At 35.5% G+C, this 72,089-nt stretch overlaps 2 protein-coding genes and 1 long non-coding RNA gene across 3 annotated transcripts; all 3 read right to left on the reverse strand.

Annotated features, from left to right (window-relative positions):
* Positions 1–1,943: 1,943 nt before the first annotated feature.
* On the reverse strand, positions 1,944–3,767 carry LOC120070307 (uncharacterized). The gene is made up of 4 exons (XM_039022229.2): positions 3,513–3,767; positions 2,851–3,029; positions 2,667–2,727; positions 1,944–2,531 (listed from the first exon to the last, which is right to left on the reverse strand). Exons 2-4 carry the CDS (start codon positions 2,994–2,996, stop codon positions 2,253–2,255), a joined length of 486 nt encoding a protein of 161 aa, XP_038878157.1. The 5' UTR covers positions 2,997–3,029; positions 3,513–3,767; the 3' UTR covers positions 1,944–2,252.
* Positions 3,768–18,346: 14,579 nt separating this feature from the next.
* LOC150037584 (uncharacterized) lies at positions 18,347–18,980 on the reverse strand. The gene is made up of 2 exons (XR_016527540.1): positions 18,834–18,980; positions 18,347–18,726 (listed from the first exon to the last, which is right to left on the reverse strand). It is a non-coding gene; the product is annotated as an uncharacterized LOC150037584 (long non-coding RNA).
* Positions 18,981–22,699: 3,719 nt separating this feature from the next.
* LOC120088168 (DNA ligase (DUF1666)) lies at positions 22,700–27,255 on the reverse strand. The gene is made up of 6 exons (XM_039045312.2): positions 26,940–27,255; positions 26,457–26,805; positions 25,889–26,339; positions 24,692–25,075; positions 23,323–23,549; positions 22,700–23,203 (listed from the first exon to the last, which is right to left on the reverse strand). Exons 1-6 carry the CDS (start codon positions 27,101–27,103, stop codon positions 22,958–22,960), a joined length of 1,821 nt encoding a protein of 606 aa, XP_038901240.1. The 5' UTR covers positions 27,104–27,255; the 3' UTR covers positions 22,700–22,957.
* Positions 27,256–72,089: the final 44,834 nt, after the last annotated feature.

Below are 72,089 nucleotides of genomic sequence, written 5' to 3' on the forward strand. Positions count from 1 at the left end.
CGCGATTGATCTAAAATCTCTCCTACTTTTTTAAGGTTGAAAGTTTAATCTTCTATCCCAATAATTATTATATTAAAAAACTTCTCGGAATTTAGACTCGGCCCAAATTGAGTTGACTCAGCGAGACAACTCGTTGGTTCTCGTCTAAACAAAACCTACCAAACAAAACAGGCCATGTGCGAATCCAATTCTAATAAGCTCCCTTCATTCAACCAATTTAATGTATCCTAATTATTAACAATCATTTCAGTTACCAAGAAAGAAAAAATAAAGCTGATCTCCAAACTAAATTTTCAAACTTCATTTTTTCTAAAGGGAAAAAGAAATGATAATTCAAACCTACTTTACATTGTTAAGAAAAAAAAAATGTTCTTTTTTAAGTTCAATAATTGTAGAATAATGGACTAAACTACAAAGTCACATTTAAATTTGTTAAAATTGTTAAGGTTAAATTACAAGTTCAGTAACTAAGATTATATTTGATTCTAAAAATTAAACCTATAAATATCCACCGAATCAAGTTTTGAAAATTTGAAATTAAACTAAAAATTCAACTCTTTTACTTAAGAAATATGAAAGTTATCGTAAGAAATTGAAAGAAAACGCAAAACTAGAAACCAAATAGTTATTAAATGGAATTTAAAAGTTTAATTTTGTGCATATTAGATCCATAAACTTTAAAAGATATTTGAAAGGCATATTTTACATTTTTAAAAAATAACCCACATACGTATTAGACAAAAGGTTATTAGACACAAAATTATTAAATAATTTGAATGTATAAATGTATTAGATTTTTTTTTTTTTTTGTCTTATTTCATTTTTACTCACTCAAAATCAGTTTAGGATTTGAGTTCACACATTTAAATGTGATCTTCATACCATCAAAATTGATTTTGAATTATTGAAATCATGTTTCACGATACTTTTGAACATGACAAGTGATTTTGGCCTTTACAAAATCACTCTCAAACATGTCTTTAGACACAAAATTGAAATTTGAAAATCGAAGGGCTAATTTAACATATCTAAAGTTAATTGACCTATTAGATATATTCTTTTAAGATTCCAATTGAACTTGCTCCTCTCTTATAAAAGTTACAAAATCTAGATTTTGATTGAAAACTAGAAAATAAAAAATGACAAATTCCATAGAAATTCTAACATATTCGCTTTGAGATTGAGACCATTCATCTAGAATCAGACAACATTACCTGAAAAAAAGAAAGCGATAAAACATTAAACATATAAAAGCATGTCTTCTTCTCCTTTTATTACCACAAAAAAAAAAAAAAAAAAAAAAGATTTGAAGGAATCGAGGCTGTGTAAATTCAAACTAAAAAGGATAAAAGTTTCACATTCAAAGTAATGGGAAATGGGTTCATATTTTATTCCCAGTTACCATCTTTTAAAACTCTCCAAAATCACAATCATAATCATCATCAACACCAAAATACAAAGAAAAAAATAAAAAAAACTCTCATAAAGCTCTCCACTTTTCTTTATAATATCTCATTTTATAGTATAAAAATGGCCACCAAGGCTCCACCATTTGTAGCCAATAAAATACAAAATCATTCATGCGTGGGCATATTTTCGAGTCACATATAGGATATATGTTGTACGGATTCACTATTTGCTAATTTACGAAAGTGACCTCTAAATATATTGTTGGAATGCCTTAAATCGATTATACAATGCTTCGAATGATTAAGTACGAGAATATTACTCTATAAATTCTCTAATCTAGAGTCATCTATTCTTTCTAATAGTAAATTGTTTCCCCCCTACTCGTGAATGTAACTAATACATATTAGTGAATCACGGAAATTTCTGTGTCGATTCTTTACTATTTATGCTTTTCTACTTATCTTTATCTATCGATTTCATAACATAATATTATAGTGAGAGGACGGACACCCAAGGAAAGAAAACAACAAAGAGAATGAAAAAGGCTTGATCTACCTTTCTCTAGTTTATTTCCTCAGATTAGATATAGTCCAAAACATCATTTCATTAGTCACCTTAATTACAGAGATATCTCCTTTGAGATGATTTGATGAACAACAAAAGGACTCAACAAGAACAACCATCATGCATTTGATTGACTCTCCTATGTACAACTTTACACACTAATGAAAAAGAGGTAAAAAAGAAAAACATCAGTTTCAGTTTCAAATTCAATTCCCTGTCTCAAATCTCCTCCCACTTCAAAAACTTAGGCTACCTTCCTGTGGTTATATATATGGTCTCTAAGCAACAGCAGAAATGCTGCAGTTTCGGGAATCGTGGTTAAGACAGTCGAATCCTTCGATTCGAACTGCTGCAGGTCGATGCCCGAATTTCATTCGGGCGCATCCTCCTTTACGAGTTGATGGAGATGGTGGCCCTTCGCAAAGTTGGTAGATATTGTTACCATTGCCAAATTGCTCATCTTGGACTAAAGGGTTGGAAGCTCTACTTGGTGGAGACCCCCAAAAGGATGGTGGAGATGTTGCTAATTGGTGGCTAAAATTTTCACCATAACTTTCCTATGATATATACATAAACCACACACTATAAGATTGTTGGTAGAGTAGCTCGTCAATCTCATACACGAGAAATAAGTAATCAACCAAGATAAACAAACAAGATCATGGTGAGCGAGAGAGATGGTAATTAAGAACCTTAGTGAGAATCATATCAAGAAACTCAGCTCCAGCTCTTGAATTTCCAGTCCTGGAATGGCTGCAAGGAAGCATATTCACATATCAGAAGCTAATTCGAAGAGATTCAAGTTCAAATCTAAATATTTGAAAGCGGAAAGTTCCTGATTCTGGCAAAAAGAAGTTAAAATTGGGATTGACGAACCTGATGGGCCATCTATAAGCTCTGATGGGATCGTTATCTGGAGGGGTTTGAAGAACCAAACGACGTGGCTTTGGACAAACCACAGATTCCATCCTCATCTCTTGGCAAGCAGCCATGGCGTTCTGCTCGTAAACCCACCTGTTCATTCTCTCTGATATTCCTCCTTACAATTTAAAGATCTAAAACAAACAGACAAACAAACAAACACCTTTCAGGCAACTTAAAAATGTTCAGCCAAGTGGAAAGAAAGATCAGCAGAAGAAAAGCCCAGTTTAAACTCTCTTGACGTGTAAATCAAGAGAGCCTTTTCTCTCATAACAGATTTGAGAAAGACGTGGATATGCACAACACAGAGCTCAAAGAGGGCCCCCCAAGCAACAACAACAACAACCGGATAATAGTTCGAGAGTCAAAATTGAGGGAAAACAAAAAATGGGTAGAAAATATAAACATATTCTCCATCAATCCTTGTTGAATTAACATTCGAACCATACAGTCAAGTCTATTATCCTCCACTATAGATCAGACCCACAATTGTAAAACTCAAAAAGGAGCATAAAATTCTCGCAGAAAAGAAGCAATTCAAACCCCAGAAAGATTTTCACCAGAAAATGTTCTTAAAACAAATAGACAACCAACGGAAACAGAGGAAGAGGAGAGACCTGAAATGGCGAGCTCCTCCGCAAAAAGGAGGGTCTGAAGGAGGAAAAAGGAGAGAGAGAGAGAGAGAGAGACAAGTGAGAGAAACAGAGAAGTTCAAGTTTCAGTGGTTTAGAGAGAGATTTGAAGAGAAAATGGAGAAAGAGGAGTTGCAGAGGAGTTTGAGTTCACTATTCATAGGACAGGGATGAAGATGATGGGTAGGTTAGGAATTGGAGACGAGTAATTCTAAGCTGCACCAACGACTATCGAATTCTATATTTTCAACAGTTGATTTCTTTTTATGTTAACGTGGTTACATCTCCAGCCGTTCATTCAGCTCTGTGGGCCCCGCTATTGGAGATTTTTTGGCCACATGATTCCGGATGCCACGCGTTTATTAATTTTAATTTGTAGATCTGCAACGTCATTTGAAATAAAATTAAAAGAAAAAAAACACCCACACATGCTTTTCTTTTTTCCTCTTTTTTTTTTTCTTACTTTTTTTTGCAAGTCTTTTTAGAAGAGAAATTCTAACGCTAAGTCGAATAAACTGATGGTGTGATTTTTATTTTATTTTGACAATAACTGATGGAGTGACGTTGCAATTTGCAATTTGCCACTCCATTCTCTCTAAATTTAATACAACAAAATTTATTCTTATTTATTTTCTCATTTATGTATATTTAATAAATTAGGTTTAAATAGTTTTGGGATTTTTTTTAAATAATATATTTTTTTAATAAATAATGACAAAAATAGGGTTGGAGGGAAAGTATTCCCAAAAATAGGGTTTTAAATCGTGTACCGAGTACACAATTAGCTCTAAATCGTGTACCGGGTACACGAGTCCCTGTCCATCTGGTACGTGCAGTCTGCCATGGCAGTCATGTAGGGTTGACTGAGGAGTACATGATTACCTTAAGTCGTGTACCCGGTACACGACTTCCTCTCCATTAAATCACCGCCCGCCCCTTCTTCTTCCTCACCGAGACCACCGAGACCTTCTGCCTTTCATCTTCCTCACCGAAATACCTTCGAACGATTTTGCTCCATTTTGCTTTCTGCCTTCCAAAATCTTGCTTCTTTTACTCAATTTTCCTCACCGAAATCTTCCAAAATTTCGATTTTGCTCAATTTTCCTCACCGAGTCCTCCATTTGTTCGTTTGTCCAAAATCGTCCAAACGCTTCTGTGGTAAAATTCTTTCTCTAGTTGTTTTTCAATATAATCATCTGAACTTAGATCTTATATTTTTTTTTATTGGGCTGATTTAAACTTAGAAATATACGTATGTTAAACTTAGAAATATATGAATTTGCTGGGTTGATCTTATATGTATTTGTTGGGCTGGTCTTATATGTATATGTTTGTAGATCTTAAATCTTAGATCTTATATTTGATCTTATATGTATATGTTTGTAGATCTTATATTTTCTTTATTTGTTTGGGCTAATTTAATGTTAAACTTAGAAATATATGAATTTGTTGGGCAGATCTTATATATATTTGTTGGGAGATGTATATGTTTGTAGATCTTAAATCTTAGATCTTATATATTTTTTTATTTGTTTGGGTTGATTTAAATATATAGTTTATAAATATTAGATTTGGGCTGATTTAAATGTATAATATTTAGATCTTATAGGTTAAACTTAGAAATTGAATTTTGTTGGGTTGACATATTAACATTTTTTTGTCAACTATAACAGTTGAAAAAAATCATAATAAATATGTCGATGCGTCCTAAAGATTTAGTTATTCTTGAACCTGGAAATGATGGAGATAGTGACATTGCGTTGAAGTTGATGAATTATTTGGAAACGACAGTGTGGTGAACATGATCTTGAGTTAGTACCGTTGGAAATTTCACCCAAATAGATTGGGAAATGACAAATTCAATGAGTGAACTAGGATCTACTTTGGAAGAAAGGAATATAGGTGTAGATAACTGTAGTTTAATACAAAAAGAAATGTTGTTTAATACCAAAGAAATTTAAAGCTTGCTGTAAAAAAATATTGTGTGACAGAATACTATAAAATTGTCGTAGTGGAATCAAATCAGGATCTTTGGTATGTTAAATGTAAATCATGGAGTGACGGTTGTGCTTGGAGGTTACGGGCACGTCGGCGTAAAACTCATGGGATGTTCGAAATCACCAAACTTCAAGAGAACACTCAAGAAGGGAGGCGACTGCACAACATACTATCCCATTTGATCACCGCATTATTCTGTATGTTCAGCCCATTTGATCACCGCATTATTCTGTATGTTCAGCAGGCAAGTTTTCTTGGGGTTGCACAAATTGGTTTTATCCAGCTTGATTGGCACCTTATTACTGCTCTAGTTGAGCGCTGGAGACCAGAAACCCACACATTTCACCTGCCTTGTGGGGAATATACGATTACACTGGAGAATGTTGCCATACAATTTGGATTACGAGTGGACTGGCAACCTTTGACAGGTTCACTACAGTATGACTAGAAAAACGTTTGTGAAGAGTTCTTAGGTGTTTTACTAGAGGATCTGAAGGGATCAAGATTGAGTACCCCTTGGTTGGCGTCCTAGTTTCCAGAATTACCTACCGATGCTGACAACATCAGCGTAAGTAGGCACGCACGAGCATATATGCTACAATTTATTGGAGGATTTTGATTTGCTGACAAGTCAAATACTCTGGTGCATCTCATGTTCCTCCCACTATTGTTCGATTTCGAGCACGTTGGTATGTACTCGTGGGGTGGTGCATTCTTGCATGGTTGTATAGAACTTTGTCGGGCTTCCAATGCACAAGCGTTGGAAATAGCGGGGCCACTGCATGGTTGTATACAGGCCCCAGATCATCAGTCCACTTAGTGCCAGATATTATTCATTTATATATTTATTCTGTTACAATTTTATGTAAGAATATAAATTAATTGTATTTTTTATAATTTTAGATGAAGCGGTGTATTAGTTGCCTCTGAACAGTCACAAATATGTTACTCGTGTACAGAAAAATATTCGACATGCTGATGCACAATCAGGTAGTAAATGTGTATATAAATGAATATTTAAAACATTTTATATGTATACTTTTTTTTTTTTTTGTCAGATTGGACGCCATACACACAGATTTGGTCATCCTTACCTGATTATTGTCATGATGGTGAAGACATCTGGTTGACCGTTAGCCCTCTTATATGCTTCTATATAGTAGAGTGGCATCATCTAGATCGTGTGTTGAAACAGTTTGGTCTGCAACTGTAACGCGCTAGGCCTAGGATTCGGAATTCGGATTCGGCCCCTGATGGTCCCGACATTCCCCTGCGTCCCCTGTGACTTATTAAGCCACCGAAAAGGAAGGTGCACTTTGTTGGTATAGGTAGTAACTTTCAATTCTTTTAAGCATTTTCTTAACCATACTTTCATGTCCTCAGGATCCCTCTCGTTCGGATGTGATACTGGTTCATTCACGTATCCCTCTGAACTCAGGTCGTTACAACAACAAACGATACCTTCGTTGTCCTATACACTCCCAACACTACACCAGATCGATTTGAGAGGTAAGCACGACCAAGACTGGCGTCGAATCCATGCAGAATATTTATCCTACTGGCATGGACGACATGATCCTTGTGCACAGGGAGAATTAACAATTAGGCCAGTTGTATCAAACGACTACTTTCCTTGGTACAATTCGATCACGAGGCGATTTATCACATCTGACGATGCTTACTATTACTGCATGGTAAGAGATTTAAAATCAGATATTTTCCATATATATGATATGAATATTGTTTAATATTTATTTTTTTTGTACAGAATAATTTTATCGGCGATGTTCAACAATATTCAGTGCAGAACAGTTGGGTTCAATGTGTCAGCAAACATTGGTCAACGTAGAAGGTATTATTCAACAAACAAGATGACTCATTGTTGCTGACATCAATCGAAGACGTATTCGTCGTAGACGACAACGACAACATGGTGAACCTAATTTAGAGGGACAAGAAGACAACCCCCATGAGGGGTAAGGGCCAGGGGGGTCGTTTTTAAATCCCACATTGTATCATTTTCAAATTGTAAATTAAAGAACTAATTGTAAATATTTTTTAATATAATGGTATTTTTTTTAATATGAGTGCAAGATGTTTTATTGTAGATTAAATATATAATTAAGTTTAATAATAAAGGAATTTGTGGTCCAATTTCTAAAGTTTTAATATTGTTGTACATCTACAATTAAAAAAAATAGTCAACAAACTTTTTTTTAAAAAAAAAAAAGAAAAAAAAGATAAGCAAATCATGAACCGGGTCCACGAATTTGCGCTAACCGGTCAACCAGTCAACCGACGTGGTGCTGACTGCATTAAATGGTACTCATGTACCTGGTACACGATTTCATTACCCCAATTTTGTCAATAGTTTCCCAAAACACATCTTCTTAGAAAATGTTTTCCTCCAACTCTATTTTTGTCATTATTTATTAAAAAAACATTATTTAAAAAAAATTATAGGTTTGGATTTTGAGCTAATTTAGTCACCATTTAAAAAAAAATAGTTGTAGTTTCAATTTACTAAATTTAGTTATTTAAAGTTTGTTGATGTGTGAATTCAAGTGGGCTGGGTTGAGACTATGATTTGGCTTATTTGAAAAAGAAAAAAAACAAACTCACATTCTCTTCTGCAATGCTATGTTCAAATATGCTATAGTGTTTAAGCGAGTATTAAAGTTGATGTAATGTTGAGTTGAGCAGAATTTGATTATGTAACTTGTTTGGAGAGTTACTCCAACATTTATACAAGTCTTACCGGCAAACTTGTCAAGTTTTATACTAAAGGGGTGATGTCTGTTGAAGGAAAAATAATATATATAGAACTGAATATACTAGCAAACTGATTACACCTCAATTACTAGAAACAATACTCTCAATGTATGATATTCAAACTCAAGCGAAAGCCAAAATGGCGAAACAAGACTTAGATATGAAAATAACCAAAGACTCGAAAGAACTTCAAAACCTTCGGAGACTCAAAACGTAGTTGAGGCATGTTTCTATTAAGTGTTGTCCTGAAGACAATTATTTGCTCTGCATGGACTACAAGTGAACTACAACAATCGTCTCAGTAGGATACAACGACTAACTTTAATAGACTCGTAACCTCAAACTACTCGGACCTGACAGAACTCTTAGGTACTTGCTCTCAACTCAACTCAATAACAAAAGAAATAAAGAAAGAAATAAATGATAGAACTCTTCAATTTGGAACGAGATGCTACAAATGAAGAACCAAGTTTCTACTTATAAGCTAACAACTTGGTAACTCTTCAAATTATAAAATAAAATCAAATAAATTCAAAAATTGTGACGTTAGGTGAATCAGTCACGATAGAGGGAATTTTTCGGGAGTTGCTAATCCTGCTGCTAAGAAAGGGATGTTGAGTTGTTACTCGACAAAAATCAAACATATCTCATTCAAATTGAAAAAACCACAAATTTAACTTTCATACATATTAAATTTGTACATGAAATATCATCTTAATTTGAAAGTTTCTAAATAATGAATTTAATCTACACAGTTAAATTCATGTTATGTTTCAAATCTTCATCAAACTTTCACTTTCTTTTAATATATATATCCAACAATCCCCCACATGAAAGAAAGTGAGAAAAATCAAACAAAACTATTGAGAGCAAACAGACAAGCTATGCATCAGCAAAGGTGTCTTCTAGACTTGAACTTTCCTTAGTGAATATCCATTGAATTTACTAAAAAAAATAGTTAGACGAAGCTCTAAAACTATCATTCTCATTGGTGAGTTGAGACAACAGATATCACAGAAAACTCGTCTTGTATCTTCGACTCTATATGTTTGTATCCATTTTGGTCCTAGACAAAATCCTGAATTCATGAGAGCTTTAAAGAACATAAGCTATTTAAAAAGTTCTCATAAAAGAGACCTAACTTCTATTCTCATATGGGTAATATTGATTAAGAGCATCTTGTCACTACTCCTCTTGTAAAACAAGATATCAATATCAACATCAATAAATCATACACTCTAGAACATCATAGAAATGGGAAGAAACTATAAGTTTCTTAGTGTGTCAACCATGAATTATCCAATTAGTTTGCCTATTGAATCTAGATCTTGGGATCTCCAGTCAACTAGGTTAGGTTATCACCAGATAACTCATTTCATAGGCTTCAGCCCCATTTTCCTCGATGTATATGTGACTTGCTCTCTTGACAATCCTTTTGTTAAAGGATTTGCAATATTCTCTTTCGACTTCATATAATTAATAGAAATTATTCCATTAGATAGCAATTATCTTATCAAATTATGTCTGCTTCTAATATATTGTGACTTGCCATTATAGACATTATTCTTGATAAATACATATTGCACTTACAGGCTTTAGCCACAACGAAAAATCTTCAAGAAAATTTCAGAGCCATTAAGCTTCTTCCCCTGCTTTATTGAGAGCTATAAACTCTTATTCCATAGTAGAACATGCTATACACATCTATTTTGAAGATTTTCATGATACAACTATTCCACCTAAGGTAAAAATATACCCACTTGTTGATTTAGTTTTCATGCTATCAGAAGTCCAATTAGCATCATTAAATCCTTTTGATACATGTGGATACCTCATATAATGCAATCCATAGTCTAGAGTGTACTTCAAATACCTTAGAACTCTGATAACACATTCCAATGATCATACCCGGGATTGCTGGAGTATCTTGTTAACCTTCCTACTGAATAGGCAATATCAGGTTTTGTACAATTCATTTTGTGCATTAAGCTACCAATAACTCTAGAAAATTCTAAAGAAGACACCTTCATCATTATTTTTCTTCAAATTAAATTTTGGATCAAATTGAGTAACAACCAACTTACTCTTAAAATGATCAAATTTTCTCAGTACTTTCTCTATATAATGAGATTGTGAAAGTATGTATCCACTTGGATTTCTTGTAATTTGAATTCCAAGGATAAAATCAGTAAGACCAAGGTCTTTCATATCAAAGTTTGATTTCAACATCCTTTTAATGGAATCAATAACATTTCTATTTGTGCCCATTATTAACAATCCATATACAAGCAAACAATGACATACTCCTGATCTATGATTTTAACATAGACGCATTTATCACACTTATTTGTCTTAAATTCATTTGATAACATAGTGTGATCAAACTTTTCATGCCATTGTTAATGTGCTTGTTTCAATGCACAAAGACTTACCAAGTTTACAAACTTTGTCTTCAAGTCCTTTAACAACAAACCATTCAGGTTATTCCACATAAATTTCTTCATTTATATCTCCATTTAAAAATGTAATTTTTATATTCATTTGGTGTACCAAATTTTGTTAAGCTGCTATTACAATTAACATCCTTATAGATGTAATCCTCGTCATTGGAAAATAGTTATCGAAGAAATCTAGCCCTTCTTTCTGGCGAAAACCTTTAGCTACAAACCAGACTTTGTACTTATCAGTAGTGCCGTCAGCCTTTAGCTTTCTCTTAAATATCCATTTACTCCCAAATGGTCTACTTCCAAGAGGTAAATCAACCAATACTTATGTATTGTTTTATAAAATGGATTCTAGCTCACTATTGATAGCTTCCTTCCAATAAGGTGCATCAGGAGATGAGACAACTTCTTAAAAAGTCTGAGGCTTACCTTTTATCATATAATTTATGAAATTCGGTCCAAAAGAAGGATTTTTCTTAGCTCTTTTGCTTCTTCTAGGTTCAGACTCAATATTCTGATCGTCTTGACCTTTCAAAAAGCTACCTTCATTAATTCTTTTGGTACCAATAATTTTATGTCCTTCCCCCTTTAAAGGATTAAAGAATCTGCTTCAATAGATTCCATTTGCTATTATTATTGATATCAGATATCTCTCATTTAATCATCATGAAGCTATCAGCAGCACTATGCATTGCATAGTCTATAAGACACAATCAATTATCTTAGGCCCAGGTTTGGTCCTTTTTCGTAAAGGAACTTGTACCTTTGCCAAACACTGCCACACTTTCAGCATTTTATATAAGGGTAACTTTCCGTTCCACACTTAAAGCGACTTACTAGTCTTCTTATGTAGAATTCTATTTAGTATAAAATTTGTTGACAGCAAAGCTTTCCCCCACAAATTGTGAGGTAAACCCGAACTATTTAACATGCAATTAACCAATCTTTTAAAGTCTGGTTCTTTTTTCAACTACATCATTTTATTGTGGTGTATAAGGTGTTGTAGTTTGAAGGATTATATTATTAACTTCATAAAATTCACAAAAGTGATGATCATTCATATTCACCACCTCTATCTGATATCAACACCATTACTTTCTTTTCATGTTGATCTTCAACTTCTGCCTTATATGATTTAAAAACAGTAAAGGTTTCATCTTTATTGTGTAATACATATACATAGTAATATTTACAACAATCATCGATGAATGTGATAAAGTATCTCTTACCACCTCGTGTAGGAGTACTTTTCATGTCACATGCATCATTGTGGATTAAATCAAGTAACTCATTACTTATTTCCACAGATAAAAATGACTTTCTAGTAAACTTTGATTCAACACAAACTTCACATTTGTGTCTATTATCAATATTAAAATTCGGTAATAGTCCTAGGTTTACCATTCTATTTAAAGAACGATAATTGACATGTCCTAATCTAGAATGTCATACATCACACAACTCAACAATATAAGCAGAAGAGTTGATGATTTTATTATTTTTTGATATTTATGCCAGTATATTCAGTTTGAACATGCAATCACTTAGATAGTCTTTTCCCACATACATACCCTCCTTTGTCAAAATAAATCTATTTGACTCAAATACAAGTTTGAACATATTTTTGTTAAATAGGATTTTTGACACTAGATTCTTTCGAATTTCTGACACATGGTATACATCATAAGTGTAAGCGTCTTTCCAAAAGTCCATTTCAGCAAGACATTCCCCTTGCCTTCCACTGAGGTAGTTGAAGCATTTCACACGTACAACTTATCACTACCATCTTGCTTCCCATATGTAACGAACAATGACTTGTCCTTACAAATGTGCCTAGTAGCACCTGTATCGATCCACCAACCTTTCGTGTTTGAAGCCATATTTATCTCATAATGACGACAACTAAATCGCCATTTTCCACGACATTGTCTTGATTGTTGGAACTTTGTCCCTTCTTGTACTTGTACATTGCAGCATTATGGCCATTCTTACCACAAACCTAGAAACTACCTTGAATGCACTTGCTAACATCATTCCTTGACCGATGATTCACATTTTTCTTCTTGAAATTATGCTTATTGGGTTTATATTTTGAAGTTTCAGCAATGTGAGTCTTGGCTTCAACTTTTAGCGGAGTTTTATCTTCTTTTATGTTATCCTCTTCTATACAAAGTTTTTCCACGAAGTTCTGCATAGATAACTCGTTTCGCTTATGTTTGCGATAGCATTTGAAGTTCTTTCAGGAAGGAGATAACTTCTCAATCACAATACAACTTGGAGTGGCTCACTAATGTCCAATCCTTCACTTTGCAAATCACCAATGATAATTTGCAATTCTTCCATCTGATTGACTATCAACTTGGTATCGATCATCTTATAATCTAAGAATTTTTCCACAAAGAGTTTCTTAGTACCAGCATCTTCTAGTTTGACTTCTTGTCTAATGCCTCCAACAATAGTTTTATTGTATTGTAGCCATTGTAATTGACATTATAAAAAGTATCCTTAAGACCAACAAGTATATAATTACAGCAAATGAAGTCCGAATGCATCCATGCTTGCTTTGCAGCTTTTGTTTCAAGAGTTACAACTTATGGCGGGATAATTGCGCAATCTTTCTTCAAAATATGAGTAAGATTCAGTGTGGTGAGATAGAAAATCCTCTTACGTTGCCATCTCTTGATATTGTCTCTCTTGAACTTCTCTAGTTTTTCAGCACGAGGTTTAACAATGGGCAATCCATTGATGGTAGAAGTAGCGACATTGGTGGAGGAGTTCACAGCCATTAGTTCAAATATACTAACTATCTTTAGATTGTTGGAGGAAAATGGTATATATAAAGCTGAATATACTAGCAAACTGATTACACCTCAATTACTAGAAACAATACACTCAATATATGATATTCAAACTCAAACGAAAGCAGATAGTGTAATAAGGCTTAGATATGAAAATAACCAAAACTTGAAAGAATTTCAAAACCTTTGGAGACTCAAAATGTAGTCGAGACATGCTTCTGATAAGCGCTATCTTGAACACAATTATTCATTTTGCACAGGTTGCAAACAGACTACAACAATCGTCTTAATAGGATACACCGACTAATTCTGATAGAACTATAACCTTGAACTACTCAAATATGACAGATCTCTTAGATACTTGCTCTCAACTTAACTCAAGAACAAAAGAAAGAAATAAAGAAAGGAGAGAATTCTTCAATTTGGGATGGGAAGCTGCAAATGAAGAACCAAGTTGCTATTTTTAGGCTAGCAACTTGGTAACTCTCCAAATTACGAAATAAAATCAAATAAATATAAAAATTGAAATATTTGTCAAATTTAACTCAATTGAGTTGTTGTTTGATAAAAATCAAACATAATTTATTCAAATTGAAAAAGTACAAATTTAACTTTCATACATACTAAATTTATACATAAAGCATCATGTTAATTTGAAGTTTCAATTCAATTCGAAAGTTTATAAACAATGAATTTAATCTACACAATTAAATTCATTTTATGTTTCAGATTTTCATCAAACTTTTACTTTCTTTCACTATATATATCCCGCAATGTCAATATTGTTGGTTTCGAGCTACAAGTTTGTTCAAAGTCTCTGTACTCATTTGAGCAATCGACCCATACCTCAACATGTCTGCCTGAATCCCTTTGAGAAGGTCCTTATCTTCGCAAACATAACATTTGATGAAATCAACCCATTTTAGCACGATTGAAATTTTGAATAAAAATTTGGATTGAAACTTACCACTTTAATTAGGTTTGTGTAAAACAAAAATGAAAAAATCGAACATCTAACCTTCACAAATTTATGTTAGTTCATTAAAATTATGCTCATTTTACTATGTTTTAATTAGTGAATAATTTAAATATAATAGATATTTGGATTAAGTTGGTAAAGGGAAAGCAAATTGAACTGAAAAGCATGTAGCAATATATATATATATTTCCTAGTAAAAATTTTACAATTAAATTTAATGTTTATAAACACTATCATTGTGTCTCGCATTTGCCTCTCCCTTTTCTTTATTTCTTTTAATACTTTATAGACATTGGAATCACAAAAACTCATTTCCCACCTTAATTATTTTATGGAAGAAAGTACTAAATCTTATGTCCAGGTCGATAACAAATGTTTTGGGTTAATTAAACTATATTTATGTTAGTTAATTTTTTTCTTTTAATTTTAGTTATTACTTTAAAGGTAGATTTTAATACCATACACAAAATAACTTAAGAACAAAATTATACGATGAATTTAAAGTTTAAAAATTAATCTATCATATATGATATATAATATTCATGTATGATTAGTTGGATGAACGTGCAAATTTGATTCGAATACCATATTTTAAAAGAAAATGAGGTGAGAAAATCAAGACGTTGCAGATTAACATGATTGAGTTTGATGAATAAATTTGAATATTCATTAATAAAGTCAAAGTTATTATATTAAGGGATTCTAATTGTCTATTTCTATTTAAAAAATTAAGACCAAACCCAGGACATGGAAACAAAAGTGACCATACTTGTCTCATCTTTGTACCCTTTTTCTTTTTTTCCCTAATAATCCGCCCATTTTTATATTTTACTTATCGTATTGTCATTACTTATAAATTTTAAAAATATTACTTAAGAAAATCTTTTTAAGGAAATTTGTATTTGAGGAAGATAAATGGGCTTTTAGATTCGATATATATATTTGGGCTACGAGGCGATTACTTTTAATAATTAGGACGATTGGACAAATGGTCAAATCAAAATAGAAATTTGTATTTGAGGAAGATAAATGGACTTTTAGATTCAATATATATATTTGGGTTGCGAGACGATTACTTTTAATAATTAGGATGATTGGACAAATGGTCAAATCAAAATAACGTTTTAGAAAAATGACCAATATATATTTCTTTGTGATAATGACATAATGACTAATTTAATACTACTTAAATTTTAATAATGAACATAAATACCTCTACAACCATATAACTATGGTGTATTTTGAAAAAGAAAACCAATATTTTAAAACAAATCTAACAAACTTAATCAACCAAAATCTAACCTTAATTAAAAAAATACTATCTAAAATAATATTAGACGCAATCAAAACTAACGAAGAGATGCATAATCTAAAAAAATATAATTAAAAATTAATATTGAAAAGTAGAAAAATTAGACTTTAATTTTCACCCAAATGAATCATCAAGAATATTAATTATAATTAATAACTCATTTTTTTTTTCACGAAATAAGCAAATACCTTATATTCAAAGTAACTATCAAATACTTTCTATCCATCAACTCTAAAAATCTCTTATACTAATCAATTCACTTAAATAAAAATCCTAATTTCGCGACAATCATCCTTGATCTTGATTAGTCCTAGTTTGTTACAGGTTCTGATTGCTTACAAGATCAAGGTTGAAGAACAAAAGAACTAGGGATTAGAGGAAGAAGAACTCAACCAAAAACTCGAACTCCTAAAAGTCAGTAGAAACTAACAATACAAACAACTCCTAGTTTGTTATATCTTTTCTGGTGTTCTGAGTTTGGATAATGTTGTACAAAGTTTTCCCTTCAGTATGTGCCTGAATTCCACTATCTTGGTTAATGATTTTGTATATGCATATGTGATATGGTTTAATGATTTAGCATTGTAATATTTTTTGGAACTCTGGGGTATGGTTTTCTCTTACAATTTTGTGGATGTGTTTTGTATTAGGATTTTGATTTACGGGTTGATCGTTGTTTTGGATGTATTGTAGTTGATGTCTAATTGTGACATGTAATAATAGACATAATTGGCAATCAACGTCAGATAATAATCAAACAACAATCAGATTGTAATCAATATTATTGACAATCAAATAAGTAATAATATCAAATAGCAATCAAACAATAATCATATAAATAATAAGTATCATTAGCAATCAAGATAAGATAGCAATCAGATGACAACCAATATCGTATAGTAATAAATAGCAACCATTATCAAACTGTATTTAGTAACATTAAGAATTAATATCAGATAGTAATCAATTGCAATAAGATAACAATTGGTATCATTGACTAATTATCTTTTTTCTTTTTAAAAGAAACAAGAGGAAGCAAAGGGAAGAAATAAGTATCATTAGCTAACTATCAAACAGTAATTAGACAGCAATCATATAACGATCATAGCAATCACATAACAATCAAACTTTAGGCGGAAGTCACTGAATTGGTGAGAGCATTTTTTACTTTTTCGTATCAATACCTAATTTAAAACTCTAACTATGTGAGAAAAAAAAAAAAGAAAAAAAAGAAGGCAATCAAAGACAACAAAAAACTACTAACTAATTGACAAAATAGAAGGTAATCAAATGATGCTATAAAAAAACTACTAATTATGTGTCAAAGATTAGAAGGTGATGATAATCAGAAGGAAATCATGAGACATTCGGATGACAATATTATAAACAACTATGTATCAAAGAATAGAAGATGATTGGATGACAATGACATAAACAACTAACCATGTGTCAAATAATAGAAAGTTATTAGTCAAAGAATAGAAGATGATTGGATGACAATGACACAAACAACTAACCATGTGTCAAATAATAGAAAGTTATTAGATGAAAAATAGATGGTAATCAGATGACAATATCATAAACTATTAACTACATGTCAAATAATAGAAGGTAATCAGATAATAATTAAAAGGTAATCAGATGACTATTAGAAGTCTAACTAATTGACAAAAAATAGAAGATAATCCGATGACAATTAGATAGCAATTACATACGAATCACATAGCAATCAAATTGCATACGTAAGTCCGTGAATCAGTGAGAGTATTCTCGACTTTTCAGTTTTAATGTCTCATTTAAATTGAGTTGGACTCACTAGTCTGGTTGAGTTTGTAAAATTTTATTTTGTGTAAATATAGGTCTAATTTTTATAATTTAATTTGTCAGGCTTGCAACTACCTATTTTTGAATTTGTCCTTTATCTTATTGCCAATATTTGTAAATATTGAATAGATTAAGAGAACATTGCAGAATTAGCCAAAAAAAAAAATTGCTGCAAAATTAGGCCCATGTCATCATTTTTTTTTTTTTTTTTTAATTTTGTAATAGCAACAAAAAATGGCAACCCAATCTAGCAGAGTCCAATTCAAAATGTAAAATTTAAAAAAATATCATCAATTCTGAGTGCAAAAGAAAAAACGTACACATCCTTTTCGAAGTGACTTTAATATACTTCATTAATGAATTTAATATATCAATTAACTAAAAAAGCAAATATCAATTTATATACTTAAATTTTGGGATCCTATCAATTTAAACTTTGAACTTTAGGATTTATATCAATTTATATCCTAAACTAATAATTATATTAGTTTAAACTTTAAACTTTCTTAAGTATATTAATTTAAACTCTGAACTTTCATAATATCAATTTAAACTATGAACATTTCTAAATGTATATAAATAAGTTATCATCCACTGTGAAGGTGGGAGCAAATTTCATTCAGGGGGTCAGATATAGGAAGACAATACAGAAAGCTAAGTTCTCATTTCACTAATTTATTCTCTCTAGCTCATTAATAAGAATCTGGAGCTTTATATGTGAGAATGAAAATTAGTTACAAATTAGTTATAAAACTGATCCTTACAGATTGCTTTCACATATTAATTTTTGACTTCTGTCTTCAACAATACAGATATGAAGGAGAAAAGTTAGATACAAAGAGAACGATCCAAGAAAAGACAGAAAGATAGCAGGGGTGTGGGTTCTTGATCCGATTGGGGTGGGTTCGACGTCAGCTCCGGTCTGCTTCGGCAGCAAGTGGTAGCTCAACTTCGTGAAGCACCGGACGTGTTGGGCTTGAAGCTAACTGGCAGTAGAGATGTGTTAGGCGTGAAGCACTAGCAGCAGCAGGGGCGTGGGTTCTCGATCGGCAGCAGTAAGCACGTTCTTTTTCTGCAGAAGAAGAAAGGAAAAGAATTGCTTTGGGTGGAAGAAGTGAGAAGTGAAAAAATAATGAGGTAAAACTTAGGGTTTTAAATCACCCTATTCTGATGCCTTACATGGCGTCGGGAAAAATTGATTCTCCGATGGGAGAGCCTTAAAAAAATTTAAGGCTCGACGCCTCCCCTCCACCGTGAACTTTCTCCCGACACCTGAACCATAGTGTCATGAGAGGCGTAAATTCTTTTCCCCACCTTTTTTATGCCGTCAATCTAGAAAATGGCGTTGAGAATATCTTTTTTTTTCTCGATGCCACTGAAACCACTGTTGGGATATCCTATTTTTTCGATGTAAAAAAAATGTTCAGAAAAAATGGGTTTTTCCAGACCCATTTTTAGCATCGGGAAAACTTTCGTCAGGAAAGACCTAATTTCTTATTGAAAGGAGAAATAAAAATTAAAAAAAGAAAGGATAAAATAGGGTAGCAAGTAGGAAAATTCTTATAAATAGAAAAATCCTAAAAATATTTACATTTTGTTATAAAAGTTCCAAAAATCTCATAGCAAATATTTTAAAATTGGAACTTTATAGTAAAGTACAAATATTTTAAACTTTTTTTTTTTATATTTAAAAAAGCCCATAGCAAGTATTAATATGTTTGATAGTGCAAACACTTGAAATTTTAGTATGTTTGTTGATTGATGCTTGATAGTTTGTTGATGTACTTCGAATATTTGTATTTTGTTGATTGATGCTTGATAGTTGGTTGATGCACTTCGAATATTTGTAAGTTTGTTGATTGATGTTATGATACACTCATGTTTTATTTCAAGTATTTACTAATTGATGTTTGATACACTCATTCTTTTATCGTTATATATCTTTGATACACCTCAAATATCATGCTTATAAAATGAAACACGCATGTTTTATTTCAAAAATAAGTTAGTGCTTGAATGTTCATTGTTGTTAAATATATTCTTAATACACTCATGTCTTATTTAATATATTTACTGTTTGATATTTGATAAACTCATATCTTATTACTAATATATTGCTAATGCACTTGAATATCATGTTTTATAGATTGAAACATATGATTTACTTCAAAATAATTCAGATACAAATTGAATGTTGTTTGTTGTTAATATACTTGAATGCTATTAGATATCCTACTAAGTCACTCATGTCTTACATCAAGTATCTACTTATTGATGATTAATGCACCATGTCTTATATCTAATATATTGCCTATATATTTAAAATATCATGCTAATAAAATAAACACACCCGCTTTACTTCAAAATATGTAACTAATTGAAGGTTGATTGTTGTTAGATTTATCGTCGATACACTTGATATGTTGATTGTTGTTAATATAGTACAAATATACCAAATTTAAAGTAAATGAAAAGATTAAATCTTAAATTAAAATAAAAAAGATCCATTCATCAAAACCTAAATTAGAGAAAAAAATAGTAAATCATCAAAAGAACATTAAAAAGGAACACAAAGATCTCCTATAATGGAACTGAAACAAAAATAAAATACAATACGCGACGATTAGAATTTTAAAAAATACATGTGTGACGAGTGCATCGGGATCATGTTAAAGAAAGAAGAAAGATGATGATTGGAAGATGAAATAAGATTCAAAAATTAAAAATATACATACATGAGACATTAGTCAAAATTTGATATTTAGGTATATTAATTAACTGATATGCCTAAAATGACATATATCGATATGTACGACTACCAAAGGCTAAAATCTAAAGGGAAAATAAAAATAAAAACATTGATGGTTAAAAAGGAAAAAAATGACATGTATATTAAACAAAAATTAAAAGTTGGTTTCGGTATTTAAAAAGCTGTATAACGCTCTTTTTTTTTTTTTTTTTTTTTTTTTAACATTTTTATTTCGCCACCCATGATAATTTTCCAAAGATTAATTCAAAAAATTCTCTTTGAAGGAAATCTTCAAAGTATTAAATGGGCTTCGTGGTTTGTATTTGGTGAATATGGATCCAACATATCTCTTTGGGCCGTGGCCCATTACTTCTAAGATTTCTATTAGAACAAGAAAGGGGGAAAAAAGAGAGAATTTGAAATTTCTCACACTAAATATCCAAATATCGTTAGAGCTTTCCAATATAATATAATCACTCTATGAGTACCTCCCTTATATTTTTAGTATAACAATCGCAATGGAGTTCGAACTTTCAATCTTTAAAAAAGATCATACTAATATTGTTAAATTAAGTTCACTTTGATCCATGATTAGCTTACTTGACACAATTAAAGCAATTATCAATCAGTATGGGTAAATTTTTAGGTTGTATCAATAAAAATCTTGAGCTAATAATTGTATTAATTTAAATCTTGATCTTTCCTTACTATTAATTGACACCCTCGTTTAAATGTCGTTTGATCAATATTATATGAAACTTATAATTTTAGTCAATTAACTTTCAAACTTATAATTCATACACCAATTAATTTAGACCATTCATTACGATTACTCTTTGAAGATTACTCGTACATTAATTCTTGAATATGTGTAGACTTCTTCAAATGTTAATTTTATAAATTGAATTCATCTATTAAAGTTCATGAGTTTGATTGATGCAATTATAAGTTTTACATGAGATATTTTCAAATGGAATGTAATAAAGAGTGTAAATGGATAGAAGATTTGAATATATAAATTTATTAGTTTTAAAATTTAAATTAATACAATTCCTTATCAAATTTAGGGGTATAAAGGGATATTTTTTTTTTGTTTGATTTTTTTTAAAAGCCTTGCTCTTTTTCCTCTGAAATAAGAGAGGAAATATAGTTCGACACCCATTATTTATTATTATTATTGTTATATATATATATTATATATATATATATATATATTTCTAACTCGGTGGCTTAATCACAGTTTGCCACATAATATTTTTTCCCCTTTTTATAATTTGGTTTATGCGTGGTCGGATTGAAATTACAAAAATGTGAGTAAAATTTAGCTAGTACGTACACAAATATTGCTCATAAAATATTTAACAAATTTAGAACACGAGGTGTTTATTAAATTTTCTTCTATAATTTCTCAAGAGCTTTTTTCCTCTTAATTCTTGTATAATTAAAAAGAACGCTATCTAAAATCTATATATTGCTTATTTAAAAATAGTTGTATTTTTTTCCCTCCAAATTTGTTCCTTTATAATATATATTACATTTATAATACTTTATAAATTATAATAGAATTTTCATTCTTTTAACTTAAAAGACAACTTTCATTCTCTCAAATAACAATAAAAAAAAATAAACAAACAAACAAAAAGTCATATTCATCAACACACAACAAAGAACAATAAGAAAAAACAACTTTCAAAAGGATATATAGCTAGGTCAACCACATTTATATTTTCACTAAACTTTTTGTTCCAAAAAACAAAACTTGTTTTTGCAAATCTATACTCTCAAACTTAAAAAAGTAAAAATCAACAAGGATAGTAAGAGATAAATTAATTTAAAATTAAAGATGAAAATGAATAAAAGATAAAAACATTAAGAGGCAATGAGGAAGTAATTCCATACAATAATACGAAAATTATTATATAATAATCACCAAACAAAAACATAACATGATTGACTATCAATCCCTTATTGAAAACTTAAGCCATTTTTATTCCCTCTCTATTTGCTAAACCCTAAAAAGTAGAAAGAACTAAATAATCTATAAAAACTATGCAATACATTCACTCTTATTCCAACTACACCCATTAAATGTAATATAGGAAGAAACAACCCATCCATCAATTCTCCTTTTTTTTTTTTTTTTTTTTTTCCATCATTCAAAATTAAAATAAACCTTAACTCAAAAGTTAAAGTAAAAAAAAAAAAAAAAAGGGGGCAAAAACTAAAGTTATCTTGTCTTTTCAATTTGTCCCCATCTTCTTTCATAACATGTTTTTGCTGCCTTTTTCCTTTCATCCCTTCTTGCTTCACTTTAAATTTTGGTTATATTTATATTTATATATATAACCACATGATCCAAAACAAACCCTTCTTGCTTTATTGCTTGAATTTTGTGTTCCCATGCACATTCATGTCCTAAGGATATTCACTTTTCCTCCATAGCTGACTCACCAAAGCAACAAAAATATCAACTTTTTTGGTGAGGTCTCGATAAAATTAAGAGATATGAGCTAGAGAGAGCTTTTTATTTTTATTTTTTTGATTGATGATATACTCAATGAGCTGGGAAGAAAAGTGGTGAGGAATCTCTATGAAGTTTCCCATCCAAAATCCTAACTTTGCTCATTTTGGCCTCGCACCAATGGAGTTGTTGTTCGCTTAAATCCACAGTTCTTAAAACCCTTGAAACCACTTTTAAGTCTATAAGAGCCATCAAAATCTCCATTTCTTCCTCCACGCTTAGCTTCCTTTTTCTCAAGCACTTCCCAGCACGACGAAGGTCTTTAAGCTTTATCTTCTTCTGAATTTTTCAAAAACATATACCAATTGCAAATCAAATTGAGTATTTATATAATCAATAAGTAAAGGAATGATCTAAAACTTGAATATATATATAGAATTATTCATAATTTGACTTACTTTTTGGTTAACTTTCTTCATCAGTTGGAGGAGAGTTGGATCAACAGCAGCCCTTTTTTTTCTCTTGAAAAATGAAGCTACAATCTGGCAAGGTTTCTCTTTATCTGCTTTGAGGAAATTCATGTAGGTTCTTATTCCATCTTCCATTATCATTAGAAAAGATGGTGAGGATATTCTTGAACCATAACCACCTCCTCCTTCCCCCTTTATTTGCTCATCTTCTGAATCTTCAAAATTAAAGTTCAAATCCACACGCACATTATGAGTTAATTTAATATGTGATAATTCATATTACTTTAATCATAGAAAGAAAATAACATTCATGGAAGAAAAGGGCTAAATACTATACAATCTAATTTTCATCCATATACTTTCAAGGACTAAATTTAAAATTTATTATAAATACAAAGACTAAACTTATACCATCTAATGCAAAAATATATAGGTTAAAATGATATTTTAATAATAATAAAAAAATATTGTGTGTTATATATTAATCAATGGAGATTATATATATAAAATCAACTAGTGAAAGCGACTCCAAAAAAAGAAAAAGAGATGTGTTTTTAAATAAAAAGCATTTTAGCTACTTTTGATAGAACTATTACATTGTTAAGAAAATAGTACCTTTGTGAGTAAAGTAAAATTTCTACAAGTATTTTTTTATTATTTATTTCTAAAGTCACTTTAATTATCGTATAAATTATATTAAAATCGCATACTCCACCTCAGATTACCCTACCTAATCTAAAACATGACAAACTGATAATATATATTCTAACTGATGTGTGGAATGTTCCATTATCACTCTAAAAATGTTTTTCGAAATACGTGGGGCATAGTAAAAGAATGTTCTCAATAAAAATTACTACAAATTTTGGTAGCATTTTTCCTAAAAATCGAAGATACCACATCTGAAAAGAAGAAAAAAGGAAAAATGGAAAAAAAAAAAACATACTCCCTAATAATTTGTTTAAACTACCACAAATTAAAGTGTGCCCCACCACACACTATTTGATGAAATCATCATCTCAACATTTACGCATAGTCCTAGGTTTGGTAGTATAATTTGAGCGGGATGCGACAAAAATGAAAAGAGTTATGTCAAGTCTTAGTATGATTGCCATTTGATTTTTAGTTTCTAATTTTTGAATATTAAATCTATAAATACTTTTTTTTTTTCTAAATTTCTTGCTTAATTTTTAATTTAGTAATTGACTAAGGACTCAACTCTTTTACTAGCATCATAAGAAATTAAGAGAAAATAAGTTTATTAATCTATTTTAAAATCACTTCCTCCAAAGACAATATGAATGTAGCATAGTAGATAGAGGATAGTATAATAATAATAATAAAAAAAAAATGGTACCTATAAATTCAGGAACTTGGAGCAAATTAGGAGCCAAAAGTCTCATACGAGCATAAATCTCAGGTCGACGGCCATGTTCATAAGGTTCATTCTCAATGTAACGTTGAAGAAGAACTTGAAATTGTTGAAATTGTTGAGCAACTTTGCCTGGACATCCATTATCCATATCTGATCTTTTACAACTACTTAGTTTCTTGTTCACAAAATTCTTGTAATTCCAATTAAGAGCCTCCCATGTCAAGCAAATTTGTGCTACATAAGCACTTTCCAATTCATGATATGGATTTTGTTTCACATCTGAACCTTTCTTGTTTATTGTTGACAATTTATAAACAATTCTCTCTGATATTGATCTTGGGCACATTTTAATTGACCTTAATGACTCTGTATAATTTATAAAAAAAAAAAAGAAAAAAGAAAAAAGAAAACCCATTAATTTCTGTCATTAAAGAGTTGGAAACAAAAAAAAAAAAAGAAAGTAAATCGCGCTAAGGGGGTTTTGAATATAAAAGTTGATTCATTTACTACTTTAATTCTCAACTGTTGTATGAATATATAAATTATTAAAGAAAAAAAGATTCAGAAAAGTATGTTTATATTGCTAGTGTATGTTCAACTTTCTTTTATTAAAAAAATTGAATTATGTGTCTATTCATGTAAAGTTGTGATTAATTTGTGTAATATATTCATATGATATGGTGAGTATCTAAAGAAGAGTTATATGATACAAAAATATCATTTTGGTTTATGCTATTTTAATGAAGGTCAAATTTAGTTTTTTAAAATTATTATTTATCGAAATTGTCTAAATAATAGTTATAATTTTTATGTAAGAAAATATAATATGTGAATAAATTTTCAAAATTTATAGTTGAAAATGCTAATAAATAGAAAAAAAAAATTTCGAGAAAAAAAAACTAGCAATTAGAATTAAAGTTAACAAATTCTAAAATATAAAGACCAAAATGATATTAAAAAAAAAAGAAAGAGAGAGAATAAATTAGATTTATTGATAAATATATAGACTAAAATTATATTAAACAAATTATAAAAAAAGATATTTTAACCCTGTTTTCTTAAGAGAAACTTGTTATTTATTAGATTGGTTTTAGGATTAGAGATAGAATCTTTTTGTTAACTTAAGGTGGAAGGAAAATAAACAAAGAAAATGGGTCAAAAAGTTGATAAATTAATGACCTGTTTCATGAAGCTTTTGGGCAGTGATTCTATCAAGAAACATCATTTCTTCATCATATTTCTGGAAAACAGTGTAGGATTCCCACTTGGGACAGCTTCTTCTTGAAGAAGATGAAAATGGATCTTCAGTTCCTGATGAATCTCTGCAATTTATTGAGCTTCTCCACTCTGATGAACTCTTTGAAGTTGACCCAACTGTGCATGAATCCCCAAATATCTCTTCTTCTTCTTTACTTTTTCTATCCAATAATTCATTTGCTCCAAATACCAAATATTTCCCATTGTTATTCTCTTTGACAACAATCTCTTCCTCCTTCTTCATCAAGTAATTTCCATAATAACTTTCGTTTCTTCTATTATCATTATCCTCCACCAATCTCTTCTTCTTCAAGTCCAATGACATTCTACAAGAATTCACCTTCAATACTTGTCTCACAACCCGCTCGGAGTCCTACACAGACAACAAATGAGTTTGAAATCACTTTTGACATAAAAATAAGAGTAATAGTTAAGTGCAACCGCACATCTTCATGCAGATATATACTTTCGAAAGTTATTTCAAACTCACCGTAAGTTCTTCTAGCATCTGGTCATCGTCATCGTCATCTTCTTGATGATGATATTCATCTAGTTGTGAGGTTTGTGGGGACTCATAAACTGAGCTATTGGTTGTAATTTGGTCATCTAGGTCTGTGGATTCCATAGTAATCCAAGGCTCCTCCATGTCCGTTAATAATATTTCTTCATTATCTGGAAGTTGGCGTTGCCATCGACTCATCCGAGTTTCGGCTTCTTTATCAAGAAAAGACATCGCTTCGACCTTACCGTAGATTCCATTACCATATCCTTCTTCCTCTTCCTCTTCTTCTTTCCCCTCCTCGGATGACACGGCGTTGTATTCATATTCATATTCATTTCTACAAAAAAGATAAACAAAAAAAAAAAATTATATTTATATGATGAATATAGAGAGAGGGAGATTGGGAAAATAATAATGGAAATTATATGTATAGAAAAAGTGAAAATGTGGATTTTTGGTTATGAATATGACCTTGGGAATAAAGGGGAGCCAAGGAAATAGAAGGATTTGAAAAGTAAAATGGAAGAGAAGGAGAGGAAGAAGAAGACAAGGAAGAAGGAGGAGGAGAGATTGTAGAACAGCCTAACAAGAGCTTCATCATCTTCATCTTTGGAGCAATAATAATAATATTGCATTTTGTTGTTGTTGATTATTTTGGACTAAAATCACCTCCTAAGTGCTTCCCTTCTTCAAAAGAAAAAGGAAAAGCACCATCACACACAAACATTTTATTTAATAATAATAATAATAAATGAAAATAAAAAAAGAAAGAGTGAGAGATATACATAGAAGAAAAGAGAGAAAGGAAGAATGTTTCCTTTGGTGCTTTTTTATATTCATAGATAGCCATATCCCTTTTTTGGGCCAAAATGGTCCATTTCCATGTAGGAAATGTCATATTTATCCCTATTTCAAATGATAGTTTGTAAAGGATGATGATAGCACATATAAATGGAGAGGGGTAGATTTGTAATTTGGAAAGTGTGTTTGAGATTTGAAGATTTTTTAAAGTATATACTTTTTGACAAAGAGGATGATTATATAAATCTTTGGAGGGGCTCAGCAAAAGATGCATCCCCCATGTTTTTTACTTTACCATTACTTAAGCACTTAGACATACACTTAGAGATACTCCCATTTTTCCTTCTTCAACAAACTAATTGGAATCACTTGTAATTCAATGAATTTAATCTCTATTGTTAATTCACAAATTTAAAGTTTGTATCTATTTGGTTTTCGAACATTCAAAAGTGTGTAATATAATATAAATCTTTCAAATTTCAATTTTAGGAGTGTTTGGCAAGTCAGTATTAAAGAACTCAATTCCATCAACTTCAATAATGTTCCTTATTGAAATTTGTACACTCATCGATAAATTCGATTTAAACAACTCTGCACTCCAAACACGAACTTTTTAACTCTAGATTTCAAAACTCAATTCAACATCCTCTTAATATATTTCAATTATGTGTTTAAATATAGATTTCTAAACTTTCAGTCTTATTATTATTTCGGAAGCTCATAGACTAATTTTGTAATTTTAAATATTTGAAAATCAAATAGACACAAATATCAAAATTCAAAGATACATACTAGAGAGAGCAAAACCAAAGCACACGCATAAGAAGAAATATGAAAGAAGATGCCTTTTGGAAAGAAATATAAAAAATGAAGATATTTATGAGACATTGAGTATAAGATAAGATCTATGGCTAGTTCTTTGCCTCTTAACGTAACAAAGGATTTAGCAAATATACCTTTTCGCTTTTATATTTATTTATAAAATAATCATAATAAATAATTAATAATTTTAATATTGACAAATGAACTCGAACTCTTTTTATTCTAATTCTAGTGCTTTCAAATGCTCAATGTTAGTTTATATAAATGAATAAATCTTAAAATTAGTACTTATATATTATTAATTCGAAATTAATTTTTATCGTAGAAAAAAAAGCAATGGAAAGTAATTTTTTTTTTGATAAAATTAATAATAAATAAATTAAACGAACTAAATTTAAAATTTATGAAAATTCATAGATTGAAATTCAGACATTTAAAAAATGCTAGAACTAAAATATAACAAGTTTCAAATGATATTTCCAACTTAAAAATAAAAGATGGTGTGGTTCAGTTGAGGCAGAATTTTCTTTTAGTTTATAATTCTTTGTTTGAGGCTGCTGCTTGTCCTTAGCTTTGCCACTAAGGTTTCTTCACAGTATGTTTGTCTGCTCTAAATTATATATATATTTTTAGCACAATATAAAATTATATTCTAAAATATAACTATTTTATAGCTAAGCTTCACATTCAAAACCCTATAGGGATATAATTAGTATGAACCTGTCATGATTATTAAAGTTGAATTTTAGAAACCCTTGAAAATAATATAGAAATATCTACTACACGTTAAATTGTACTATGAGCAATGTTACAATATTTCACAGAACATTTAACAAATATAAATAATACAAAAATTGAACATCAGAGATTGTTACCCCAGTTCGTGAATAACACCAATGTCTGGGGGGTAGAATGCCCAAGAAAGATAACTTCACTAATATAGATGATAAGGAGTCACAACATAGTATTTATCTATAATGACAATACAATTACAGTAATGGATCAGTTCAGCTATATAACTGGATCAACTCAGCTATACTTAAGTTTTTTTTTTTTGAACAAGATATTAAAGGGAGAGGATGGGATCGGTAGGCACATCGGAACATCGCAACTAGGTTGACACCTTATTAGCGCCCTTATCACATCTCGGACCCAATAGTAAGAGCTTCATTGCAATAAAAAAAGTATATATAAACAGTTGTAGCGAGGAGACTAGAGAAAAGACTTCCAGTTAAAAGCAATGGAAGCAATATCGTAATTACCAAAAACGTTTAGATTTTGAACACCAGGAGGCCATCAAATAGATAACAGATTCCCACATATTAGTCACTGGTTGCTCGATATTGTTGAATGTTCTGTTGTTTCGTTCAATCCATATGCTCCAGAGGGTGGCTCTAATCAGATTGCACCTGAGAATGTTTTTCTGTGAATTGATGGTGAGTTGTGCAAACTCTGGTAAATAGTCATCGAGCTGTGGAATATCTTGTGTGGGCGGGAATTGGTATAACCTCATGTTTTGTGAGACTGTGTAGTGAGCAAATAGATTGTTAATAGTTATAGGGTTGTTGGTTTGTTAAATATTTGTAGGCTTGTTTTAGTGGGTTGTTGAAGATTTTACAAATTTTACGTATCTATTTTTGGGTAGTTTTATGTGTATAAATACCTTCTTATTTTTTCTATCCGAGATATAAAATAAAAAAATATACAAAATACTTTTATATGGCATCAGAGTCAAACATCTAAGTTGTGTTTAATCTACCTCTTCTGCCCACTCACATCTTTATGTCGCTGTCCAAATCCGAAAACTTAGATCCACTGGTCATCGTTCATTGTTAGGCTCACAGATTTGAAAACCCAGGTCCATAAGTCCACCGATCAACGTCCATGAAGCTCTACCTTTCCTGCCCAAGGTAGACAGACTCGTCGTTTGTCGAAGTCAGTCACCATCGCACATCCTAAGCGACTCTTTCGCCCGCCTCCGCTTAAGATCTAAAATCAGTCTGCCTCCGTCGCGTCCATCAAAGTCTTTCTCCCTTCAATCCTATTTGAGCCACATCATCCAAGTTTTTATTTATTTTTTATTTTTTATTTATGATTGTTACTTTTGCTGTGATTATGTGATTTGGTATACACTTAAGCTCTATGGACAATGCGCTAACTAGATATGAACTAATGTATGCAAGTATGCGCTCTTATCACAAGTTTTATCGTGACTTGTCAAGTATAACAAGGTCACAAGTTTCTCAGAATGCTCTAAGGTCAAACACGGAGAATTTATAACTAAAAGATTTACATGATACAATGTTCTGTAGCGAAAACTAACAATGTATGATAAAGGGAGAAAACATGAGAAAGACTATGCTATAGCTATCTAAACAAACTAAGAATAGATAGAAACTTAATCTGAGAATGCTGTGATAATCAATAGCTTTTGACGTGTGTAAAAATAAATGGAGAAGAAAGGATTTGGGGGAAGCCAATATCAAGTTCCTAAGTTGACATCAAGAGTAATCCAAGATGGCATCATCTATTCATCGTACACCTCTCGGTGGTCAGCCACATTTGTCATATCTCTATGACGCATGAATGATGTTGCATTAGTCATAAGGTTAATTCTATCTCAAAAACCATTTCTTACTTTGCGTAGTGAGTTCGACAACTACTTACCCTCTCGAGTAGTTGGTTATAGCTACTTGACTCTATGAGTGAATATAGGCAAACATTTTCATAGTCTCACACTAAGCAAACAAGGTTAACTCTTTGGACTCTCAACTTAGCTCATGATATCAAAATTTCCCTTTACCCCATAGAGAATTAGTTACTCATGGCAATAAAGGAGAAGATGGTAAAAAGAAAGAAGACAATGGATGTAGTCATGATGCGTACATATATATATATATATATATATATATGTATGTATGTATGTATGTATAAAGCTAGAAGTTTCGATTACAAATGAAATAATTTCTTAGTTCAAAATATAATACAACTGATAAAGATGAGAAACAAAATGAATGAAAAGCTATTTTCAGCAATCTCTTGCTTCAAACAGGTGATTGTCAAGGCTACTGGTGTTTGATGGCAGAATGAAGTGGAGAGGCTCTCTCAAGCTCTCCAACAAGATTCCGATCATCACTTGGAGGGAATGGTGGAGATGAAGGATTCTCAAAAGATAATCTCTCTTTATTCTTCGTTTGTGATCATAGAAGTCTGTCTTAAGTGGAAAGCTTAGGCAAAATCCGGATCCTTTGTCTCGCGTGTTAAGGCTCTATATATAGTGCCATCCACTGATTACTTTGGCAATCCCGCTCTTGGAAAGTCACCATCACTAATAAGGTAGGTGAGAATGTCTATGTTGTTGTCATGGTCAACCTTGTGAAGTTAAGGCAGAAAATCCACTGGGTCAATGTCAGAGATCCCAAAGCATGTGATCGGCTTTTCTTCATTGGGATCAGTGCATGCGAACAAATCTTGAGATAGCTTCAAAATATATACTTTGGCACATGTTAACTCATGATAATTAGTCAGTAAGGGTTTCAAATGTATTTAACGCAAGTATCATTTTAAGCATGAGTTTCTAGTAAGATTAACGCCTATTTTGCTTTTCTAACCTCATTATTCTAAGTAAAAGGCTACAATAACTTGTATTTCTACAAGTTATCACACTCCTAAGTTTAGAATAATACTTGTCCTCAAGCATATCTTATGCTAAGAAAATTCAAGCTTACTCTACACCTCTATTTTGTGCTGACTAACTCCTCAGACTGCTCCTTACTCGCACTCTTTTTTTAAGCTACACAACTCTTTTAAGCCTGATCACTTTTTAAGGAAATATTTTCTGAGTTTAAATATGGCAAATCCATGCTAGAAAACCTTCTACTCATTTCAAATACTTTTGTATTCCTTTTATGATGCGTTTGTAAAAGCATTTTTGAAAGGCCTGCGATTACTTATTTGAATTATAGACAATGCGTTGAACTTGGTTACACCCTTCGTTTTGGCTTGTCTCCACGGATGTCATGCGAACATCAAACTATGGTTGCATGCCAATTTCAACTCAACTCTTATCTTAGCTAAGTTTCCTTTTACCAGACATTGAAGTTGTGGTTATTTATTACTGATTAAATTCCGCTGATCCAGGTTACCTACCTTAGTTTTGGCTTACCTGCACGGTTGTCATGCAAAGTATCTAACTACGAACAAGTACCCTTCATAACTTAACTCTTATCAGGTTGGGTTTTTTTCCCTTGCGCTGATAGCAGAGTTTATTACTTGAGTATACTTGTGGATTTTTTTTTAATAGATGATGATTGTATACACAATTTGTAAAATGAACACATTTGCTCAAACCTCTCATACTCCTAAATTTTTTAGAGTGATAAGGTCCTCATTGCTTAAAAGTTGAAAACAAAATTAGTAAAAAAAATTTGTACAAGAGGTTTAAGCGGAGGCTTGCGTGCATAAAATCTTAGACCGACAATCTTTAAATAAGTTACTAAGGCTAAGTAAGTTGTGCGACAATTAGAGAATGAACTTAGCAAAGTAGCATAAGTATCATCATAATTGTTAATCCGTCAGCGCATAAAAAGACATAAAGCAAAGAAGAATTTCAGAAGTTGCGTTAAAATACCAAATAATAACAATCGAATACAAAATAGATTAAGAAAAATTAATTCTAAAAATCCAAAAACCAAACACAAAACTCCCAAATTTATAATTGCATTGGAGGATCATCATTTTTTGGCTCAGAAGGCACAAGGTTTTGCACATAAAAAAAGCGCAAAGGTTGATGGAGATGAGGGGGAATGGATGGATCATGAAAGTAGGTGGTTAGAAAATTGAAGTACTCATGATTTCACTTTGTTTGCATGCATTGGAATTGGCGGAGGATTGCTATGTTGCACTGCATATTGATGAGAGATTGGCGGATGGGCACGAGCTGAGCTTGGAACTCTTAAGCAATGAAGAACTTGAGTTCATGGAGGTTGATGGCTGGAACAAGTGGTAGCAGTGGATGGGGTAGTGGCGACGAGTGTACAAGTTCTCGCCAGCTACGGATTTGAATTGGTTGGATGCACCAGTGCCCACGTCAAGTGGGTTATGAAAATTGGACACGAGAGGAGGCAGAGGTGATTTTTCTTTGGATGATGGGGACATGGTTGAATGCGGTGATTTGGAAGGTGAGTGATGCAGTGATGGAGAGTGAGGTGGTGAATGAATGGGAGAATTATTATTTTGATTGATGAGAGGAAGAAGATTGTCAAAGGCTTCAGGCAAAGGAGATAAAAGGTCTAAAAGGCTAGTGGGAAGCAGGATTTGCAGTAGTGGAGGAGACTGGATGCACTCGTTAGGGTCCTGACATGCAGGGCTTTCTGCGACAATCTCTTTATCCTTGACCGATGGTCTTTGCCATTTGGCTCTTGGAGACTATGGGGAATTGAGGTCAACTAAGATGGGGCACTTGGGATCTGTGACTGGTTCGGAGAAGTGTGGGGAATTTCGCTGTAAAATCCATAGTATCTTGTTTGTGATCACTCCATGCACTTTTGCCATGGGCTGATCTTCCATGCTAATGCCTGCGCAAAGCCAAAGGCTAGTAGTAGTCCATGGGAAGAAGAGTTTATCCTAAGGCTTGCCAAAATCCCCCAATCTGCTTTGCGATGATGCATCTAACATCCATGAGAATGCCTCTTGCGATGCAATAAGTAGCCATCAAGTGTTCTCTTGAGATGGTCTTGTCATGCCTTTTTGGGATCAATCACTTCTTGACCAAGTATACCTACAATCTTGCCTCCAGAAGCAGATGATAAGATGCCAAGGTCTAGATGTTAGTGACAAAATATTTCCACTGAGAGTTAGGCTTTGCCAGAACTCTTAATGCGTCCACTAGGTATTCTTCGTCTGGCACTTTGATCAACTTGTTGCCCATTGCATTAGGATCGTCTTTTAACTAATAGAGCTCGTTGATGTCATGGGCATTGAACGGCACAACATGACCCTTTGTCACCGCATCCGCAGTCTCGTGCAGACTGCCATGATAAAAAGTGCATACAATACTGGGCATAACGATGGATGGGCATTGACAAATTGCTTCCCATCTTAGCTTTAAGATGATGATTATCACAAAGTCGGGTAGAGGTGTGGGCATTGGAAAGAATCCCATTTTCATCAGTAGGTCATCATTCTCTTTGTTTCCTCCCTTGGGTGCCCCTTTGGTGGGAGATGACTTAACCACCTTCTGTTTTCCTTTGCCTTAAGCCACTATGAGTTGGGTTCGTTGTCTCTTCTTCCTTTAATCTTCTTGCTTTTTTTTCTTGATTTTTCTTCCATTGAGTTATCTCTAATTTTTTCAGCTCTTTGTTACGCCTCCTTCGCGCCTCTTTTTCTTTCTTTTTCCTCTCTTCCTCTTCTTTTCCCTCCAGTTCTCGGACCATCGCATCAGCAAACATTGCGATGCGCTTATCTTCTTCTTGTTTCCTTTTCATCTCTGCCTCTTTCACTGTGTTATCGTGGCTAACCTCCTCTTAGTGTAACCTTCGTGTTAAATCGCCAGAGGCGATAATTAGGCGGGCTTTCTCCTTCAGCTCCACTTTTCTCTTCTTCTCCTTCTCATTCGATTCTTTTTCCAACTCGATGCACTTAGCTTTTTGCGCATTAGCCAGGTCCATAGAAGACTCTGTCAAAATGACCATAGGATTAGCCACTTGCTCATCAACCGTTGGCCTAGTAGCCAATCGCTTCTTTCCTTGACTTTTTGACCGACGAACTAGAGGTGCATTTGTCGCATCCTTATCTTTTTCTTCGTCCCTAAGTATGGCCATTAATGCGGCCACCCATTTATTAGGAAGCTCTACCTCTTGTTGCACTGTTGGCTCAGATGGCTTCATTGACAAACGGTCTTCCACCTTTGCAGTGGTGGATTGTCCCTCAATCGTCGGGCACTCAACTCTGTGTCGGCATCGTACCTCATTCCTCATCCGTTTTCTTCTTGTTTTCTTTGTTTCTTCTCTTCCTTCCTTTTTTCTTTCTCCTCTCTCTTCTATTCTTTCTCAGCTTTCTCCCCTTCTTCTTTTTTCTTTGTGGCCATCTCCTCCATCACGTCTCTAATGAATCCCTTATTCTGCTATCGCTTTCTTCTTAGGATCCATGATTGCAAGGGTTTCCCTTTGCAATATTACCACCACTTCAGCTTGGCTTTCTTGTTGCCGCATAGGTTGGCTAATTACTCTAGCTTTAGCCAATCCTCCATCCTTCTCCATGTTGCTTAGGATACTCCAAAAAACTTCCCTTCATTTTTTCTTTGCAGTTCACTTGTAGTGGGAAGGACTATATGGTATATCAAATATAACATATAACCTCTATTTTCTATATTGTTTCAAATATAATATATCCTATAGTTTCAATTATCTCTCACCAATGATTTTTAATATAAATCACATTTATATTAAATTTAATTATATGATTTCAATTCACATAATTAATATTTGAATTATATTAAATGTTTATTTCCTCCCAAATAAATTTATATTATAATGTATCAAATACATTATAGTAATTATATCATATCTAATTAGATTAAATTAATTATATCACAAATAGTTAATTCTCTCAATTAATTTGAACAATTTTAATTAATCCAAAAATTGATTCTCATTAATTCCCATTGAGTTATAGAGGGGACTTCATGGACCTATAGCTTGAAGCTCCAATGGTACGTGAATAATTAATTAAACTTCTTTAATTAAATTATTCACCATCCGTTAACTATCGGGCACTCTACTAAAGACAAAAAGTTGCACTCTTCGCACTACAGATATATTTCTGTATCCATTGGATATAACTAGTCAACAGTACGATGACCTTTCACAAATTGCTCGCAAGTACAACTAGGCCAAAGTCACCGTTTTGCCCCTATAGTTACATCTAACTCCTTAAATACCACTGATCCCTCTAAGAAACAATAAATCATAGTCCAACTATGACTAAATCCCTCTATAGCCAGGAGAGGGTGTGGCGCCACATTGTTCAAGCCCCGAAATCAACCCTTAAAGGAGAAATTTATCTACTTATCCTGACATTGGGGAAGGAGTGAATTTCTTCTTGTGTAGTTGTGTTTCCAGCACCCCAACAAATGAATCCCCAAAATGGTAGGCTTATTGAGTCAGCGATCTGGCCTCTCTCACCCATATAAATAAAAGGATCGTCTTTATAGGTAGAAGTTCACAACTCACTCAGGATTTATGTCATGTCACCTATGGTTATCTTGGTGAAATGTAAGTCTCTATTATGAATGACGTTATATAATAAGACTAAGCATTTCGTGGTCCGGTCTTATACAATTTTTTTTGTATAGAATACTCCCACTCACATGTCTTCACATGAATGATCAGGATCATATCATTTGTAGCACTTTACAACAATTGTATAACTACAAAGTGAGTCGTACTCGTAGTGTCACCAGGATAAGGTACTCAGCCTTATCCATCTACTATAGACCATTTAGGTTATAACTTAAATATGATCTACTCATATGTCTCTACATACATGTTTAAGCTATAAGATAATCTTGGATGTTAGTTTATTGGTTTGTGAGTTTAATGCAACTAAGTGTCAAATAAAATATCACATATTTTATTAGATAAATAAGATATTTGTACGGTACAATTACAGACTATAAGACCCTATGAGATTTAGAGAATCAACCCTAACAGAGAGCTCGCCAGCTCTCGGCCAAAACACCATTTCCCTCATCAAAATAGGGCTGCTTACCAGTGGAGATGAAGAACCTGGCTGGCCTGATTGGCTTCCAGCATTTTCAGAGATGGGCTTTGGGTTGCTGGGTTTCTGAGAAGCCATATAATTTGGTGAGAAAATGGGAAATAACTTAAGAGGGAGGTGATCGAAGATTGTAGGGAAGGTTAGTGCTCGGAGAGGTTGAAGGTCTTAAGGTTTAGATGAAGGTGATAAAAGTTGAAATGGGGAAAGGTAGAGTTTTTATAGGCACTAGGTTTAGGAAACGTAAACGACTAGGGTAATGATGCCAATGACTGACATCCCATTTAATGAAGGTAAGATGAAAAGACGTTTCATCTGGTGGCACACTTAATGGCCCTCAGGAACTCAACTTAAGAAACCTCACGCACTCTATGTGTTCAACTTGACTGATCTTAAAATTATCGCATAATGTTTAAGACTATCGCATACGTCAAGCAATCGCAACATTCGTCAATTATCGTATAGACAAGAGTGCAATTTCAAATATAGTTAAGTCAAGAAATCAAGAAACAGAAGTCCAAAATAGCAAAATCAAGCAAAAGCAAACCAATAAGTAATCTTGAAAACATAGTAAAGATAGAGAAGATATCCCTGAAAAGATTGAAGTGAGATCACCGCAGGGAGACTTCAACACGGACAATCAATATTGCCCCCTAAGTCAATTGTTTACTTATCTCGATCAATTGAGCATCCATAATAAGGCTTCACACGTTGACTATTGACCTTAAAGGCATTGCTGCCATCTTCATTTACCAGTTCCACGGCTCCATGAAACTTCTCGCATGATGAATGGGTCAGACCACTAGGATTTAAGCTTTGCTAGAAAAAGACGAAGACGAGAGTTAAAAAGTAATACTCGTTGGCCAACAATAAGATCTTTCTTTTAAATTTGGCTATCATGCCATCATTTGGTCCTTTCTTTGTAAAGTTTGGCGAGCTTATATGTGGTGATCTGGCACTCTGTCAATTCATTTAGTTGAAGTTTTCTTGCCTCCCCTGTGCTTTCCAAGTTGAGGTTCAACTTCATCAGGGCCCAATGCGCTTTATGGTCAAGTTCCAATGAGAGATGGCATGCCTTCCCAAATAACAACGCATAGGGGGACATGCCTAAGAGCGTCTTATATGCAGTTCGGTAGGCCTAAAGGACTTCATCCAGCCTTTGCGTCAAATCCTTTCGAGAGGCGTTGACCACCTTCTCCAGGATAGACTTGATCTCTCGGTTTGAAACTTTCGCCCGACTATTGGTTTGCGGTAGGGGTGTTCAAAAAATTCGATGACCCAAAAAAATTAATTAACCCAATCGAACCCGTGCGATTTGGGTTGGGTTGGATTCAAATAAATGAAAATTTTATGGGTTGGGTTGGATTCAAATAAATGAAAATTTTATGGGTTGGGTTGGTTCATGGGTTCACCTAATATAACCCGAACCAATCCGAATTTATTATTAACTTTAAAATATATTTTTTATTACTTATAACACAATTATATATATATATATATATATATATATATATATATATATATATATATATATATTGATTTTAATTTTATTTAATTCCAATATTTTTTGAATAATTTATTCTTCAAAAACTCTTAAAAGTAGTTTCTTTGCACTATAGAAAGAAAATTTTCACTATATAAATTGAAATCGAGTTGTTAATCTTAATTCAATATATAAAAATAATTAAATTAGTTTTTACATATTTACGTTTTGCTTCTTTTTAGAACAAAATTTTAAATAAATGACCCGATTAACCCAAACCAACCCAACCCAAATATTTCATGGTTGGGTTGGGTTGAGTTCATTTTTTTAATAAGGGTTATTTGGGTTGAAAAAATTTACAACTCGAACAATTGGGTTGGGTCTAAAAAGTCTTTCAACCCAACCCAACCCAACCCATGAATATCCCTAGTATGCAGGTGGTATGCGTTCACTACCATGTGTTTGACATTAAACAGTAGGTTAGAAATGATGCGATTAATGAAATGCGTACCTTCATCATTAATTATTGCATTGGGCATCCCAAAGCGGGTAAAGATGTTATTCTTGAAAAATTTTCCCACAGTAACCGCATCATTCTTCGAACAAGAGATTGCCTTCACTCATTTGGAGATGTAATCGACTGCCACCAAGATGTACTGATGACCAGAAAGTTGGGAAAGGACCCATGAAGTCAATGCCCCACACATCAAACGATTCTACTTCCAAGATGGAAGTTAGTGGCATCTCATTTTTGTTTGATATGTTGCCCATTCTTTGACACCGATCGTAGCCAACAACATGGGCGTGGACATCTTTGAACAAAGTAGGCCAAAAATAGCCACACTGAAGAACCTTAGTAACGGTTCTCTACTCTCAAAATGTCCACCATAAGGGGACTCATGACATTGCTCCAAGATGTGCTGAACTTCCATTTCAGGATTGCATCTTCTCAAAATAAGATCAGGTCCAAGTCTGTATAAGAACGGGTCATCCCAATAATAAAATTCAACATCATGCATAAGCTTCTTTTTCTGTTGATATGTATAGTTTTCAGTGTTTGAGCTCAAACCAAATAATTGACAATATCTGCATACCACGGTTCTTTGTCATTCAAACTCATTAACTTTTCATCTGTGAAGCAGTCTTCGATCTTCTTCTCTTTTATCTAAATCTCTTTATTCTCTAGCCATGACAGGTGGTCAGACACCTGATTCTCCATCCTTCATTCTTTGCCATCAGATATCTGATTGCGGAATGATCAATATATATCACTACCTTTGATCCTACTAGATATTTTCTGAATTTATAGATAAAAAACACTACGGAAAGCATCTCTTTCTCCGTAGTTGTATAATTCTCTTAGGAATCATTCAAGGTTTTACTGGCATAAAAGATTGGATGTAGGATTCTTTCCTTGCGTTGACCCAGCACAGCTCCTACCGCATAATTGCTTGTGTCACACAACAACTCAAAAGGTTGCGACCGATTTTGCACCACCAGGATGGGGGTAGAGATGAGCATATTCCCAAGAGTGTTGAATGTCTGGGTGCAAGCATCGTCAAAGATGTAAGGTATGCCAGCTTCCAAGAGCGCACTCAAATGTCTGGCAATTTGGGAGAAACTTTTAATGAAACTCTGATAGAATCCAGCGTGTCCTAGAAAACTTTTAATGTTTTGATATTCACAGGTACTGGTAGCTTGGCGATTGCATCAATTTTCACTTGATCCACTTCTAATCCTGCCTTTTAAATTTTGTGTCTCAACATAATGCCTTCAGTTACCATAAAATGACATTTTCCCAGTTGAGGACAAGGTTGGTTTCATCACATCTCTTTATTACATTTTCCAAGTTGGAGAGGAAATAATTGTATGAATTACCAAGGACGAAAAAGTCATCCATAAAAACCTCCACGGACTGTTCTAAAAAATCCAAAAATATAACCATCATACATCATTGGAAGGTCCCAGGCGCATTGCAGAGCCCAAAAGGCATGTGCTAGAAGGCAAAGATGCCAAAGGGGCACGTGAATGTCATATTTTCCTAATCCTGCTATCGTGATTTGGTTATAACCAGACTACCCATCCAGAAAGTAGAAAAATGCATTCCCTACATGTCTATCTACACCTACTCAATAAAAGGTACAGGGAAATGATTCTTCTTAGTCACTTGATTCAACTTGCGATAATCCATACAGAGCCGCTACTTGGTGACAAGTTTAGAGGGGATCAATTCATTTTTGTTGTTAGCCACAACCATCATACCGCTTTTTTTAGGCATGCATTGTATTGGCCACACCCAGCTGCTATAAGAGATTGGATAAGTGACTCCAACATCGAGCCATTTAATTATCTCTTTCTTCACTACTTTGCATATAGCTGGGTTGAGCCTGTGTTGCCTCTCAATCGAGCCCTCTTTGCCCTCATCTAGCTTGATTTTATGCATGCAATATGAAGGACTAATCCTTCAAATGTTTGCTAGAGTCCAACTAATGGCCTTCGTATACTTCTTCAACACCTACAACAGGGCAACCTCATCCTCCGCTTCTAATGCGGTGGAGATAATGACGGGCAGGGTGTCATTATTGCCTAAGTATGCATACTTGAGGTGCGCAGGTAAAGCCTTTAGCTCTAAGAATGAGTCAAAGCCATGGATCTCGAGATGGATTCGATGTACTTCAATTCAGTACGGGATCTTGTAGATCAGCCTGATGGGGTAAAACCTATAGGTTATAAATGGATCTACAAGCGGAAACGGGGTACCAATGGGAAAGTGCAAACCTTCACTTGTGGCAAAGGGTTATACCTAGGTGGAGGGAGTCGACTATGAGGAGTCTTTCTCGCCTGTTGCCATGTTAAAGTTGATCCGTATCCTCCTGTCCATTGCCGCTTATTATGATTATGAGATTTGGTAAATGGGTGTCAAGACGACCTTTCTGAATGACAATCTTGAGGAAACCATTTACATGGTGTAGCCCGAGGGATTCAATGCCCAAGGTCAAGAGCAAAAAGTTTTCAAACTGAATTGGTCCATTTATGGGTTGAAATAGGCATCTCGATCTTGGAATATTCGGTTTGATACTGTGATCAAATTGTATGGCTTTGACCAAAACGTTGATGAGTCTTGTGTCTACAAAAAGATCTTCAATGGTTTAGCAGTTTTCTTAGTGTTGTATGTAGACAATATCCTACTCATTGGGAATGATATAGGTCTACTGAGTGCAGTTAAAAACTGGCTGGCGACCCAATTCCAAATGAAAGATTTGGGACAGGCTTAGTTTGTTCTAGGTATACAGATCTTTCGGGATCGTAACAACAAAGTGCTAACACTATCTCAGGCATCGTACATTAACAAGATGTTGTTCAAGTACTCGATGCAGGACTCTAAAAAGGGTCTATTTTCGTTTAGGCATAGAGTCACTTTGTCTAAGGACGTGTGTCCTAAGATGCCTCAAGAGGTTAAGAAGATGAGATGGGTCCCATATGCATCTATCATTGGCAGTCTGATGTATGTGATGCTCTGTACTAGGTCAAACATCTGCTATGTTGTGGGAATAGTTAGTAGGTATCAGTCTAACCCAAGACAGGGTCACTGGACCACAGTTAAGAGCATTCTCAAGTATCTTCGGAGAACGAGGGACTACATGCTCGTGTATGGATCTAGGGATTTGATCCTTACTGGATACACAGATTCTGACTTTCAAATTGATAAGGACTCTCGAAAGTCCACTTTAGGTCAAATTTTACTCTTAACGGAGGAGTTGTTGTGTGGTGAAGCACTTAGCAGGGGTGCATCACCAACTCGACGATGGAGGTCGAGTATGTAGCAGCTTGTGAAGCTGTTAAGAAGGTCGTCTGGCTCAAGAAGTTCCTGACAGAGCTGAAAGTTGTTCCAGATATGTCTAGGCCCACCACCTTTCTGACTTTCAAATTGATAGGATTCTGACTTTCAAACTGATAAGGACTCTCGGAAGTTCCTGACAGAGTTGGAAGTTGTTCCACATAGTGGTGCTGTGGCGAACTCCAAGGAGCCTAGGAGTCACAAGTGCGACAAACACATAAAGTGGAAGTATCATTTGATTCGCGAGATAGTGCATCGAAGGGACGTGATCCTTATGAAGATTGCTTCGAAGTACAATGTTGCTGACCCGTTTACGAAGGCTCTCACAGCTAAAGTGTTTGAGGGTCATCTTCAGAGCATGGGTCTATGGGACTGCCCGCGGCTGGACTAGGGCAAGTGGGAGATTTTATTGTACTGGGCCTTAGTGCCCTAGTTTATTATTTTGTACTAGTTTTATGTACACCCCACTCGTTTTAGGACAAGTGGGAGTTTGTTGGGGATGATGCCCTAAACTCTTGTGTTCTGTAGTTTGTAAACACAGTTTTGTACAAACACTTGTGATATATAATATATGATATTTTCTTCACTACTTGTCCTTGAACATTGGATGTTTTATTTTCTTTACCACAAACCAATAAACTAAAATCCCTAGTTGTCATTATGTAACAGCATGTATGTGGTGACATACAAGTGGATCATGTCTTAGGTGATAATCAAAATGGTCTGTAGTATATGGATATAGGAGGGAAACCTTATCCTGGTAATGCTATGGATACAGCCCGCTTTGTGGAATAGTTACAAGTGTTGTAACTTGCTACAGATGATCTGATCTTGATCATTCATGTGGGGACGTGCGAGCGGGGGCGTCCTATACAAAGAGTTTGTATAATACCTGACCACGAAGTGTTAACGTCTCGTTATATAACGTTGTTCATGACAGAAACTTCACTTCACTAGGATGACCATAGGTAACATGACCTCAATCCTGACTAAGTTAGGAACTCCTGCCTTTGAGGGTGGTCCTTTGATTTGCATGGATGCGAGTGGCCAGGTCACCGACTCAAACCTACCACGTTGGGGATTCGTCTAATTTGGGAGCTGGGAACTCAGCTACACAAGATGGAAAGGGTAAGTAGATAGATTGCTCCTTTAGGGGCTGATTCCAAGGCTTAAACGGGTGCCACACACCTTCTCATGGCCCAAGAGGTGTCTATACATAGCAGAACTATGTTGTATTGTTCATTAGAGGGATCGGTGGTACTTAAGGAGTTAGATATAACTAAATAGACAAAACAATAAATTGGCCCAACTGTACTTACGAGCACTTGTGAAGGGTTATCATACTATTGATTGGTTATATCCAATAGACACAAAAATATATCTGTGGTAAGAATAGTTCAGCTGTCGGTCTTTAGTGGAATGTCTGACAGTTAATGGATGGTGGATCTTGTGGCTAAAGAGTTTAGTCAGCTATTCACGTACTGTTGGAGCTTCGAGCCATAGGTCCATAAGGTTCCCTTTGTAGCTCAATAAACTCAAGTTGAGAATCAGTTTTTGGGTTAGTTTGAAGTGTTCAAATTGACAAGAGGAAGTTCGATTATATATGATATAATTGAACTGGTTAATTATATATGATATGATTGAATTTATGTATGAGATACATTAATTGGAGGAAATTAGATATAAATATGATTTATATCTAGTGGAGGAGAAAACACTATGGTTTATATATGATATTAAACTATAGGTTAATGAATATAATATGATTATATTTATTATTTTATTTTGGCAATTATGGGACAATTATGCACGCCGTTTTCTCCATAATCGTGTGTTAGTGGGAATTTTCAATTGGTTTTCATAACTGAAGAATAAAATGAATTTTTTTTTTTTCATTTTGAAAGGATCACGTTAATTGCTCATGAAGTGCTTGCTGCCTATCGCTTAGTAAATTTGGAGACTATACGATAGTCGAATTTTACTACATGATCGCATACACGTGCGTGCATCTTCCAAACGATTGCCTACGTTCTAAACAATCGTCTGGCGCCCGAGCATTTACTAAACGATCGTATAGACGATCGTTGCCTATTTTCTACACGATCATGTACACTCTTCTAAACGATCAAACATTTTGTCTATACGATAGACTAAGCCTTCTCCCACTTGCTTGATCGTTGTATACGATTTTTTTTCTCCTCCCCTCTACCAAATCTGAACAGAGCTCACTCTTTGGATTCTCACACCGAGAATACTAAGGGTTCCAAGTGGTGGTGTCGTCAATATCTTCCTGTTGTTCGTGTGGAGGCCATTCGTGGTAGACGACTGGAGTTTTGGTGGACGATAGCTTAACATTCCAGCGAGAGTGAAATCACTTGTTCCCTTGGAGAGTGCGAGATTTTGCCGAGAAGAAAAGTTCTTCAACTGGTAAGTTTTTCTTGTTCTTGTGTTTGTTATTTTTAAAACATGCCAGTAATTTACAGTATGATGCATATCTGTATGTTTGAATGTATATGTGGTAGTTCTGTCACAATGTTTTTGGAAAGATCCACTTCCACTCAGAGGTACTCTTGTATAAGAGTTCCTTCAATTGGTATCAGAGTAGATTTCTGATATTTCAAATTCATTTATGCAAAGAATGAATTTGCATTCTCGGTGGGTAAAAACATGTCTACTCTCTGTTTAATCGTTAAATTGTTTGTGGATGTGTGGATTAATGGAGTTTTTGAGATAAAACCTCTGGTTTGTTTAAATTCCTTTACATTTTGTGTTAATTGTAAAGGCCCCTTCATTTATGGGCATATTAACTGCAATCGAGTCTGTAATTTCAAAGAGTTTGAGTCAGTGAGTCATTCGTGAAGAAGCTTCGTAGCAAGGGTTGTTGTTCTTCTAGGATGAAGACGACCAAACGTTGGTCAAGTCGTGTAAACGATAGGGTAGACGATCGTTGAGTATCGGATACTCGGGAGCTGTTTTACGTGCACACACTAGACAATCGTATAGCTCAGCAAGCTTTATCGTTTAGTTACTGACTATACAATCGCGGAGTAAATCGTTTACCTTTCGTGTGTTAAGTGATCATCTAGACGATCGGGCTTTGCAGCTTCGTTGTCGTCTAAACGATCGTTTAGCATCCGCATGTTTTTGTCTTGTGCGCTACACGATCGTTTCCTGGCGAGCGTTTACTAAACGAAGAGAAGCTTCGCCCGACAGTTCAAGACCCAGTTTTCTTGATGGAAAAATGTAATAGATAGAGTTTTTTCTTTCCAGTTTTTGAGGTGGTTCATCCCGATCTATTAATCTGTGTTAATATACATAGGATGTATGTTTTCTCTATATGTCATATGGTATGCCATATAGAAAAATTCAACCTTAGGTTATGCATTGGTCAAGCATCATCTCTTTATTATAAGTGTTGTGATTTAGAAAAGCATGATTTAAATTACGTAAGAGCATGCTCATGCATCATATAATATAAGAGTTATATTTATGCATGCATAAAGCATTGACATGCATCATCTTTATATTATAATTGTTATAGTATAAGGGTGTATGGAAAGCATGTGTGCTTGGTTGTTACTTATATATAAGAGTTATGTATAGTAATGACCGGACATTTCATGAAGCATAACACATAGGTTAAATTTATAATTGTTATAAATACCTCGATGTGAGGCAATATATGTTTTAGTTGTTTCTTTTATAAAAGTTATAAAAATAAATTAGAACTAAAATCAATAAGAAAGACATGTTGCCAACTTAGGTTTAAATCATGGTTTTAAAATTGTTTTAAAACTTGGATGAGATAGAATTAAGATCACGATTCTAATATGATTAGCAACCTTAGGCTTTAATCTTTTAATCAGTTTAATAGGATTAAATTGACTAATAAAAGGTTAAGGTGTAGCAAATCTATTAATGAGGGACCTTTTGTCTAAGATTAGCAACCTACCTGGGAACCTACCTGAAAAGGTGAATTAAATAGATTTGATGCATGCATACAAGGTTAAAGATAGTCCATTAAAGTTTTTAATGTGACTACTTGAACTTGTTTTTATTTCAAAGACAAAAGTTGTTTTTGAGTAGATTAAAATGACTTAGACTAAAATCAGTAGTCGGATCATCTAGGTTAATGAACCCCTAGGTAGAACATTTAGTGAGAGGTACTTGGGGCATTTGATGCTTCATTTAAACCTCTCGCGTTTCTTCCTTTATTGTCCACACCGTGAGACCTATCCTCGACCTCGTGGCACCATGAGAGTGTCCCCCTAAAGGATGTTGTTTGGGTAGGTCAATATCAAGGTGGATGGAGAGAATGTTTATAGTAAGTGAAAGCGGGAACTGTGATAGTATATCCCACGGTCTTTCTCGTTAGGTTGAATAAAGTTTCTGCGCATTGCCTCGAGGCACCCTAAGAGTATCCTCCTATAGGATGCCAGTTTTGCACGTTTCTTTATTTGATCTCATGTATAGGATAAGGTTACTTAGTCTCTTGTCCTAATCAGCTTCTTCCCTATGGTAGGCGCATTAGGCAAGACTCTGGGGCCGAAAACGAAGGGTCACACTTATGCGAAATTGTTAAGGGTTAACAGTTCTGGACTGAACAAATGGTGGCTATTAGGGTTAGTTCCAAAGTTGATTTTGCCTAATGGTTGAGAATGTCTCATCTCAGTGAAGGGGCATCTGATCACCCCACCGGTGACGTTTGTCCTGCCTTGCTGGGGCATCATTGTAAAATAGAAGTCTTAATCACTTAGAGTACTTAGAAACTATTTTGCTAAAACTAATTGATTAAAATGAGGTTTAGCAAAGTCTTATAAAAGTTTGTTCGTTTTTCAACAACGGTTTTAAAAATGGTTACAGCCACAATTCCATTGTTAAGTGTCGAAAAACTAATTGGCGACAACTATTCGAGTTGGAAACATATGACCACGATGATACTCATCATCGAGGATCTCATGTTTGCCCTTACAGAGGTCTGTCATCCTATTCCAGCTCTAAACACCGCTCGAAATGTTCGAGAGGCGTACGAGCGACACGGACAAGTGAGAAGGCCCGAGCCTATATCTTGGCTAGTCTTAGTGACGTATTGGCCAAGAAGTATGAGGCCATAGTCTCAGCGTGTGAGATCATTGGAGTCTCTGCGGGGGATGTTCGGAAACCGTATGGACAGCTCAAGCACGAGGCTCTAAAATACATTTTCAACTCCAAAATGGAGGAAGGCACCTCTGTTCATGAACATGTGCTTAACATGATGGTCCATTTCAATGTGGTGGAGATGAATGGGTCTAGAATCGATGAGGGCAGTCAGGTTAGCATAATCCTGCATTCATTGTCAGAGAGCTTCCTCCACTTTATTAGCAATGCGATTCTTAACAAAGTGGAATGTACCCTTATAACTCTCCTCAACGAGTTGGAGACCTATGAATCCTTACTGAAAAGTAAGGAGAAGAAGGGAGGTGAGGCAAATGTTGCCTCATCTTCTAAGACGTTCCACCGAGGTTTGACCTCAAGGATGAAGTCTGCATCTTCTACTTCTAACTCTGGAAAAAGGAAGAAGAAGAAGGGTGGTAAAGGGAAAGTGAAATCTCCTGCTAACCCGCCACCTGTCGTCCAGAAGAGGCATCTAGTGCCGGTTGACAAGGAAAAATGTTTCCATTGCAACCAGGACGGAGACTAAAAGAGGAATTGTCCTCGCTATCTGAAGGAAAGGAAGGCCGTCAAGGCTAAGGCTAAGGCGAACAAAGGCAAATGTGATCTACTTGTCCTAGAAACTTGTTTGGTAGAGAATGATGATTTTTCTTAGATAATTGATTTGGGCGCCACTATTCATGTTTGTTCTTCTTTTCAGGGGCTTAGATCCCGGCGACAACTGGAGGCCAGTAAGATGACGATGCGAGTAGGCATCAGGCATATTGTCTCAGCTGTGGCAGTGGGAAGAATCCAGTTAACTTTACATAATAGATTTCTTGTTTTAAAAGATGTATTTGTAGTTCCTGAGTTAAAAAGGAACTTAATTTCTGTAAAGTGCCTGTTGTAATGTAAATACACTCTTTTGTTTAATGTGGATAAAGTGTTTATTCATAAAGATGGAGTTGAGATTTGTACAGCTAAACTGGAAAACAACTTGTATATGCTAAGACTGTTAGCCTTAAGTTCCCTCCATAACATAGAGATGTTTAAAACTATCATAACTCAATTTAAACGTCAAAAAATTTCTCCAAAAGAAAATGCCTAACTTTGGCACCTTCGATTAGGGCACATCAATCTCAATAGGATTGAGAGATTGGTGAAGAATGGCCTTCTAAGTGAGTTAGAAGAAAATTCTTTACCGGTGTGCGGATTTTGCCTTGAGGGTAAGATGATTAAAAGAACTTTTATTGGAAAAGGTTATTGAGCTGAAGAACCTCTAAAATTAGTACATTTTGACCTTTGTAGTCCTATAAATGTGCGAGCCCGAGGAGGCTATGAGTATTTTATCAGTTTTACTGATGATTACTCTAGATATGGGTATGTTTATCTGTTGCAACGGAAGTCTGAATCCTTTGAAATGTTCAAAGAGTTCAAGGTGAAGTTGAAAATGCATTGGATAGACGGATTAAAACACTTCGATCAGATTGAGGTGGAGAGTTTTTGGATTCAGGGTTCCAGGACTATTTGATAGAACATGGAATCGTTTTCCAACTCTCAGTATCGGGTACACCTCAGCAGAATGGTGTAGCGGAGAGGAGAAATAGAACCTTGTTGGGCATGGTTCGTTCGATGATTAGTTACGCTTCCTTACCGGACTCGTTTTGGGGATTTGCAGTAGAGACTCTGGTATATATACTCGACTGTGTTCCATCCAAAAGTGTTGCGAGAACACCTCTGGAATTGTGTAATGGGCGTAAAGCTAGTTTACATCACTTCCGCATATGGGGTTGCCCAGCATATGTGCTTGAGGCTAATCCCAAGAAGTTGGAACCATGGTCGAGGTTGTGCCTCTTTGTAGGCTGCCCCAAAGGTACCCGAGGGGTTTATTTTTATGATCCATCAAAAAATAGGGTGTTTATTTCCACAAACGCTACTTTCCTGGAGGAGGATCATATTAGGGAGCACAGTCCACGTAGTAAAGTCGTGTTACGTGAGCTTTCCAACAAAACTACTAACACTTCAACAAGAGTTATTAAAAGGCCTACTTTATTAGCAAGAGTTGTTGATGATAGTTCATCTGGTAGGTCAGTTCCACCCCAAGAGTTGAGGGAACCTCGACGCAATGGGAGGGTTGCGAAGCCGTTTGTTCGCTATTTGGGTTTCACGAAAATCCGGGCTATGGTGGCCGATGGTGACGTTGAGGATCCATTGTCTTATCAGAAGGCAATGAAGAATGTTGACCGGGATGAATGGGTCAAAGCCATGATCTCAAGATGGAGTCGATGTACTTCAACTCAGTATGAGATCTTATAGATCAGCTTAATAGGATAAGACCTATAGGTTGTAAATGGATCTATAAGCAGAAATGGGGTGCCGATAGAAAGGTGCAAACTTTCAAGGCTCGACTTGTGGCAAAAGGTTATACCCAGGTGGAGAGAGTCGACTATGAGGAGACTTTCTCCTGTCCATTGTCACTTGTTATGATTATGAGATTTGGAAAATGGACGTCAAGACGGTCTTTTTGAATGGCAATCTTGAGGAGACCATTTACATGGTGCAGCCCGAGGGATTCATTGCCCAAAGTCAAGGACAAAAAGTTTGCAAACTAAACAGTCCATTTATGGGCTAAAACAAGCATCTCGATCTTGAAATATTCGATTTGATAATGCGATCAAATCGTATGGCTTTGACTAAAACGTTGATGAACCTTGTGTCTACAAGAAGATCGTCAATGGTTCAGTAGTTTTCTTAGTGTTGTATGTAGATGATATCCTACTCAATGGGACTGATGTAGGTGTACTGACTGCAGTTAAGAACTGGCTAGCGACCCAATTCCAAATGAAAGATTTGGGAGAGGCTCAGTTTGTTCTGGGTAAACAGATCTTTCGAAATCATAAGAACAAAGTGCTAACACTGTCTTAGGCATCGTACATTAATAAGATGTTGCTCAAGTACTCGATGCAGGACTCCATAAAGGGCCTACTGTTGTTCAGGCATGGAGTCATTTTGTCTAAGGACGTGTATCATAAGATGCCTCAAGAGGTTGAGGAGATGAGACGGGTCCCATATGCATCTGTCGTTGGCAGTGTCTGATATATGCGATACTCTATATTAGGCTAGACATCTGCTATGTTGTGGGAATAGTCAGTAGGTATCAGTCTAACTCAGGCCAGGGTCACTGAACCGTAGTTAAGAACATCCTCAAGTATTTTCGGAGAACGAGGGACTACATGCCCGTGTATGGATCTAGGGATTTGATCCTTATTGGATACACAAATTCTGTCTTTCAGACTGATAAGGACTCTCTGAAGTCCATTTCAGGGTTAGGTTTTACTCTTAGCGGATGAGCTGTAGTGTGGTGAAGTACTAAGCAGGGGTGCATCGCCGACTCCACGACTAAGGCCGAGTATGTAGCTGCTTGTTAAGCTGCTAAAAAGGTCATCTGGCTCAAGAAGTTCCTGACAGAGCTGGAAGTTGTTCCAGATATGCCTAGGGCTAGCACCCTCTATTGTGACAATAGTGGTGCTGTGGCAAACTCCAAGGAGCCCAGTAGCCACAGGCGTGACAAACACATAGAGTAGAAGTATCATCTGATTTGTGAGATAGTGCATCGAGGGGACGTGATCGTCATGAAGATCGCTTTGAAGTACAACATTGCTGACCTGTTTAAGAAGGCTCTCATGGCTACAATGTTTGTGGGTCACCTTCAGAGCATGGGTCAACGAAACTGCCCATGGCTGGACTAAGGCAAGTGGGAGATTTTATTGTGCTGGGCCTTAATGCCCTGGTTTATTTTTTTGTACTAGTTTTATGTACACCCCACTCGCTTTAGGACAAGTAGGAGATTGTTAGGGATGATGCCCTAAACTCTCGTATCCTGTAGTTTGTAAACACAATTTTGTACGAACACTTGTGATGTATAATATATGATATTTTCTTCACTACTTGTCGTTGAACATGTTTTATTTGCTTTACCACAAACCAATAAACTAAAATCCCTAGTTGTCATTACGTAACTTAAGCATGTATGTGGTGACATATAAGTAGATCATGTCTTAGGTGATAATCAACATGGTCTGTAGTATATGGATATAGGAGGGAAACCTTATTCTAGTAACGCTACAGATGCGGCCCGCTTTATGGAATAGTTACAAGTGTTGTAACTTGCTACAAATGGTCTAATGCTGATCATTCATGTGGGGATGTGCGAGCGAGGGCATCCTATACAAAGAGTTTGTATAAGACCTAACCACGAAGTGTTAACATCTCGTTATATTATGTCGTTCATGACAGAGACTTCACTTCACTAGGATGACCATAGGTAACATGACCTCAATCCTAAGTGAGTTGGGAACTCCTGCCTTTGAGGGTGATTCTTTGATTTGCATGGGTGCGGTGGCCAGGTCGCCGACTCAAACCTACCACTTTGGGGATTCGTTTGATTTAGGTGCTGGAAACTCAACTACACAAGATGGAATTCACTCCTTCCCCGAAGCAGGGGTAAGTAGATAGATTTCTCCCTTAAAGGTTGATCTCGGGGTTTGAACGATGTGGCGTCACACACCTTCTCATGGCCCGAGAGGTGTCCACACATAGTAGGACTATGTTGTATTATTCATCTAATGGATCGATGGTACTTAAGGAGTTAGATATAACTATAGGGCCAAAACGGTAAATTGGCCTAACTGTACTTACAAGCATCTGTGAAGGATTATTGTACTGTTGATTGGTTATATCCAATGGACACAAAAATATATCTTTAGTAGAATGCCTGGTAGTTAACGGATGGTGGATCTTGTGGCTAAAGAGTTTAATCAGCTATTCACGTACCGTTGGAGCTTTGAGCTATAAGTCCATAAGGTCCCATTGCTAGCTCAATGGATTCATGTTGAGAATAAGTTTTTTGGTCAGTTTGCAGTGTTCAAATTGACAAGAGGGAATTCGATTATATATGATATAATTAAACTGGTTAATTATATATGATATAATTGACTTTATGTATGAGATACATTAATTGGAGGAAATTGGATATAAATATGATTTATATCTAGTGGAGGAGAAAACACTATGGTTGATATATGATATTAAACTATAGTTTAATGAATATAATATGATTATATTTATTATTTTATTTTGACAATAATGGGATAATTGTGCACGCCATTTTCTCCATATCCGTGCGTTAGTGGGAAGTTCCAATCGGTTTTCGTAACTGAATAATAAAATGAAAATTGTTTTATTTTGAAAGGATCACAGTTAATTTCTCACGAAGTGTTTGCTGCTCATCGCTTAGTAAACTGAGAGACTATACGATAGCTTGAATTTTACTACACGATCGCATACGCACGCGTCTATCTTCTAAACGATCGCCTACGTTTATCTAAACGATAGTCTAGCGCCCGAGCATTTACTAAACGATTGTATAGACCATCGCTGACTATTTCCTACACGATCGTGTACATTCTTCTAAACGATCAAACATTTTGTCTATACGATAGACTAAGCCTTCTCTGACTCGCTTGATCGTTGTATACGATTATTTTTTTTTCTCCCCTCCTCTACCAAATCTAAACAGAGCCCAAGGATTCTCACACCGAGAATACTAAAGGTTCCAAGTGATGGTGTCATCCCCATCTTCCTGTTGTTAATGTGGAGGTCGTTCGTGGTAGACTACCGTAGATTTGGTGAACGATAGCTTGACGTTCCAGCGAGAGCGAGAGCACCTGTTCCCTTGGAGAATGTGAGATTTGTTGAGAAGAAAAGTTCTTCAACTGGTAAGTTTTTCTTGTTCTTGTGTTTGTTAGTTTTAAAGCATGCCGGTAATTTACAGTATGATGCATATCTGTAGGTTTGAATGTAAAACAATGGTTTATATTAAAACTATATCGTATTATGTTTATAACCTATAATTTTAATATTTCATCTCATGAAACATATAAACCATAGCTCTTTTCTATTCTATGGCACTTAATGTAAATCTCATTTACATTAATCCTTCACTAGATGTATCTCATACATCACATCGAGCATATCATATATAATCGAATTACCTCTTGCCAGTTTGAACATTTCAAATCAACACCAAGAACTGATCCTCAACTTGAATTTATTGAGCTACCAAGGGGACCTTATGGATCTATAGCTTGAAGCTTCAACTGTATGTGAATAACTAATTAAACTCTTTAGTCATGGGATCCACCATCCGTTAACTTCCAAGCACTCTACTAAAGACCGACACTTGAACTTTCCTTACCACAGATATATTATGTGTCCATCTTAACCAATCAACAGTGCAACAACCCTTCACAGATTGCTCGTAAGTACAACTCAGCCAATAACCATTATGCCCTTGTAGTTACATCTACCTCCTTAAGTACCACTAATCCCTCCAATGAACATAAGTCATAGTCCTACTATGACTCAGTCCTCTTTTCCAAAGAGAAGCTGTGCTACTACGCTCAAGCCCCAGAATCAACCTTAAGGGATAAATCTATCTACTTACCTCTGCTTCAGAAAGGAGTGAATTCCATCTTGTGTAACTTAGTTCCCAGCTCCCAAATTAGACAAGTCCCCAAAAAGGTAGGCATGTTAAGTTGGCAATTTGGCCACTCTCACCCATACTAATCAAAGGACCACCATCAAAGGCAAGAGTTCCCATAACACTCAGGATTGAGGTCATGTCACCTATGGTCGTTTAGGTGAGATATAAGTCTCTAGTATTAATGGCATTATATACAGAGTCGAATAATCTCGTGGTTCGATCTTATCAAACTCTTTGTATAGGACACCCCTGCTCGCATGTCTCTACATGAATGGTTAGGATCTACCATCTGTAGTAGTTCACAACACTTGCAAACCACTACAAAGAGGGTCGAATCCGGAGTGTCACTAGAATGAGATATCCCTCTTTAATCCTTATCCTACAGACCTATTTAGGTTATCACATAAGGCATGATCCATTTGTATATCTCATATACATGCTTAAGTTTACATATAATAACCATGGAGTTTTGTTTATTAGATAGTAGTAAATGTCAGATGAAATAACTCTTATTTTATTCATAAGCAATGTGTATAAATTACAAACAACAAGACTCCAGGAGAATTAGGACACCAATCCCAACAATCTCCCACTTGTCCTAATGCCTCGGGAGACTAATATAAAATACAAGATAAATACATGTACAATATACAATAAACTAGGGCATACCCCAGTATCATCTCCCACATGCCCTAGACAAGATGTCACATGTCCAGCAGACCCAGACTTTCCAAGTGACCCTCGAACACTTTAACTGTGAGAGCCTTTGTAAAGGGATCAACAACGTTGTTCTCCGACACGATCTTTGTGACTATCACATCACCTCAATGCACAATCTCCCTGATCAAGTGGTATTTACGCTCTATATGGTTACCTCGATGATGACTCCGAGGCTACTTCGAATTTATCACAACTCCGTTTTTATCACAATAGAGAGTGATAGGAAAATCCATATTTGGAACAACTTCCAAATCTGCAAAGAATTTCCTCAGTCAAACAGCCTCCTTAGTTGCTTCACAAGTGGCTACATATTCAGCTTCCATAGTGGATTCCGTAATGCATCCTTGCTTGAAGCTTTGCCACACTACAGCCCCTCTATTCAGAGTGAACACTGACCCCGATGTCGATTTACGAGAATCTCCATCGGTCTGAAAGTCAGAGTTTGTGTATCCTGTAAGGATTAGATCCTTATCTCCATACATATAGTCCCTCGTTCTCCGAACATACTTGAGGATCGTCTTGACCACTGTCCAGTGATCCAATCCTAGATTGGACTGATATCGATTGACAATCCTTACTGCATAGCAAATGTCGGGTCTAGTACACAATATTGCATACATTAAACTTCCTACAACTGAAGCATAAAGAATCCATCTCATCTCCTCAACCTCTTGAGGTGTCTTAGGACACTGATCCTTAGACAATACGATTCCATGCCTGAAGGGTAACAAACACCTCTTAGAATCCTGCATCCTATACCTGATCAACATTTGATCGCTGTACGATGCCTGAGATAAGGCTAACCTCTTATTCTTTCTTTTGATCTTGATGATAGCATGCTGTAATTTCATTTTGTGCATAGCCTGTATCTTTCCGTTTCTTGATTGTAATTATGTAAGTTCATATATGAATGAAATTTAAAACGATCATTCCGCTGCTCATGAAAATCCTCATGTCCGATTTCCTTCACCAAGATGTTCACACTGTGAGGTTCATGTGGCACTTCGTGTTACCCTGGGAGTGACCTCCATTCGGAAAGAGTTTGCGTGAATCAAGATCAAGGTGAATGAGGGGAAGTTGTTCAATGGAAAATAAAATATATAATATATTGATTTCAATTCTCATTCCTAGAAAATTCCAACCGTGAGATTCGTGCAACACTTCGTGTCATCCTTGGAATGACCTCCATTCGAAAAGTGTCCGTCATGAGGTCAATATCAAAGTGAATGGGGGAAGTAGTTCATAGTAAGTGGGTGAAGGATATGTGTCGATGTATCCTGCAATCTCTTCTGTTGGCTTAGACCGTGAGATTCCTATGTTGTGTCTGCTTGTCGTCTTTAAGTTGACCTCGCTAGTCATTTAGCGACGGTTATCCCTTCAGGGTTTTAACATAAGATTTGGAACAACTCAAACTCCATAAATGGATAGGATTTCTAAAGTCATTTTCAACTTTGACTTTTCAATTTGGGAACATCGATGGGGTCGACTTCTAAGGTTTGAAAACAGAGGGTTACACTTACAGAATTACTAAAGTGTTAGTAATTTCTGACAAAAAACAGTAGCTAAAAGGCTATCGAAATATGAGTTATTATGGGGATAATATTTACTAAAAAATGTCTTATTGTAGTATCATTGCAAAAAAAATAATCTCGGGTACATTATTACTTTGCTAAAACTTTATTGGGTTTAAAAAGAAATTCACTCATAAAACTTGTTTATATTTTTCAGAATGACGAGTTCATTAGTACAATTTTTGACCTCTGATAAACTTATTGGGGATAATTATGCAACGTGGAAGTCGAACCTTAATACTATACTGTGATTGATGATTAACGGTTCGTTTTAACAGAGGAGTGTCCTCCCATTCTTGGCTCAAATGCAAACTGAAATGTTCGAGATGCATACGATAGAAGGATTGGAGCTAATAAGAAAGCCCGTGCCTATATTCTTGCCAGCATATCTGATGTCTTGGAGAAGAAACACGAGAGTATGGGTACTGTCAAAGAGATTATGGAATCTCTCAGTGGGATATTTGGACAACCGTCCTTTTCCCTGAGGCATGATGCTATCAAATACGTTTACAATTGCCGTATGAAAAAAAAGGGCCTCCATTAGAGAATATGTACTGGACATGATGGTCCATTTCAACGTAGCAGAAGTAAATGGGGATGTCGTTGACGAGAAGAGTCAAGTTGGTTTTATTCTAGAATCTCTTCTGAAGAGTTTTCTGTAGTTCTGTATGAAGTGCTCATGAATAAAATAGAATATAACTTGACTACTCTTCTAAATGAGCTACAGGCTTACTAGACTATGATGAGAGCAAAAGATCTGGAACCGGAAGTAAATATTACTACCGTTGAGAAGAGAGGAATGTCTTCCAAAAAGCCTGATATTGCTTCTTCTTCACAGACTAAGAGTATTCTAGTTAAGAAGAACAAAGGGAAAGGGAAAAAGAAACCCGCTGGTAAAAGAGGCAAGGCTAACACTACAGATAAATGAAAATGTTTCCACTGCAATGAAGAAGGGTACTAGAAGAGAAACTGCCCTCAATACCTTGCAGAGAAGAGGGTAGAGAAAGCAAAACAGGGAAACTAGTTCCTGAAAATTGCTTGTTGTACTTCAGTTGACCAGTGGGAGATGTTGCAGTTGCTGTCTGAAGATGATTTTATCTACTTTTGTTATTGTAATAAAAGTTATTTTGTCTCGTTATAAAGAACAGATTGTATAAATTTTTGTTGTACATGAAATGTTCATTAGCAAAATTTATGTTCGTTCTACTGCAAAGCAACTTCTGTTAGAAACAACCCAGTTAAAAGCCATTTGCAAATATTTAGATATTTAAAATGACTAGAAAAGTTCAAAGTGTACAAAACTTGTTAGGTAAAATAAAAATGAAATACTTTGATTGGATCAAAGTAATAGAAAGTTTGAGATTTCTTGGACTATTTGATAGAACATGAAATCAAGTAAAAACTTTCTACACTTAGTTGCCTTAATTGTTTTTCAACATCATTCCAATTTTAAGGTATTTTTGAAATTCTATATGAGATAAGGAAGACTCCTAAAAGCTATTTATGATATGTAAAAGTTGTTTACATAATTCACAAAACTGAAAAGATCGATATAAGTGTTAATATCAAACCATGTATTATTTGTTTTCATAAAAGCTTGCATTAAAACTGACATTGTAAACAAAAGTTGTTTCAGACAAGTCGGATGTGTCTTACTCAAAGAGTTGAGAGTACCTCGATGTTGTGGGAGGAATATATGACTTCCTAGCCATTATTGAGAAACAAGTGTTGTGAAAATAAGACGCATTCCTCATATAGTTTAATAAGAAGTTTGTTGTATACTAACATGTCTACAGCGATCCTCTCGGCTAAAGTGTTTGAGAATCTCCTAGTAAGACTAGGACTACGAGGTATATAACCTAGGGCAAGTAGGAGAAAAACCCATGGGTATGTGATGCCCTAGTTTATTGTATTTCTCTGTAAAATTCAAAAACTTAGTATTATATGTTACCACTGGAATTTTAGTCCAAGTGGGTGTTGTTCGGTTTTATGTCATAAAACTCGTGGTTTGGAAACAATAAAACTTATTCTGAAAAATTCAATAAGTTGTTAACGAATGAGGATTAATTCGGTGTAAAAAGTTTAGCCAATTAATCTCGGATCGTTGGAGCCCCTGATCTGTGAAGGAAATCAAACACGAGGATTTCCATGAGAAGCAGAAGGATCGTTCCAAATTCCATTCAAGTTAAACATAAACAATCACAGTCTTAAAACAGAAACTAACAGGTCATGCACAATTAGAAATTACAGCATGCTACAATAGAATCAAAGGATAGAGTATGCATACCTTTGAAGAAATATTCTTCACGAATCCCTCGATCAATGTCCAAGTGCCCAAGAATAGCATTGCTCGAACGCAATGACCGGAACAAAGCACGAACATAATGAACGAAACCTCCATGAAACCAATCGAGTCTAACTTGATACACGAATTGAGTGAGGACACCACTACAATGGTTACCTTGGTATTCTCGGTGTGAGAATCCAAGAGTTATGGGCTCTATATGATCTTGGCTTGAGGAAGAGACTAGAGGACAACGATCGTGTACATGATCGAGCAAGTGGGAGATAACACAGTCTATTATATAGACGATGTGCTCGATCATTTAGTAAATGGCAGCCTATCGTATAGACTTGGCCACTCGATCGTTTAGCTACAATCAGCTAATGAACTATCGTATACTCAAAGCTCCACAATCATTTAGTCTTTGTCAGCTATCGCTTAGTGAAACACTTTCACTTGATAGCTTATTGATAACAGGCAGAAATGCACGTTATTACAGTGCTAAGTTATAAAACAATGCAGGTTTGCGTTGATAAAAATATATAAGATTGCGTCTAAAAAGCATTAAGTTCACAATATTGTGGTCGCATGCATCCATCACATTAAAAAAGTTAACTTATGTATTTTTATGCAGAATATGCGTTGACGCAAGGCGAAAAATGCGATCCAAAGAAATTAACGGCCGAATGCATCAAAAGATTGCATTACCGCAAGGCTATGCGGTCATTTGCGCTCGCAAATATCTGCTCAAGAAGGTTGTTGCATAGAGTCGGCGTAACTTGGTGGGCGCATCTGGGAGAAAAGCGTAATAAATCACGATGGGACAGAAAGTTGATGATGGTCGATTTCGAATTAAGTTGACAAGTCGTTAATGAACTATTGTAGCAAGTACACTAAACTTTTCGGTGACAAATATTCGACGCATCAGACAGAGAATTAATGCCATCCCATTAGTGCAATCATAAGAGAGAAAAAGCCTTTCACCCCGAAGCTCTATAAATACTCGAGGCCACATTCAGTGAAGGAGTTCGACAATTAGATAATTTTCCCTTAGACAGAAGTAGCCTTGTTCATAGTTTTTCTTTTGCATAAAAGGCGGAGCGAGAGAAGGGAAGAGACACGGGAAGATCGCTTTGGTCAGCTCGAGAGAGAATCCATAAGGCGTGGAAAAACAGAGAGAGGACTGACTCTTGCGAGAGCAAGATTATCTTTTGAGCAGAGTAGAGAACAGTGTAAAAGCCTTGGGAAGCAAGAGATTGCTACCAGGCTCTTTATTCTTATTCCATATTGTTATTCTGTATTTCAACTCTATATCTATAAAATGGAACTTGCTTATCTACATCTGTTCATTCTCTTAACAGCACGCATGAGTAGCTAAATCTATCAAATGGGTTGAGAAGAACTTAGCTAACATGACCTAGGATCTTCATTGCATGTGATCAACTTAGCTAACATGAGAGAGTCTAAAGAAAGAACTTGAGACTTGAGAGAGCTAGGTTAGAATCTAGACTTGAGAGAGCAAGATTAGAACTGCATAAGCAAGAGATAGGGACTTAGAGATAAGCTTTTTTTTCTAACATGCATCGCATGCACCCTAGAGATAGGTTATGGTATTATGCGGTCGCCTTGTATGTGTGAATGTCATTCGTCATCGCATAAACAAAAATAGAGACTTATGTGTATGTCCTATAGACTTTATCGCATATATCACATGCGTTCTAAAACTAGAAGCTGTAGCATTTGCATTGAGAGATGATTTGCTATTGTATGTGTGTTGCATGATTGCATAACATGAACGTAATCCTAGAAAGTGTTAGCTGAACCCCTTCTCAACCCGTTTCTCGCATATTCATCGCATCTTCTGTATAATTAACTCTTTTCTTAACTCAACCGCATAATTTTATACCGTAAACAACAACCCAACAACTTTTTTATTTTATTGGTTACTGCAAAGCAATCTTAAAAATTATTTCTGCATATTGTTTTACTTAGTCCCTGAGTTCGACCCTGGACTTACCAGGAAACTCAGCAGGATTTCTACTTGGATTCTGCTGAGAAACTTGTTGCACAATGCATTTTCCATCACTGAAATCTCCTTTTATTATTTCACTGCAAATTCCCTTCATTATTTCACCGCATAAAATAACACATCAAGTTTTTGGTGATGTTGCCGGAGACTTCAGAAATTCAGTGTGCTAATGGTAATGTTTTCTGATTTCTTTGCAGATTTCAATCTCTGATGAATTACAACCCAGAGATTGAAAGAACGTTCCGACGAAGATTGAGAGATAATCGCCAACAACAACAACTAGAGAAAGACAACATGGCGGAACAACCTGGAAATGGAGCACCAAATGAAAAAAGCGTCATAGCGAATCCCATCCTATTGGCGAACGATCGTAATAAGCCCATTCAGAACTATGCATCGCCCAACCTCTACGATTTCTCCCCAGGAATCATGAGGCCTGCGCTTGATGGATCGAGATTCGAAATGAAACCGGTGATGCTGCAGATAATCCAAACTGCTGGAAAGTTTGGAGGAAGGCGTAGTGGGGACTCGCACGCCCATCTTCGGAGCTTCATAGAAATCTGCAACACTTTTGTGTTCCCGAATATTTCTACCGAAGAAGTTCTACTAACTTTGTTTCCATTTTCGTTGTGTGGTCAGGCTCGAAAATGGGCGTACTCTCTCGAACTGGGGGAGATTACTTCTTGGGAATAAGTTGTTGAGAAATTTATGAAGAAATATTTTCCACCAACTGAGAATGCTAAGAGAAGGAAATTAATAACCAATTTTGAACAGGACATGGACGAAGCACTCAGTGATGCTTGGGTGAGGTTTAATAGGCTGGTAAGAGACTGCCCGCACAACGGATTATCAGATAGCTTACAAATGGAGATATTTTTATCATGGATTAAACCCTGGAGGGTGCTAGATAAAACGTATGATGAGGCCAAAAGCATCCTTGATCGCATCTCTAAAAATCACGAGGACTGGAGAGAGAGCGATCAAAGATTGAAAATAAAGGATAGTGACGCAAACAGTGGTGCTATCGCATCACTTCAAAGTCAGATGACTGCGATGATGAACTTGATACAGGGAATCGCAATCAATAGCCCAACAACGCATAGCGGCAGGTAAACGACGCAATCAACCAAACGATCGCAAGGTGTGTTACTTGCGATGAAGGACACGCAATGGAAGAATGCCCACAAAACCCACAGTCAATTTATTTTGTGAAGAACAACCCATTTTCCAACACATACAACCCCAGGTGGAGAAATCACCCCAACTTTGCATGGAAAAATCAACAGCAAAATTTCCAATTAGTGGCGCAAAAAGAAGGGCCACCCGGATTTTTCCCGCGACGCAACAATTAGACAAGTAATCAAGCCAGCAGTTTACAGGCATCACAATCTTTCTCTTTGGAAAGTTTGTTGAAGCAATATATTGAGAAGAACGAAACTATGCTTCAAAACCAAACGACGTCTATCCGCAAGCTGGAAATACATATAGACCAGATTGCGGGCGAACTCAAGAACAGACCGCAAGGGGCCCTGCCGAGTTCAACGAAACTCCCACGTAACCCAAGGGGTACGGGTAAAGAGCAGTGTCAAATGGTGACATTGCGGAGTGGAAAGACTGTGGTAGTGGAGAAGAAAAAGCCTAGCCGGACTGTTCCAATTGCGCTAGAACCAGAGATTACGGTGACTCGAGAAGAAGAAGGAGAAAAAGAAGCGATAGAGCCAGAGATTGCGTCCACCTCAGAGCCAAAAGAACAGGGGACTGTGAGAGTACAATTGCCAGAAAGAAGAAAAATGATGAGGTACACTACCAACACTTCATGAATATGTTAAAACAATTGCATATTAATATTCTGTTCACTGAAGCAATTGAGGAGATGCCCGCATATGTGAAGTTTCTAAAGGATATGGTGACAAAGAAGAGAGGCACTAGTAAGTTCGCCACGGTGGCTTTGACGTAGAGCTCAAAATCTATAATCCCACTGAAGATGCACGATCTTGGGAGTTTACTATACCTTGCTCCATTGGAGGATTGTACATCGAGCAAGTGCTATAAGATCTTGGAGCCAGCATTAACCTGATGCCTCTGTCAATTTTCAAGCAGCTGAATGTGGGGCAACTTGCGCCCACGACCGTGACTCTCCAATTAGCGGATAGATCTCTGATGCATCCGAAGGGGAAGGTGAAGGACGTGCTGGTTACAATCGACAAATTTATATTGCCAGCAGACTTCATCATCTTGGACTACGAAGCAGACAAAGATGTGCCCATCATTCTGGGGTGGCCATTTTTATCAACCGGTCGTGCCCAGATTGATGTGCACAAAGGAGAGATCACCTTGCACGTGAATGGATAGAAAGCTCGAGTTTGACATTATTCGAGCCATGAAATATCCTGACGAAGAAGACCTTAATGAATCCGACGATGAACAAAGTTTGAATTAAGAAGAGAAGTCTGAAGATGAAAACGAAGATGAGGATGCGATCGCATCCATTGTTGCATGAAATGTGATCACAGAAAAAACAAACAAGGTAGATGATATGATCGCAAATGAATGAAGAAAGAAAAACAACACAACTGTCCTTAAAACAACCACCAATAATAGAGTTGAAGACCTTCCTAACCACCTAAAGTATGCGTTTCTGGGGCAGAATGAAAAGCTACCGGTAATCATTTCCTCTGCACTTAATGAAGACCAAGAGAATGCGTTGCTGAGCATTCTGAGAAAATATGTAAAAGCAATTGGCTGGAAGCTCGCAAACATTCGAGGAATTAGCCCCGCATACTGTATGCATAGAATTCGTCTCGAAGAAAACCACAAAGGATCGATCGAACATCAGCGCAGACTCAACCCTGCGATGAAGGAGGTTGTAAAGAAGGAGATAATCAAGTGGTTAGATGCGGGCATCATCTATTCAATAGTAGACAGCACGTAGATCAACCCCATGCAGTGCGTGCCGAAGAAAGAAGGGATGACGGTAGTCCCTAATGCAAATAAAAAGCTGATACCGCAAAGGACCGTCACCGGATGGCGTATTTGCATGGACTACCGCAAACTAAATACGGCAACGAAGAAAGATCATTTCCCTTTACCTTTTATTGAATAAATGTTGGATCGTCTGGGTGGAAATGACTTCTACTACTTTTTGGATGGGTATACCAGTTATAATCAGATCATGATTGCTTCTGAAGATCAAGAAAAGACCACATTCACCTGCCCATATGGAACATTTGCTTTTCGCCCATGCCGTTCGGACTTTGCAATGCGCTGAGCACTTTCCAAAGGTGCATGATGGCCATCTTTTCAGAATATCTCGAAGACTCTGTAGAAATATTCATGGACGACTTCTCTGTATATGGACACACATACGAAGTCTGCCTTGACAAGTTGGAGAAGATATTGAAAAGATGTAAGGAGACGAACCTCATGCTTAATTGAGAGAAATGCCATTTTATGGTGAAGGAGGGCATTGTGCTAGGGCATAAGGCATCTAGGGACGGGTTGGAGGTGGACAAGGCAAAAATTGAAGCAATTGAAAAGCTCCCACCTCCAACGAATGTAAACGCTGTTAGGAGCTTCTTGGGACATGCCAGATTTTACAGACGTTTTGTTAAGGACTTTTCAAAGATAGCATGACCACTAAGAGCATTGATGGAGGCCGATAGAAAATTTGACTTTGATGACAATTGCCTCAACGCATTCATGATTTTGAAGAATGCATTAACGATCGCGCCCGTGTTGATCGCATCAGATTGGAAACTTCCCTTTGAATTAATGTACGACGTGAGCGGTTATGCGATGGGAGCAGTGCTGGCGTAGAAGAGAAAAACAATACTGCATCCCATCGCATATGCGAGTAAGACTTTGAATCATGCTCAAACTAACTACATTACCACAGAAAAAGAGTTGCTTGCGGTAATATTTGTGTTGGAGAAATTCATAGCATATTTGCTGGGAATAAAAGTACTTATCCACACTGACCACTCGGCGATAAAATATTTGATGACAAAGAAGGACACGAAGCCGAGGTTGATTAGGGTTCTCCTCCTCCAGGAATTCGATATGGAAATAATTGATCGCAAGGGGACGGAGGACCAAGTTGCGGATCATTTATCCAGATTAGAAAATCCAGAGATTGACTGCAATCAGTCATAAGCGAGCGCAATGTTCCCAGATGAACAACTATTTCAAATTGAAGAATTTCCATGGTACGCAGACGTGGTAAATTATCTGATTTGCGAGCAATTTTCTGAAGATTATACCGACCACCAAAAGAGACGGCTCAGGCATGAATGCAGATCATATTTTTGGGATAAGTCAAATCTGTATAAGAGGGGGTCAAACCACTTATCCATGAGTTCTTTCTGAATAAGGCAATCCTTTAAATTTAGGAAAACATTTTTCTTTTCATCTTACGGTTACCATAAAACCACCAATAACCTCCCACTTAATCAGTTATTAGAGAAAAAGAAATTAATTATCATATAATTAATAAATTATAAATAAATATGACAACTAACTTACCATATTATATTTATAACCTATAGTTTTAATATTTCATCTCATGAAACATACAAACCATAATTCTTTTTCTATTTTATGGTACTTAATGTAAATTATATTTACATTAATCCTCCACTTGATGTATCTCATACATCACACCAATTATATCATCTATAATTCCTCTTGTTAATTTGAACACTTCAAACTAAGCCCAATAACTGATTCTCAACTTGAATCCATTGAGCTACTAAGGGGACCTTATGGACTTGTAGCTTAAAGCTCCAATGGTACGTAAATAGCTGACTAAACTCTTTAGTCACAAGATCAACCATCCGTTAACTACGAGGCACTCCACTAAAGACGACAGTTGCACTCTCCTCACTACAGATATATTTCTGTGTCCATATCAACCAATCAAAAGTGCGATAACCCTTTACAGATCACTCGTAAGTACAGTTGGGCCAATTTATCGATTTGCACCTGTAGAACTCCTTAAGTATCACTGATTCCTCTAATGAACAATAAGTCATAATCTTACTGTGACTGGGTCCTCTCTTCCAAAGAGAGGGTGTGGCCACTATGTTCAAGACCTAGAATCAACCCTTAAGGGAGCAATCTATCTACTTACCCCTGTTTCAGGGAAGGGGTGAATTCCGTCTTGTGTAATTGAGTTCCCAACTCCCCAATCAGAAAAATCCCCAAAAAGGTAGGTTTGTTGAGTTGGCAATCTGGCCACTCTCATCCATACTAATCAAAGGGCCGCCCTCATAGGTAGGAGTTCCCAAAATACTTAGGATTAAGGTTATGTCACCTATGGTCGTTTAAGTGAGATGTAAGTCTCAATTATCAATGGAGTTATATAAAGAGACGAATCATCTCGTGGTCCGGTCTTATATAAAATCTTTGTGTAGGACACCCCCGCTCACATGTCTCCACATGAATGGTCAGGATCGAACCATCTATAGTAGTTCACAACACTTGTAAACCTTTACAAAGCGGGTCGTATCCGTAGTATCACCAGGATAAGGTATCCCTCCTTTATCCTTATACTACAGACCTTTTAGATTATTACTTAAAGCATGATCCACTTGTATATCTTATATACATGCTTAAGTTTACATACAATAACCATGGATCTTTGTTTATTGGATATGAGTAAATGCACATAAAATAGCTCTTATTTTATTAATAACAATGTGTACAAAGTTTACAAACTACGAGACTCCGGGAGAATTAGGACACCAATCCCAACAAATATGTAGGTTCACGAGGTCCCCCTACTAGCTCACAAATGGATTAGCTTTGGAGTAGCGTGATAACTTAATTTGAAGCGTTCAAATTCGAATTAAGAGAATTAGTCATTATATATGATATAATTATACGTTTAATTTTGGAATTAAACGAAATTGGAGAATCAATTAATATTTAAATATGATTTAAATATTAAATTCTTGAATAGGGATTCATGGTGGTGGAATTAGTGTTAAATTAATTTAATATTTGATATTGAATTAATTAGAATTAATTAAATTGTTTAATTAATTATTTATTATTAATTTTATTAGAAAATTAATTATTGAATTAATTTTGTAAAATTAATAAAGATTTCATTTTTGAAAATAAAAATTTATTTTAGAAATCAATTAGAAAATCAAAATTGAAAAAAATGGAGAATGCAAAATCTCAAAAGTGGGTTTTTCCACTTTCAAACCAACTAGCTCACGCATATTCCACCATAATCTTGAGTCAATCTTCCAAGCATGAATTGCAATACATGCAGCAATGTTATTTGCATGATTGTCATGCAATAAATAAAGAAGATTGAAATGGAAATCGAGCATGCACTCGAGTTGATTTTAGCAAAAAATCTCTCTAAGTTGAAGAAGAGTCTTCAGCTGATAAACCATAACCTCTTCTACATTTTCTCTCAATTCAAGCTTATTTCGAGTCCCACAACTCAATCTAAGGCACCAAGAGGATAGTAGGGAAGGCCTTGAGGTGGTTCACAAGTTGATTTGGAGAATATTTGCAGCTGGATTCAAGTTTCAAGTGTTTCTTTAAAGAAATGTCATGAAACCTTATTATTGGTTTATGATCATGCTTAATTTAAAGCCAAAATTAATGAATTAGAATGCTTAATGATCCGTTTTTCTTTCGTTGTGTGTTTTCTAACTCTAACATGGTTGTGGTTATAATGAGAATGGTTTTGATTATTATAGGCCGGAAAAGGAGAGGAAAAATATGCGTCATATGCTATGCGTTGATCTCCATGCGTCAATGGTCATGCGTTGGACTAGAAAATATTCAATATGCGTTTAAGCATGTAAGCGTTAACCATACGTTCCTGTCACAAGTTTTCTCACTTTCTTGCCAAGTATAATGATAACGCAAGTTTCTTAGGGTGATCCGAGGTCGAACACAGGGACTTGTAACTCAACAATGTTTGTGAAGTAATACATTTGAGGCGATGAATAAAAGTAAAAAGATAGAAGTTAATGGATTATACGCTACTCCTACTCCTAACTAAACAAATTGAGCAATGGAAGTTTAACTATGAGAATTGGAAGAGATGCAGCAACTGTTAACACATAATAAGGTTCATTATGTTAGGTCTCTCGAGTAATCCCAACTCGCCACACTAACGCATCGCACACCTCTCGGTGGCCAACCGCATGCCTATATCTCTATAATGCATGGTTGCATCGAGCATAAGATTGTGCTTATCTCTAGGAACAAAGCTTACTTTGCTTTAGTGTGTTCCACTACTCACCTTCTCAGGTAGTTAGTTGCGGCTAATCAGCTCATAGACGAGCATTGCGGCAGCTCATAGACAAGCATTACTACCGCCTCACACCAAGCGAAGAAGATTAACTCACTATACTCTCGCAATGCACACCTCTCGGTAGGTTGCTAAATGTGTCCTATCTCTAGGCAACATAACTGAGTTTGCGACTACCTTAGATAACTAAGCGATGAATGTAAATGATGATAAAGAAGAAAATGATGAAGAATATGGAGCTGTAGGAACTAAGAGATGCATTGATTACAAAATGTATTAATGTCTTAAGCCAAAATATAATATAATACAGAGATAAGAGGAGAAGTGGAAGGCTAGATGAAAACAATCTCTTGCTTTTCATCCGAAATGCGTCAAAGTTGCTGGTGGTGCCATGGATGGATGGTGGAGAATTCTCTCTCGAGCACTATCTCCGGCATAACTCCGGTCGTCACTCGGAAGGGGCTGTGGAGGTGGAGAATCCTTAAAGAGTGTTTACTCATGATCTCATATATGATCACAAGGATCTGCCTTAAGGCAGAAGCTCGGATGATTTGAAGTGAAGATTCAAGGTGTTATTTATAGAGCTCAAATGCTGACAGCATTGTTGATTGCATTCTGACTCATTGTTACCTTTGTCGTGATATGGGCAATGTCATCATCACCTTATCTTGTTGATACTCCCAAGGTATGTGTTCATGCTTGTTTCTCCCAAAGTACCAACACATTCCACCCACCTTGTGATCAACCTACTATCACGGTTATTACTCTATAGTTGCAACATCCATGCAATGAACTTGTCTTTTTGAAGATTAACACATGCGATCAACTTTTACGATGGTATGAGATCAACGCATGCGACCGATTCCTACAATTGCTACAAAATAGACATTTTGACGGGGTATAATGCATGATATAGGGTTAGCGAGGATTTTTAGTGCTGGTCGATGCAAGCTCACTTTTTCACATGAATTCTTGGTATTATTGACGCATAATCTGCTTATTAGTCCTCATAATTCTAAGTAAAATGCTACAATAGCTTGTATTTCTACAAGCTATCAATTATGTCGATGGCTCATGTTGTACTGATTGAATCCAGGTGGATGCCCTTTGTATACTTGCTACTAATGTACATTTTTCTGCCCAGACTGTTCTTGATTTCCTTTCTAAGAGAAGTTAGGGTGATTTTTCCAACCTAGATTATACGTATTGCTAAATAGGTTATTATGAATGGAGAAAACTGTTTAAGGGTCATGAGAGCAAACTTCAACAGAGTGAGGTTCTTCGCATTGTACACAACTCAGCCCCACCACCTGAGTCATGGTGTTAAGCCAATCAACGTTCTTGTTCAAAGCACCATGATTTATGGCCATGGTCTTAGAAGGGAAGTGACAGTGGCCATTTGGGCGGCTAACGAGCTTAGCGCATTTGACTGCACGATTGCTCCTTCCATCTTACGTCTATCAACATTCCGGTTTTTGTATCCATCATCCATCCAAATCGTCTTAGCCTCGGTGTAAGTCTTGTCCACAAGGCCTTTTGTAGTAGAGGCATCAACCATCGATTGTGAAGGTCTATTCAGCCTGTTATAAAAAGTCTCCATCAGTATACAGTCAGGGATGCCAATGTTCAGGAAGTTACAAACAAGTTGCCTAAGTCGGGCCCACGCAGCATTCAAAGTTTCTGAGTCTCCTTGTTCAAAATTCACGATGTCCTGCCGTTTTCTTGCGTTAAGGGCTGGAGGGAAGAACTTCTTTATAAATCATTCAACTAACTGGTCCCAAGACATAATTTCATTCGGCTCCAAGGAATAGGCCCATTTCTTGGCCTCATCATGTAAGGAAAAAGAGAGAGCTCAATTCCATTCGACATTACACCAGGAATAGATAATGTATTACACATTTCTATAGAGCTTGTTAGGTGGGCGTGAGGGTCTTCACCCTATATCCCTCCAAACTACCCTGCAGTTTGAATCATCTGAAGCATAATTGGCTTAATCTCGAACCTTACATTCTCTTCGATGGTTGGCCGCATAATACCAGATAAAACATCGAATATATTCAGGGTCACATAGTTCCTCATGGGAATGTTGCGATCTGCGGCCAGAAAAATAGGATATTGCTGACCTTGCCCAAATAATTTGTTTTCTCTAGCCTGGTTATTCGGGTTGTTGTTGGCCATGTTCCTTCTTCTTTCATTTCTTCTTTGTCAGTGACAAAAATTTCTCTTGATTTCAGGGCCAATATTGAATTCAAGTTCAATACCCATACTCATATATTGTTGCTCCTTGTTGCTTAAGTTAGCAATACATCTAAAAATCAAGAGGTGCCTGCAAACACAAAACCAAACAAACAATCAGTTGCCAATTCCCCGACAACGACGCCAAAAAACTTGATACTTTTGAAATCAGTTCTAAACTTGTTGTGATTATGTGATCTGGTGTACACTTAAGCTCAATGGACAATGCGCTAATGTATGCAAGTATGCACTCCTATCACAAGTTTTCTTGTGACTTGCCATGCACAAGAAGGTCACAAGTTTCTCGGAATGATCAAAGGTCAAACACGAGAAATTTGTAATTGAGATATTTGCACGATAATATGTTCTGCGACGAAAACAATGTACGATAAAGGGAGAAATCATGCGATAAAAACTATGTTATTTCTATCTAAACAAACTAATAGCATATAGAAACTTAATTTGAGAATGTTGTGATAATCAGTAGCTTTTGACATGTGTAAAAATGAATGGAGAAGATAGGGTTTGGGGTAAGCCAATATCAAGTCCCTAAGTTGACAACAAGATTAATCTAGGATTGCATCATTCGTTCATTGCACACCTCTCGGTGGCCAGCCACATTTGTCACATCTCTATGACGCATGAATGATGTTGTTAGTCATAAGGTTAATTCTATCTCTAGAACCACTTCTTACTTTGCTTAGTGAGTTCCACAACTACTTACCCTCTCGGGTAGTTGATTCATAGGAAGATTTGAAGAGGGGCATCCCCAAATGGAAACAACATGTGATACATGGGGGGAATCAGTATTAATACCTAATAAAACTGATTTCTGCAAGTTTACTTTTAAACCAGAAGCTTGTTCAAATACTTTGATGATGTAGAAGAGGATTTTGAGCTTTTCTCCCTTAGCCACATAAAATAAGAATATGTCATCCGCAAATAGGTGTGAAATGTATAGATCGCCATTGCCCATAGTGAAACCTTTAATCAAGTTCTTCTTGTTTTGATAATGAGGTTGGAAAGGTAGTCTATGGCAATTAAAAAAAGAAAAGGAGATAAGGGATCTCCCTATCGGATTCCTCTGGTCGCTTAGATATAACCTTTAGGCCTGCCATTGATCAATATAGAATAGTTAACCAAAGTATGCACGTATGAATCCATCCAATCCAGCGATTGTTAAAGCCTTTTAGCCTCAAGACTGCTAGAAGAAAGTTATCGTTGATCTTATCAAATGTTTTCTCGATTTCAAGTTTGATAATCAAGCTCTTATGCTTTTTGCATCTCCAATAGTCAACAATTTCATTCGCGATCAAAATGGGATCTGTATTTTGTCTCCCACGTACAAAAGCAGCTTGGTTAGAAGCGACCGTATCAGGGAGAAACAGCTTTGAGCACTCAGCAAGGACTTTCACAATAATTTTGTAGAGACCGGTGGTCAGACTTATAGGTCTAAAATCAGAAACAATTTGGGGGCTGGCTTTTTTGGAAATGAGAGCTATTTATGTGGCATTGATAGATTTGATGATGATGCTATTCTAGAAAAGATCTTGGAACAAGTTCATCAAACCAGTTTTGAAGATGTGCTAGTATTTTTTTAAAGAATTCAATGGTAAAACTGTCTAGACCAAGAGTCTTATTTGTTCCCATAGCCTTGATGCTTCTATATATTTCACTTTCATCAAATGTGGCTGTAAGATTATCAGCCTGTGAAGGGCTTATTGAATGTTAGTCAACATTACAACCATATAGCTGCAGTTGCTATTTTCAGTGTATATATTAGTGAAATAATCAATAAAAGCCTTTTCAATAGAGGGATCCATATAATTTCTTTCACCATTAGAGCTTTGTATTTCAGAAATGAACTTGAATCTTCTCCTAGCCAAGAAAGTCTTATGAAAAAAAGCAGTGTTTTCATCTCCCTCTTTAACCATTTAAATTTGAAAAGTTGGTACCATTTTCTAGCTTCAAGGGCAACAAGGTCTTGCAGATCCACCTTAAGTGCAATACGTTGGTTATAGTCTGCCTCTGTAATAATTCTATCATCTTCCAGAGCATCAGTAAGGGAGATTTTCTTTTCAATCTCGACTGTTTGCTCAAATTGTTTTGT

The sequence above is a fragment of the Benincasa hispida genome, chromosome 2 (genome assembly GCF_027475165.1).
Source record: "Benincasa hispida cultivar pf3 chromosome 2, pf3_genome.v1.1, whole genome shotgun sequence".
Taxonomy (NCBI): domain Eukaryota; kingdom Viridiplantae; phylum Streptophyta; class Magnoliopsida; order Cucurbitales; family Cucurbitaceae; genus Benincasa; species Benincasa hispida.

Excerpts from the sequence above, each read along its gene's own strand:
- LOC120070307 (XM_039022229.2), bottom strand. The coding sequence starts at position 2,996 with ATGAACAGGTGGGTTTACGAGCAGAACGCCATGGCTGCTTGCCAAGAG. Across the intron at positions 2,728-2,850 it reads GCTTATAGATGGCCCATCAG|CCATTCCAGGACTGGAAATT; the intron begins GTTCGTCAATCC and ends GCTTCCTTGCAG. Across the intron at positions 2,532-2,666 it reads TTGATATGATTCTCACTAAG|GAAAGTTATGGTGAAAATTT; the intron begins GTTCTTAATTAC and ends TATATATCATAG.
- LOC120088168 (XM_039045312.2), bottom strand. The coding sequence starts at position 27,103 with ATGCAATATTATTATTATTGCTCCAAAGATGAAGATGATGAAGCTCTT. Across the intron at positions 26,340-26,456 it reads AGATGCTAGAAGAACTTACG|GACTCCGAGCGGGTTGTGAG; the intron begins GTGAGTTTGAAA and ends TTGTCTGTGTAG. Across the intron at positions 25,076-25,888 it reads CCAAAAGCTTCATGAAACAG|AGTCATTAAGGTCAATTAAA; the intron begins GTCATTAATTTA and ends TAAATTATACAG.